Source organism: Fukomys damarensis, unplaced genomic scaffold (genome assembly GCF_012274545.1).
Source record: "Fukomys damarensis isolate Sample0158 unplaced genomic scaffold, DMR_v1.0_HiC HiC_scaffold_2, whole genome shotgun sequence".
NCBI lineage: Eukaryota > Metazoa > Chordata > Mammalia > Rodentia > Bathyergidae > Fukomys > Fukomys damarensis.
The window spans coordinates 60,080,036-60,152,124 of NW_022900914.1; the positions used below are offsets into that span (position 1 = coordinate 60,080,036).

General features: G+C 42.2%; 3 long non-coding RNA genes across 5 annotated transcripts; 2 read left to right on the plus strand and 1 right to left on the minus strand.

The window, feature by feature from the left end:
- Positions 1 to 9,011: 9,011 nt before the first annotated feature.
- LOC104863295 lies at positions 9,012 to 13,643 on the minus strand. The gene is made up of 5 exons (XR_780524.3): positions 13,577 to 13,643; positions 12,630 to 12,759; positions 11,872 to 11,960; positions 11,199 to 11,269; positions 9,012 to 10,770 (listed from the first exon to the last, which is right to left on the minus strand). It is a non-coding gene; the product is annotated as an uncharacterized LOC104863295 (long non-coding RNA).
- A 6,095-nt stretch (positions 13,644 to 19,738) lies between these two features.
- LOC104863294 lies at positions 19,739 to 26,108 on the plus strand. Of its 3 annotated transcripts, none has more exons than XR_004517742.1 (3): positions 19,739 to 19,898; positions 22,929 to 23,843; positions 25,746 to 26,108. It is a non-coding gene; the product is annotated as an uncharacterized LOC104863294 (long non-coding RNA). The 3 variants fall into 3 exon arrangements; XR_002025398.1 differs by lacking the exon at positions 19,739 to 19,898 and adding an exon at positions 22,483 to 22,627; XR_780522.1 differs by lacking the exon at positions 19,739 to 19,898 and having other exon boundaries at positions 22,840 to 23,023; positions 23,693 to 23,843.
- A 17,874-nt stretch (positions 26,109 to 43,982) lies between these two features.
- On the plus strand, positions 43,983 to 46,237 carry LOC104863293. Its single transcript, XR_780521.2, has 3 exons — positions 43,983 to 44,139; positions 44,863 to 44,931; positions 45,869 to 46,237. It is a non-coding gene; the product is annotated as an uncharacterized LOC104863293 (long non-coding RNA).
- Positions 46,238 to 72,089: the final 25,852 nt, after the last annotated feature.

The following is a 72,089-nucleotide window of genomic DNA, read 5'->3' on the forward strand; positions in this document are numbered from 1 at the left end:
CCATGTCTAGATACCCCTTTTTGGTTCAAAAAGGAAGATCCTAGATCCTGAGCCAAAATACATTCACATAAACTGAGAGCCTTGCCACTCTTTTCTTGGAAAAGAAAAACCAGAGTGGCTGGTTTGGAAAAGTCTCTGTTCTTCTTTTGGTGGGAACAGAATGCTGGAAAAATGTATTTCGGTAATCAAGATCAAGAGCAAAAGCACTGAAAAGGAAGGCAGGGGAGGGATCTACTTTTACTCCTCCCAAAGAGCTTTTGCCAGAAAAATACAGTACCTGGATTAGTGTAACTTGAGGATACTGGAAATATTTGAGGGGGTGTGGAGGAAAATCTGTCGCTGGCAAACCTAAAGCCAGTGGGTGGGTTGGCCAAGGTTAGCATGACAGAGCAACTGCCTGGGGTGGTGACAGATGCAAGGAGAAGGCTCTTCCAGTTGCAGACCAGCCCAAAGCCTGCTTTCTGCCTCTCTGATTCTATTGTTCCTTCCTTTCCTTCCAGATGACCATGTCTACAAAGCCAGGCTCTGTTAGCATTACTGTGGCCTTGGAAACCAGCAGCACCCTGGGCTGGAAGGGCATGTGTCAGATGGATGCGAACAAGAAAGGGAACTGGCAGCTGCCTTCTGTCTTAGTCTCAGACAGCATGTGTTAAGTAAGCAGTCACTATGCATTCACCCAGTCCACATTTGGTGGAGGAAAATGCTGATTCCCTCAAGCCACAAAATGAGCCCTATCCCAAAGAACCCCAAATAGTGCATAGATCTCTCATGACTTTTTGTGAGACAGGGTCTACTAGGTGGTCGAGGGTGTCCTTGAACTCACCGTCCTCCTGCTTCAGCCCCGCAAGTTCTGGAATTACAGGTATGTGACACTACTCTTGGCCCTGAATTAGTTGTCCTTTGTGGGACACCATTTTTACTTAAGAAAACATCTGAAAACTGAAGCTGTTCTAACTTGGGTATTTGAAAGATACTGTCTTAAAAATGAACTAAGAAAGCCTATATCTTTAGGGAAATCAATTGACTATTTATTGCCAATGATTTTTTTTTTATTTCAATTTTGAAGAGGAATTTAGAATTTTGGAAAACTTGAACCACCATGAGCTTGATGGCCTGTCAGTATGTAAAATGATTTTTCTGACATTAAGGAATATGATTTTTGAACAGTGTGTAGCATGTGATCATTTGGAAGACTTATGGTTATTCAGCGAATCATTATTTTTCCAAATGGTTAATAGACAGTTACAAAATCCTACATGGATACAGGTCCACTTAAAGTACAGGGAGGCAATGGGTTTTAATTTAACCGTGTGACAAGTTCATAAAAAAGCTTCAGATTCCACAGTGCAACAAATCTTTAAGAAAGTACTTCATAGAATTGTGTAGTACTTGTGCCGGGCGTGGTGGCGCACACCTGTAATCCCAGCACTGGGGAGGCTGAGGCAGGAGGATCACTGTGAGTTCGAGACCAGCCTGGGCTGCATAGTAAGTTCCAGGCCAGTCTCAACTACATAGTGAGACCTTGTCTCAAAAAATCAAAACAAAACAAACAAACAAAAAAAGAATTGTATAGTGCTTGTGTAATTTTTGTAGATGTGTTATGTCAAAGACTATCCACAAATATCTTCAGTAGTAGAGTGCTTGCAGAATTTATGTGAGGCATGGGTTCAATCCCCAGTACAGGAAAAAGATGTACCTGATGTACCTTGCCCTTTCCAGTTTTGTATCAGTGTGAGGCCAGCTCATCTTCATGTACTTTAACCAAAACAATTTGCAACAGATTGAAGGCAGAAGCAAAAGGAGCATCAAGCCATATTCTGTGAAGTATGACTTAAGAAAGATTTGCAAATATTTTTGTTTTGGAAAACAATTTTTGAAATCAATGTTAGCATACAATGAATTTATTAATTAATTCTTTTTTCTTTTCTTTTCTTTTTTTCTGCACTGGAGATCAAACCCAGGGATTCACACAGGCTGGGTTAGTGTTGTACCACAATTATTTTTATAAATTTACAAATATTTAAAACTTCTGTGTTTTAATTCCTAATTTGGAAACCATTGAAAGGTAAAACCTATATTAAAATAATTCTTCCAGATCCTCAGTCATTTCTAGAAGTTCTAGGAGTACCAAGGGGCCTGAGACCAATTGAGACACTCTTGCTCTAAGCTACCCACAGTAGTCTCAGCAGTGGCCATATGAGCAAAATAAAAGGAAATCTCAAGAATTTATAGAATGGTAGAGGAGAGATAGTTCTATTTCCTGCCAGAAGACAGCCAGGCTGTGAGCAGACTCAGAAGCTGCTGATAAGATAACCATTTGGACTTCAGGAAGAGCTGACCTTAGGAAGAAAGTCGTGCTGTGAGAGGCAGAGGAGAGAGATTAGAAGCTATTTCCTTTATGACATTTTAATTTTATTTTTGTTATTTATTTGTTTATTGGCTCTTTTTTTTTTTTTGAGATAGGGTCTTGTGTTGTAGCCCTGCCTATCCTTGAACTCACTATATAGTCCAGGCTGGCCTCAGACTTGGAGCAGTTCTCCTGCCTCAGCCTCCCAAATGCAGAGATTCCAGGCAAGCACTAGCACGCCTGGTACCTTTATGACATTTTTGAATTTACTAGATCAGACCAGCCCTGAACCCTATTCTGCCTCTGTCCAGTTATATGAGATAATGAAAGCCTTTTGGGTTAAATCAGCCAACCTCAGTTGTCTCTAGTAATACTCTCTATATTTATCTGTTTGTTCATATTTTTACCTAAACCTGTCCCTAAGACCTCAGGATTATATATTTTTGAGGATTTACTCATTTGGGCATCATCAGTGTGACACAGTTAGCTTCTGAAATGAAGCTGGAGTCTATGGCCATACGAGCATGAACACACCTGATATCATCTGACATGAAGCTGGAAGGCAGCAGAATGTGGGAAAAGAGGGACCAAGAGCAAACAAACAGGGTCAAAACGGTGGCATAGAAGGTTGAGTAGCAATACTATGGCAAATTTTTATTTCCTTTTGCTTTTCTGTATTTCCCAATTTGGAAACATGAGCATGCAATGCTTTTACTCTGAAGCACAAATAGAATGTATACTATTACTGTTTAAATGGCTGCCGAATGGGGCACAATTTTAAGGAGCAGGTTGGGGATAGAGATAGCTATAAAACCAGAAAGGAGATCTGCAAGGAATATATATGGGCCTTCCAAAAATCTGTCCATTTACATCTTTGCTAAGACCCAACCTCAAGGATCAAAGTGACGGTCAAGAATAGGCAAGAGTAGGGAATCATTAATTATGCCTGAATCAAATTGGCTGGAATATTTGTGGGGGGTGTGTGGAGAGACAGAGACAGTGGGAGGGAGGGGAGAATGTGAGTGAATGTTAAGTGATATGAATAAAAAAAGAGAATAGAGATTTCCCCCAAAATAACTTTCTAGTTTGTAGGCAAACATAAGAGATAAATAATTATGGTTTTATGGCAATGGAATCATGAGTAATCTTTTTTCCTTTTAAAAAACTTCCTCTGATATTGTTATATGTTGTTGTTGTTGTTGTTTTAACAGTAAAGGTGAGGGGAGTCCTTGGTACGAATTGTGAGGCCTCAGAGGCTTCTCCAGATGGCCCCTTTCTCTTTCTCTGCCAAATGATTCTTGTTGAACTCCAGGGCAGGAGCAGTACCTTCCCCCAGGGTCGGGTACCTCAGAAGCTGTTAGAACTTCAGATGTGCCTGTTCTGTAGGCAGCTGGAAGAAAAGTGCCCCAGTTGAGCCGAGAATGTGTAAGGTAGAGGGTGCAAGCAGCAGTCTCTCGCCCTCTCACAGGATCTTGTGACCAGGTTACTGAAGCGGTGTCTCTGTTGGGCTTCCCCTCCTGTTCGACTTCTCCTCCTGCGCTGCTGAGCTGCTGTCCTTTCCTCGGGCCCCCCCAGGGGCTGGAGCTCAGTTACAGCCCACAGAACAGACTCTGTCTGCTGTCCTGAAGCACAAAGGAAGCCAGTCCCTGAGGTTTCTCTAGGAATATTTCCTGTGAGTAATCACAGGAGAAGCAGAAATAAAACAAACAACAGGCAAAAACATCATGGAAAGGCTGTTGGCAGAGGGAGGCTCAGATTGAGAAAATGGTCCCATAGGAATGGAAGCCTTCTGAAGATTCAGGCACATCTTGAAGCCCTTACTTCATTTATTCTTCACCCAGTTATCACACAGATACTTGGTGAATGCCTATTATGTGCTCGGCAGTGTGCTAAGCACTAATGTAAATTGTTTCATTTCAAAAAGCAAATCATCTCTGCAGCACACTCTCCTCCCTAAGCCCAAGATGATTCCTCGAAAGTTCTAAGATATCTGAGTTTGCAATTTAAAATACCACAATCCACATAAAGAAATATGTCACTATACTAGTCAGCTTTCCTGTCCCTGGGACACGATATCTGATGCAATTTAAAGGGGAAAAGATGTAATCTGACTAGAGGTTTTGGTAAATTCAGTTCATGGTCAACTGGCTCCAAGGCAGAAACATTATAATGCAAGGGCATGGTGGAGAAAAGCTGCTCAGTCCTTCACATCCAGGAAACAGAGAAAGGGAATGGTGCCAGAGAGGAAGGCGTGAGGAATCAGATATAGTACCCAAGGTCACACTCCAGGACCCACCAGGAGGTGTGCTCCTCCAATCTCTTGGGCAATCCCTGAGACAAATCAACCCAATGAAGCTTAACCATCTCATTGCACCCCTTGTCCACTTGACTCCTGAGCCCATCTCCTTAAACTAACTTGATTTTCAAATAAACACAAAGTCATAATTGCCTAACATGATGCAACTGTCTTGCATACAATTGAAAATGTAATAATGCTTTCCCCAAAGTCTCAACAGTTCCAACATTTTTCAAAAGTCCAAGCCTGGGCCAGGGATTTAGCTTGGTGGTTCCATCGCCTGCCTCACAAGTGCAAAGTCCCAAGTTCAATCTCTGGTACAAAAAAAAAAAAAAAAAAAATCCAAGCCTAAATCCCTACTGAGACTTAAAGTAAACTCTTAGCTGTGAACATCTGTAAAAATAAAAAACTAGTTGCATAAAATCCCAAGGAACAATGGCACAGGGCAAACATTCCCACTCTAAGAGGGGGAAATAGGGTGATTAAAAAAAAATTAGGTTCTGGGATTTAGCTCAGTGATTCCACCATCTGCCTCGCAAGCACAAGGAGCTGAGTTTAATCCCCAGTACTAAAAATAAAAAAAATTAAAAATAAAAAATAAATCAAACTAAAGCAAGACTGAAATCTAGCAGAACAAATTCAAGTCCTGTGCTCCATATCCAGCATCCTGGTGCCTGACTATAAAACGTGCATTCCAGAGGGCTTGAGCAGGCCCATTCCTATAGCCTTGTTGATTGGAGCCCACATGGCCTTGCTTTTGCAATGGCTCCACTCAGGCCTACAGCTTTACTCAATAAACATTCCACATTCCTGGAGTCAACAACTTCCTGGGGACTCCACTGTAGCCCCCCCCATCTATTTTCCTGGCACTATATAAGACTAGAGACTAATAACAGTCATCTGGTCAATCAGGTAAAACTAGATTTAGGAATTTTATTTAGGAATAAGAGCAGTGTTGATGCCAATCACTTGGACATCTTTGAAACACTTGTGGATGGCAGCAGCCTCACCAAGAATGGGGGCTGTGAGGGGTAGGAGAAGAATGTCGGTGAACATGGAGTAGTAATCATGTCTTCAATCAGCAGGGACATTTTATGTCTTCTTGTCCCAGAGGGGAACGTCCTTTGTGAACACTTTACTAGGATCGGCAAGGAAAAATCATAGCTTTTCATTTTTCTGAACACTTAAATTTATAAACTTTTTAATGGAAATCAGACCAACCAAAAAGTTTGAAAATCATAAATATGCATCTTAAATTATCTCAGTGAACATACCATACAGCCACACAGTTAAGTGGCTCCTTCTCACTGCCACTTCACGATCTTGCCACCATGGTAATCACTCTTCTGACTTCCACCCCATTGCTTAGCTTAGCATATTATTGACTTTTGTATGATAGAAATCCTGTTGTAGAGACTCTGTATCTGTTTTATTTCACTCAACATTGGGTTTACAAGTTTTGTCTATGTTGCGACATGTAGTTTACATTTGTTCATTTTTGTTGCTACATAGTATGGTTTGTCAGTCACAGTCCCATTTCTGGGACAAAATACCTGATGCCTACAACCAATAGAAGGAGAGGTTTATTTCGGCTCACAGTTTCAGAGGGTTCAGTCCACTGCTGGCTGGCTCCAAGGAACAAGCATCACTGTTGAAGAAAGCTGTTCAGCCCATGGCAGCTAGGAAGCAGAGAAAGAAGGGAGGAGCTGTGGACAAAAATACACTCCCCCAGGTCATGCTCCCAGAGACTTGCCTCCTCCAGCACATTCAGCTATGAACTCATCAATAGCATAGTGCCCATGATCCAGTTACCACCCAAAAGTCCTATTTCTGAACACATGAGACTTTTAGATTCACCATAAGGTATGGGCACAGCACAACTTTTTTAAACCCCTTTGGTGGATGTTTGAATTATTTTCAGTTGGAGGTGTTCTTGATCCAGTCTTTGGGAGCATTTTTTTTTTTTGTCCTTAGCCTTTAGAAGGAAGAATAAACAGGATGGTGGAATGATCATACCATTGTAATGATACAAATAATCTGAAAGTATATTTTTACACTGCCTGGCATTTTTTTCCTGGACCCAGCGTAGGGCTCAGCAAGGTGTCAGAGCCGAAACAAATCTTATATGTAGCCCAGAATTCCCCAAACTTCAGGTTTTACAAATGCTGTCTTTGTGATTTTTGACATATCCTTATAGCACCCATTCTATTTCATAATATTGTCCTTTAAATTTCTTTTTTAACAATTTAAATATATGCATTAGCCTCATCCTAACCAATAAGAGTTTTGGATAGTCTTTATTATAAGCATATAATTAACTATTCAATTTGTCACCCTACCATCCACATGAGATGTTTCCCTTTGCCTCCTTCTGTATCTCTCTCTGTGTGGGAAGATGGTATGTATAGATTGCCTCAACCAGACCCTTTGTCATCTGGCTTTTTACATATGTTCAGTGAGAGGCACTGAAGAGTAGTTGTAGGATGGAGTGTTCATTATTAAGGCCTCCACCTGCCTTGCCACAATTGGCAGTGGCTGCATTCTCTAGCAATGAGCACATGCCTGCTCATGCAGCTTTCATTACAGCTAATAGTTTCATTCTCTTGTCCCTTCAAATCCAAGAGTGATAACAGTTGCCAGCTGTTGCAAATCCTATCATTTCCCCATCACTTGTTGCCCCTCCCTTTATAAGCAACATCTTTATTAAGCCTTGCTCTACTGACCCCCTTTATGAACTCATCTGTGTTCTGCTAGGAAGAATGCAATATCATAAGAACACTGTCCTTGTACAAGTGATAGCTGGTGAGCTGAGAACTCATCCAAGATCTCCCAGCCTGTGAGTGCTAGGGCTAGAAGTGGCTTCCCTCTTTCAACCCATTTTTCACTACAGATGCTACTCCTCGAAGGAGAAGCTGGCTAGTTCTGGTGGTCATGCCCAAGTGTTCAGTATGGCAGCCATCTTGCTAATCTCTCTCTCTTTCTTATGCTCTTTCCACATCCCAGGTTATATTCTGCTGGACATCAGGTGTAATGGAGCTAATGGCCATCTTTTCTCTTTCTTTTCCTCTTCCAGTACTCTCCCATATCAGGTCATGACTCAGCTTTACCAGATCCTTGCCTTTTCTCAGACGCATTTGCATCTTGCCTCCCTTCTACTATTTGGAGTCCTTCCTCGTGAAGATCCAAAGCTCAACCCAACATCTCTTTGATAAGGCCATTTCCTAATTTTTCCTTCCCATCTATAAATAGATTGCCTCCCTGTTCTCCCATAATCTGAATTTAGGCCTAGCTTGAAAGATAACTCGTTGCATATAGTTTTCTGGCTATACCATGGTGTTCCTCTAGTCACACCAAATTCCTTTTTTTATCATCAGCCCCCACTGAGCCTGACTCTGGATTGTCCTTTAGAGTGCTAAATTGAATGATCTACACTCATTGGCCCATTAACAAGATCAAAGCATGAAAGATGTTGTAATGGGTCACCTATGGAGGCTCGGCTTGATGTTTTAATATGTTAATTTTAAAATTATAGTATATGCTGGAGGCATGGTCTGAATCATGGGCAGGGCATGGGGTAGATGTTTTCTCAAGTCTACTGTTCATGCCCTTTGAGGCCTGGGTGGTAGGGAGGAGGAGTCATAGAGTCTTATTTTGGGGTTGGGGGTCCTCCACCTGAGGCCTTTAGGTGGGCAGCCTCAGATCTGTTAACCTCCAGTAATGTCTTGCAAACTGTTAAGTGGTTGTACCTTGTGGATGCAACAGGCAGAGAAAGCTCAGAGATCTTGAATTTCCAAAGGGGCACTGGCACAGTTCTCCTGAAGATAATGAAAGTCTTGCTGGTCTCCCAATCTGAGGTGAGGGCTAAAGTTCTCTCAAGTTATAAATTGTTCCTTTTGTTCCATTCCTCTGCCAGCCTTGAAGAGGAGTGGCTTTGGCCTCAAGAGGCAGCTTTTCTAAACTTAGGTGTTTGAATCTAGAATGACGGCTGGTTGTGTGTGTGTGTGTATGTGTGTGTGTTTGTGTGTGTGTGTCTTTCTAAAACATAGTTCCTGTAAACACCTGTCCAGAGCCCGAACTTGGGAGACAAAGTCTTTCATGGAAAGCAAAATTTAGTTTCTTCATCAGCATCTATTTCTCTACTGACTGTAGACTCACAGGGAGTCAGCTCCAGGATCTGAGCTCTGAGCACCTCAGAGAGGTACTGTAAGGATGGTCACATGTTGGGTAGACAGAGTTGCCCAAGAGGGGCCAAGCCCTTACACAATGATTTTGTGTCTGACAGAGAAAATGCCAGCCCACAGTGACTGTAGGTAGGTTCTCCAGGGCAAGCCTGAGAAGCTAACCACTGGGATGGAGGGGAAGGTTTTAGGGTGGACAGGTAGCCAGAGATTATTGCTCACCATTCTTTCATCCTTATTCCATCTCCCCTTGAGTTTAGGACAGAGGCCTTGACAGTGTGGCGGTAGGGGCAGGTGATGGCATGCCTCAAGGAGTCCCCAACTCTGGTCTTCTCAGGCCTGCATCACACATAACCTTGGGACAGTACCCCACAGCCCTCAGCAGCTACCTACCACCCACACCGAGGACAGGGTGCCAGGCTGGATTCAGGAGCCCTGAGTTCAAGTCCCAGCTCTGCCAGCAACCATGTGTGTTCTTCAGTAAGTCACTGGAAGTCTCTGGGTCCTCATTCCCTCAGCTATAAAAGGGAGAGAATACTGTAAGGCTCTCAGGATTGCTGTAAGGATCAAGATAATGAGTGCATAACTTCTCAATTTATTCTAAAGTGTGATTAATATTTATTATTCTTTATCCTGGAGGCTCTGCCCTCCTTTGGGCCCTGTTAAATGAATCAAGGTGTGAATGGCTAGTAATGAGCTTTTTGTTTTCCCTACCAGACAGTTATTTGCACTTAAAACCAAGATCTTTATTCAGAAACAACAGCAGGAGATAAATTCCACTTTCCCAGGTTGGCTGAGGGGAGAGCAATCTTGATCTCATAGCATGCCTTGCTTCCTTTATCAGACTCTTGCCTGGCATGGCTATGTCTCATCCTAAAGGGATGGGCCTTGTCACCGTGTCAGGGATACCTTTGTGCAGAAGGTTTGGCAGGGGAGGAGTTTTCAAGAACAAAATATTTACCAGGAAACCCAATTTTATACCTTCCTTTGTTAGTCCTCAGTACATAGTTGGTACTTTGACATCAGGGTGTTTTCAGCTGAAACAGCACAGTAGTGGGAAAATAATTCTTTCCTTGCATTCTGGTGTGAGGCCAGCTAAGGGGGTGCTAAATGGTTGAGGGTCATTTGAAGTGCCTGCCGTGTTTAAGGTGTTAAGGTGCTGGTTTCTGTTCCCATAGGTCTATAGCTATTTTCTGCCCATCTTGCTCAATCCGGACTCCCACTTTTGTCAGCATTCTTGTTTCCCATCCAAAGGGTGCAATACGTTTTTGAGCAGTTCCTGTTTTCTAGTCTCCCATTCCCTCATTCAGAAGCTGAACAAATACAGTTCACTGGAATTTCCCAATTAACTTTGGTGCAGCCCGTCATCACCTGTCATGGCGTCTGTCTCATAAATGAACTCGTCCTTAAATCTAACTCAATTTCACACATCTCTCTTCTGTCTTCAAACCCTTAGCAGGCTCCTCATTATCCCCTGAATCAACTCCCATCTCTGGAGCCCAGCCTGAGAAGACTTGCTCCATCTGGTCCTAGGGAGGCAGCCAGCCCAAACCCAGGGCCAGACTCCATGATTGTGCTAATGGATGCTGCCTCAGGTTGTTGGGCCAGGTGCATGACTTGGGAAAGGGGAACAGGGCCGTGGGTATGAGCCCCATTGTTCTTGCTTGCCCCCGCACTTTGATCAGACACTGCTGGTCCAAGTTAGCCTTTCCATCCTCACCTACTCTTGCTTTTTGCCTACCTGATTTTTGGTCCAATGCCCTCCCTACTCACTGTTTATTGCACAAGTGATTCCTTACTTTTCCTCTTCAGATCACCGAGCTCACTTCAGATGGCACTTCCTCATCAGATTGGCTGCCATTCTGATCAGACTGTAGGGGATCTGTGTGGGTACTTTACCAAGAGATGTGTGCAGCAGCATCTTTAGTTTTGTCCCCTTGAAAGAGTCCCTGGAGAGGAAATGGGCTGGGAGTCAGAGAGAGTGGAAATCAGCAATATCGCTCCTCAGTCTGCCACCTGCATTCCACTGCCTCCCTGTCCAGACACCATCAACCTCTCCAGAGTGAAGCACAGGCATCGGTTGAGCTGAGAGAAGGCAGGCGCGCTGCAGAAGGAGTTGGAGAGGCCTCCAGGGACTGGAGCAGAGAGTTCCAGCAGATTCTCACAGTTGCTTACCGAGTGCAGTGACTGCTTAATGTATGTTCAATGTAACCTAGAGATGTGACTACAACTCGCTCTCAACCCTTGTCCCCCAGTCCTCTCCATGTTAACTACTTGCCAGCTGCCTGCCAGGGCCTGTGACTCTGCTTCACCGGCTCAGAACTGGCATGGTCCTGGACCTTGGCTTTTGGGAATCTGCTCAGTTGGCCTTCCTTACCTGTTTGCTCTCCTCATTGCACGATGCTGTTGCTGTTGTCTTCTCATAACATTGCTTCCCACATAACGTCACTAGAAATCAGATTAGGGGCTGAAGAAGATTTAAAGACAGAGTGGCCAACCATCTGGGCTGCTACAGCCAACTCCTCAGCCCTGCCCCCTGCACAAGGCCATGCCCAGAATGGGGTCTTGATGGGAGGATGGGCCTGTGGGTGTGGTGGGTGTCCCCACTTACTCTCCAAGCAACAAGTATGGAATGTCAAAGCTGAGGATTGGGCAGGCAGTCTCGAGGGTGTGGGGGAGGTGGGGCTTCAGGCTCCTGGCCATTTTTTTTTTCAGCTTTAATTGAGTTTATTGGTACATTTTAGGGATACAGTACCATTACATTCATTGTTGGGAACTTGTACCTCTACATGACAGGTCTTGGTTCTCATTTTTTCCCCTTACCCCTGCCCTCCCTTCACCCCCTCCTCCCCTCCCCATCTACAAACACTTTATTTTCATCTTTTCATTATCTCACATTTTTTTCTTCCCGGCCATTTTTATATCCAAGTCTTCAACACCCGAGTCCCCAGGAGTGGCTCACACGAGACTGGCAAGTCTAGCAGCCATGCTATCCATTCCGTGCACAGGCTGTGAGCCCTGAGCAAGTGCCCAAGCCACCCTTCAGCTACCTTCTCTACAGCTGGGTGACCAGGCTTCAGTTTCTCATTTGTGTCCTTCTCTAGGCTTTCCATGCACGGGGTTCACCACCAGCAAGGTTCTGAAGAGTAACACAAGCACAGAGGTTTTTACCCCAAACTTGCTTCCAGGTAAGCAAGGCTGGGTCCCAAGGAGTCCTCCTAGCCTCTGAAAGTATTACAGTCTAAATAGAGTCACACTAGCCTTTGAAAAAAATTAGGAAAAGGCCCCACTTAGAATTCAAGAATAAATACACCAAGCTCCACTGTGGGGAACAGGGAAAGGGAATGTTACTAGAACCACTGCATCAGGTCTTAGTCTTCTGTGAGCCATGACAACACAAGGAGAATTAATTAATATATAGACAGAAAATGAGACTTAAGAGAAGCTGAGCTTTGGCCTGATCCATGCCGCTCTGAGCAGCAAAGACCCCAGATCTGGAGCTTGCCACACCTTTATTCAGAACGTCAGCAAAAGTAGCACTTGATTCAGAGGGCATGGTGATGACCCTAGAATAATAAGGAACTATGCAGAAGAAGATTTTGTTCCTCCCAGGATGTCTCCATCTGGTGTAGTCCTGCCCTGGAGCATCACAGTATCAGGGGGCCTATAGACAGGAAAACTAGGCCCTAATCATGATTTAATTATGAAATGATTTTTCCCCAAAATCATATAGAATGGCTCCTGACACTCCACAGTCCATAAGGAGAATGTATTCTCTTAGATGTAGTATCCTCATGCAGTGTACCACCTGGGCAGCTGTACATGGTGGCCTCAGGTCCAGAGCCACGGTAGGCCAAGAAGTGTGTCTCAGCCTTTCATCCATGCTTGTGGCCAAATTTGGCCTTTCTTTACTTTTTCATCTTGTTGTTTAGAAAGACCTGAATGAGAAAAAAATAATCATAACAGACAATGATTGCAAAAGTGAGATCGTTTTCATCTGTGTATGTGTGTGTGTGTGTGTGTGTGTGTGTGTGTGTGTGTGTGTAGTTGGGGGAGGCCATACCAGAGACTGAACCCAGGGCTTTTCTTCTGAGCTACATTCCAGCCTCTTAAAAAAAATTTTTTTTTTAAACAAAATCTCATTAAGTAGCTAAGTTACTCATGTTGGGCTTAAATTTTTCATCCTCCTGCCTCAGCCTCCCAGAGTGCTGGGATCACTGGCATGTGCCACTGTGCCCAGCTTCTAATAAATCTTTATCTTTTTTTTAATTGATAGAATTTCATTTGGGTGGCACTTCTAGGTTCACCGTAAAATTAAGCAGAAAATTCAATCACCAGACAGCCCTGCCAAGTTTCCCCTATCATTAACAGCTAGTGCTAGTACATTGGTTACAGTTGAAACCAGTTATACTCTCTGCCAGGATTCTTTGACCAATGGCTTCTATGACTTCTTACTTTACTGTGACCCCTCACTTTTCTCTGCATAATCCTACTGTTAGGACCCTGTCTATTTTGTTGTCTTCAAAATTACAGGAATGCATGAGAGCATTTACCAACCAGACAGTCATGGAACTCATCACAGTGTGGTACCAGCCACTGTGGTAGAAGGAAGAAGACCCCCACCTACTGCTGCTCTCATCAGATCCAGCTTTAACCCCAACCTTTGCTCCTCTGTCAGCTTGAAGAAACTCCAGAAGAAGAGACCTTCGCTCAACAACCATAAAACAAAAGACTGGAATGTTAACTTCCCCTTACTTTAAGATGGCTGCTACATAAAATAACAGCCTCCTCTTTCCCATAGGGCTTTGCATCTTAAGATGGCTGCCACATGGAATAGCAGCCTCCATATTAAAATATGACTTCTCCCAACAAAGGACAGACTTCTTCCCATCATGCTTCTTCTCCGCCAAGAGAGTAACCTGGTACTTGTTACCTCTTTTCAGCTAGTGATTTCACAAGCCCCTCCTACTGATGTCACAGGCTCCTCCAATCCCATAATACTACTTCACTGTACTCCACCCCAGCTCAGGTAAACCTCACCCTGCTCCTATAAAAGAAGCTCCCTGTTTTGCTCTATTGCTTTTCTCTCCTTTGTTCAGAGATATCCTGGCAGATCCTCCCCATAATAAAGGCTTGTTATAGTTCTGGTCTGGTTCTGGTTTTCAGCTCTTTTTTACCTGACATAGCTGGTGCTGAAACCTGGGAGGAGGGTGGTCCATTAAGTGACAATGCCCTGCAGGCCGGGGTTGATTGGCCTTTTGGCCACCTCCTCAGAACCACACATCTGCTGAGCCAAGACTTCCTCAGGTCTTTCTACCTTTGCCATTGCTTACATCCACACCAGTCACTGCTTTCATCTTCCCTCTATTCAGATCCTCTGTCTTGTTCTCTCCCTCTGGGGACTACTCAGAAATCCAAGCACTTGGTCAGAGAGACCTTCTCAGGTCACTGGGCCCAGGACCTTGCCCCTGGAGGACACCTCAACGGCCCAACTCCTCTTGTTCTCCCCTTCTGGGGACTGGCTCAGAAAGTATCAAAAGAGATGAAGATGTTCCTCTCTTCTGCCCTCATCCTAGGGAACTAACTCCTTACCTTCTCTAACATGGGCACTCAACAATCCAAACCCCCTCCCTCAATGCCTCATGGCTGCCTCCTGGCACAACATCATCTCCTTGGACTGTTGGGACCCAACTTTAATCTAAAATGACTCATTTTTTTATTGCAATCAAGTTTGACTTCAGTACAAATTAGATAATAAATCCCAATTGCCCAAAAATGGCACTTAAAATTTCAACACACTGAGCAATTTGTGCAATCTTATATCTCAGATGTCACTGGACACCACAAGTAATCTCTGTTCTTGACCCTACACCCACCTTGAGGCAGGAACTTTGTTATCATTTCCTGCTCTGGTTAATTGAAAAATATACCTTTCTTCTCCAGCTTAAAGTAATATTTAATTAGCATGCTTAAAACATTTCTTGTGCATTGTAAATTCTTACATTGTAATTATAGGGCTAACTTGCTCTTTGTTGATTTAAAAAAATGAAGGTCACAAATACTCCATTGTTAACCATCAAATTTTAAAGTATAACACTGAAGAAATAAAAAAAGGGAACACTTTAAAATTTTAACAACTGATGCCAAGTTTCTTATGAAAGGTTTATAGTAAATGAGATAGGAATACGCACACACACACACACACACACACACACACACACACACAGAGGCTACAAATAAAGGGGATATACTTTTTTTTGTTGTTTTGTTTTTTGAGACAGGGTCTCACTATGTAGTTGAGACTGACCTGGAACTCACTATGCAGCCCAGGCTGGTCTCGAACTCACAGTGATCCTTCTGCCTCAGCCTTCTGAGTGCTGGGATTACAGGCATGTACCACTGCACCTGGCTAAAGGGGATATACTTTTGATATAGAAAGATTTTGTATGTTTGTCTTGTTAGAAGACTAAAGAAAGATACACAAGACCAGAAGGCCTAGGTATGGAGAGAAGATATAGTGATTTATCAAAGAAATATATATGTTTGCTTGTTGGTTTCAAGTTTGTTATAAAAGGTTTACATTTACAGTCATAAAGAACTTTCATTTCTTCTGATTGTAGTTCTATAAGAGATCTGTTATTGATCTGCAAAAGTTTTGACTAGTCTTAATTAAGAGATGTTATAATTCAATTGGCCAAATATATTTGAGTGCACTCTAGTTTCATAAATTGTCTTATATGTCTGTCTGTGTTAGTCCAATTAAGTGTTTATCCAATTATATTTTTGATCAAAATGACATCAAAGTTACAAATAAATTGTTAATTTCTACAACCTGGTTTTACAGGTTAAATAAAGAATTATCAAGGTAATTAAATATAAACTTTTAGGTTTGATAGACTCCTGTTGGTGAATAAAGAAGCAGCTGCTCAGAAAAATTTATTCTGGTCTTTGTCCACTAATGGGAGCTCCAATAATTTTCATAGCCTTATGGGAAGATATACCCCCAATAAACATAACAATATGTTGTTATAAAAGGTTTACATTGGTTATCATCAAAGTGTTGAGTTTTAAATATGTTACTGTGATATGTTTATAATGGTCATCTTCGAAATATAATATTTTCTGTGGAAAAACAAGGAGTTTTTAAAAAAGATTCCTTTGGTACCAGGCTATAGTGTAGGGCACAAGGTTTCATATAATAATTATTATTACTCCTTTTCTGGTGTACAAAATATATTCATGTTTTCTGACTATACAGGTCTTCCAACATATTGTTTGTAACAATAACATTTTGATCCAGGTATTTGCCCTTCTTTTCTACTCTACCTGTTCATAACTACAGGTACTTTTGTAGGCCCATACACTTTCCTTAGATGGCATCCTATCAAAAGGTAATAACTTAAGTAAGAGTTTCTAGTTTTTTTGTTTTTATGTGTTTTTAGATGGGAATAAATACATTTAACAATGGCTATTTTATACTACGATACATATCTAAGTTTGTTTCAAAGATAATGTCATCATGGTTGTCATGCTAAAATGTTATTATGTGTGGCTCCTGATTCCAAGTTTCTTCTGTTAATATTCTACAGGAAATCAACTACTAGAACAACCATGATTGATAAACATAACAGTCTCCTAACTATATTTTAGGTTCCAGGGTGCTTGCAACCCATATAAAGTTATGATAGTTAAGCTCACTGCTCCTACTGTACTACTGATGTCACTAATCTCTCTTCTGGGTGTTCAACCACCAAAGGGCAGAGACCAACACTACTAAAAGGTAACTTGGCTAAGAAGACCACCAATATTTTGGCCCTGGCCCTCCAAGGTCATCAAAGATCCAAGGTGTGGAGGAACCTTTCCTACAATGCCTTACATCTTTGGTGAGTCACCCAACCTCCTGAGCAAAGAGATTACTGGATGCCAGAGGGCAAATGTAATGTGTGCCAAAAGAGGGTCACCAAAAGAAAAAATTTCCTGTGCTTTCACTGAAAGCAACCTGGTCAAGCAAAGCCTATGACCCATCCTAATGGCTGACACTGACAGGAGATGAGAGGCTCTATGCATGGTTCAAAATAATGCCTAAAGAGGCTTAACTGACCTTGACAGATAGCAAGATGGTCATATTGATTAACACAGGTCTCACCTTAACTTGGTCTTAAACACCCAGCTGAAAAGAATAACCAAAAGAGGCAGTTGAACAGGCGCTAGTGATAGACTTTTGAGGCCCACCACTCCACCTCCCTATAAAGGGATAGACCTCTGAGGGGTAAACCCAGTCTCAAAAAAGGCTATAATACCTATTTAATACTACCCTCCACTATTTCTCTGTCAATATCTCAGACTGTTGGATGTGTATGTCCATTTACTCCGACTCTTTCACTCCAATTCCCATCCCCCTAGATTTTAACCTGTCTCTCTCAAATATTGGCAATTTACCCACAATTCTGGGACCCTTCACTATAGTTCTCCCATTCCCTACACAAACCACTACCCTTGACAAACATGGGGCAAAATGACAACATCACTTGCCTTGCTTGCTCCCTCTTTATCTCAGAAGAGCATCCGATCTGCCTGTCCAATGGCCTGTACTTCATAGGTAATCAAGAGGCGTTCTGATACCACAATCAGTCTGACATTTTCTGTTACATATCCTTCCTTAGCCCCTCCATGACCATTTTTACAGAAGCCCAAATATCTAAATACGTTCTCCCACAGAACAAAATGAGAAAAAGGGCAGCTCCCCCTCTAGTCCTCTTCTTAATGGAGGGGGGGGGTCCTCAATGGGATGGCAGTGGGGATAGTGGGCGGTATATCCACACATTTCTATCAGGCCCTATCCATAGAAATTTCAGAAGACATGGATAAAATAAGCCAGTCCTTAAATACAGTACAAGATCAAATTCTCTGGCAGCAGTCATGTTAAAAAATAGAAGGGCCTTTGACATGCTGACAGTGGCCCAAGGGGAAACATGCCAAGTGCTAGGTGCAGGACTCTGTTAATTTTGTTAACCAGTCAGGGATTGGTAAAGAATTACAGCAGCACATTGAAGAGCAAAAAAGACAATGGAATTCTGAGGGAATAGACCAGAGCTATTCCTGGCTTCCCCAAATCATGCCTTGGCTACTTCCCTTCTTGGACCCCCTGGCTTAATATGCCTTTTAATCATGATAGGGCCCCGTCTGCTTTGTCATTTTCAAAATTTCTTGCAGGAATATATGAGGGCATTTACCGTCCAGACAGTCATGGAACTCATCATGGTGGGTACCAGCTACTGTGGCAGAGGGAAGAAACCCCCACCTACAGCTGTCCCCACCAGATCCAGTTTTAGCCCCAACCTTTGCTCCTTTGTCAGCTTGAAGCAGCTCCAGGAGAAGAGACCTTCGTCCAAAAACCATAAAACAAAAAGCCTGGAATGTTAGATTTCCCTTGCCTTAAAATGGCTGCACATGGAATAGCAGCCTCCATGTTAAAATATGGCTTCTCCCAACAAAGGACAGGCTTCTTCTTCCCATCATGCCTCTTCTCCCGCCAAAAGAGTAACCTGATACTTGCTACCTCCTAGCAGCTAGGGATGTCACAAGCCCCTCCTACTGATGTCACAGGCTTCTCCAATCTCTTAATACTACCTCGCTCCACCTCAGTCCTATAAAAGAAGCTCCCTGTTTTGCCATGTTGTTTTTCTCTCCTTTGTTCAGAGATATCCTGGCAGATCTTCCCCATAATAAAGGCTTGTTGTGGTTCTGGTCTGGTCCTGGTTTTCGGCTCTTTTTCACCTGACACTTTCTTTCTCTGGCTGCCATATGAGACGTGAGGAAAAGTCAGTACTCAAGAAGTACATCCAGTGAATGCTAAAGTCTTTATATCTGTGGCTACATATTCAGACCTGTTTATAAATACACATTTTACTATTTTACCAGAACACTGGTAGAAAGCATCTGTTTCATTATGCTGCTGATGAAGGACATCTGTTAAAAATAAGGTTTGGGAATACTGTTCTGTATTGTATAATTCTGAGAAGAGTTTCCAATAACGGAGTCCAGTCCCATTCCTTCCAAAAATCAATTCTGGTTGTCCTGTGTGGGCTGCAAGGACACAAATGTGGGTAAAGAGATAGGCACAATATTGAAAAACTTGTGAGGCCTCAGCAAACACCCATCAGGATGAACTGTTAGGAAGGGTGCAGTGGCAATGCTGACATGCCATGGTCCGAAGACAGGATTTCTTCCCCACACTGCATGTTCCTTCTGCATTTGTGGGAGCAGAGAGAGCGGGCAGTAGGAGTGTGCTGCTACTTCCTATTAATCAGAAATACACTGGCCATGGAGTTGGGTAAGGTCCTTTTAACCACTGGTGCAGGAAGTAGTACACAGCAGCGAATATCAGCCCTGCACATGGGTGGGTTGCCATGATAGCTCCTAAAGGGTGCCACATTCACCAAGTTAATCAAGTGGGGTAGAAATGAATCTTAGCTAGGAAATCAGGACCTACAGGGCAGGTTTGAGCCAGGCACGCAGAATGCTCAGATGCTCCCTTTCAGAGTCTGGATTTGTGCAGGACAAACACAGAGTCATGGCTTCCTGGGTGATGGAGGTTAAACATGACACCTGCCTCCTGACATTAGCACTTGGGCTGACATGGAAAGGGTCTTACATCTCCTAATAAGTAAGCCCTCATTTGTAAACAGCATAGTAATTTTTATAACTCGGCAATACAATTTTATTTCCTTCTTTAAAATCCCTTTGGCCAGTGTTAGTGAGTGTGGAACACACACGCTTTTTCTTAGCCTCTTCTGTGCCAAAGCCGTCATGACTTGTTAATCATGCCTCTCCTTTCAGCTGATCATGAAAATAGCCTCAGAGACCTCCACACAGCCCTCCAGACAGTCACTACAAGGACAGCATCTCCAAGGAAACCCCTAGCCATTGCAGTGCTAACCTTTGGTTGTGTCCAGCTGAAATGTTTCTGCCTTGTAACAGCCAGGCCAAGAATTTGTCTGGTCTTTGTCCTGGATTCCTGGAACAAAGCTCCTACACCCTTGGAATTCGCTGAGTGGTGGGAGTGTCATTATTCATGGTGAGTCCCTGAGGCCATTTCTGAGTTTATACTCTTTTGAGGTGACTCAAGGACAGCAGGTGGTGTGCCAGAAAGACAAACCATTAGAAGATCGGGACTTGGAACTACGTGATGTCAACCTCAAGGGTGGGAGGCTGGAGGTGGAATTCAGTAAAGCAGCCAGCGATTCACTCACTCACACCTATGTTGTGGAGCTCTGATAAAAATGCTGGACACCAAGGCTCAGGTGAACCTGTTAGCTGATGATAATACTCATGCACTGGGAGGTGTGATGTTTCCTGTGTTCATGTGGCGAGGACGCAGAAACTCTATGTTAAGCCTTTCTACACCTTAAGGTTCTCTTCATTTAACTAATCTTGGTTTGTACTTTTTTTTTTCTTTTTATTGAATTTATTGGTACATTCTAGGTATACAGTACAGTTACATTCATTACTGGGATCCTGTACCTTTACATGACAGGTCTCGGTTCTCATTTTTTCCCCTTGTCCCTGCCCTCCCTTCACCCCCTTCTCCCTTCCCCATTTATAAACACTTTTTTCCATTTTCTCATATTTTTTTTCTTTTCCCTTATTCCCTTTCCCCTACCCTTCCCATTTCCCCTACACCTTTAGCCCTTTTCTTCCTATTTCACATTGTTAATTATCCCACTAGGATCTTGTGTACTATTATAGTTTTTCACACCACAGAAACTATTCAGTATTTACACATGCATGACTTATTTATTTCACTTGAGTATATCCTCAAAATGTATCCATTTTCCTATGAATGACTCTAATTTATCATTCTTTATGGCTGAGTAGTATTCCATTTTATAGAAAAACCACATCTTTATCCAGTTTCCAACTGATGGGCAAATGAGCTGTTTCCAAGTTTTAGCTATTACAAACTGTGCTGCTATAAACATAGGTGCGCATATGTCACTGTGATATGATTTGTATTCTTTATGATAAAATTGAAATCACCATTATAGTGCTCTGCTGAATTCTATGAGTTGTTTTAGCAAATGAAATGGGATAAGGGGGTGGGGGAGACCTTGCATTTGTAGCTAGGTGATGAGTACAGTTGGCTGGGGACCCCCCAAAGTTGAGCTAACATCTCATGTGCGGGCAGTCTTTTGGGAGATTGTGTCTTACTGTGTCTGTTGTCACTCGGGGTGTAGTGTTGCGATTCATGCAGTAATGCAGGTGTGAAGGCAGAGAGGATTCCAAACCCCCTCAGTTGCGATGGTAGCCAGAGTGCTCCTGGTAAAGAGCACCCCAAGGGCAAATGGACCTCTGGGGACCTCCCCCACCTTTCCAACCAGCACATAATCCCTCCACTGCCAACCCCACAGGAGCAGAGCTCTAGGAAGGAAGCATCTTGAGTTTCCCCAGGCACTAATAGGTATAAATGAGGCCACATTCATGACCTTATTTTTCAAATTCTTTCCTACATCAGTTCTTGCAAAGCTCTTGTGTCCCATGAGAACATCTGGGAGTGGCTGGTGTGTGCTCAGAGTTGCAGAATTAGATCTTTCTAAGGCCTACTGTTTCTCCTGGGGGATGTGTGTTAGATATCTTCTGCTTGCCCCTTTCTGTGGTTTGAATGTGGGTTCCCGAAACTCATGTTGAAATCTGATTTAATTAGCCTTGTATGATGAGCTGAGACCGTTAAGAGGTGTCAGGTCAGGCAAGGCCTGCCCTCATGAATGGATAGTCATTATCGTTGTCCTGTGGGTGGGTTCTTACCCTCTAGTGCACACTTCCCACCAATCCTTCCTCCTTCCTCCTCTCACACCCATCTGCCTTCCATCATGTTTTGATCCAGCAAGATGCCCTCACCAGAACGCCAGCACCTTAATATTGGACTTCCCAGCCTCCACACTCGGAATAACTTCCTATTCTTTAAAATGAACCAGGCTCTGACATTCTGTTACAGAAGCATGAAACAGACTGAACCATCCTGGAGATGTTCTCCCCACCCTCTGCTGCCATACTCCTTTTCCCCCAATGCTGATATCTATCTGGATGAACTGCATCATCCAGGCTACTTTGCCCTGGCTCCCAGTGCACATGGGAGTGGGACAGGAGGAGAGTAAGGACAAGTACTTGTTTCTCTTCCCTCCCTGCAGTGAATAGTTGCATTCTCCTTCAGGAGGCTGCAACTCTCAGCAGGCAACTGACTTCCTAACCCCTCTCAGGACAGCCCTCAGGTCTGGGAGAGTTGAAGCCTGTGGTGCTTTGCCAACCCTTGCAACTTCCCTCAGCTCTGGTCACACATTTGTAAATGGCCCTTCATTATATAAGGGCCTCAGACGCTTTATTCAGGATGTCATTTGCTTCCTATTAGGACCTAGACACCTAGATGTGATTGGGTGTCCACAGGATACACATCCTCAGACCACCCCCTGCCGCCACCTTGGGCACCCCAGTGATTCCACCATGTCCTACTGAAGCAGAGCTGACATGGGGCCTCAGCTTCATAGTGCCTGGGGCAATGTGAGAGGACCACTCTTCCCTTCTCTGTGGAAGGAGGCTCAGAGGATACAGAAGCTCAGTGTAATCTGTGTCCCACTGTTCCCTGGGACTCTGAGTATGGTGGCTTCTTTTGTTTTACCTGCATAAGGCTGGAGGAGGAATCTTAAAGGAGGGTGTGGAGTGGTACAGAGTCCAGGAACTGTGCTCTGGCAGAGGGCATTGCCCTGGTGCATGGCTGCTGGGTCTGGGAACTGACTTTGCCCCCAGATAAGCGTAAGACTAGGGACAGGTCTCTCTCATTTTCAGGCCTCTGTTTTCTCACTTGATTTCCAGGGGGTAGATTGCTTTAGAGTTGCATTCTACAGCTTTACAAATGCTTGAGAAAGCAGGGGATTTAGCTCAGTGACATCATGCCTGCCTTGCAAGTATGAGGTCCTGAGTTTGATCCCTGGTACCAAAAAAAAAAAAAAAAAAAAAATCTTGAGAATGACGGACTAGAACGTTCTAAGGTCCCTTCCAGCTCTGAAATTTTTTTAGCACAAAATCGACCTTTTCTTTCTTGCCACTGTGCCAGGGAGGCTCTGGTTCCAAGAATTAATGAGAAACTGATGACTGAAGACCCCTCTCCTGCCAGGCTCCCTGCCACGGCAAATCTACCATGACCCAAGGGTAAGTGGTTTTGCTCCATAGCCATCCTCCACACCTTCTCACTTACTTCTCACTTGCTTCTGCCACTATTCCTGGGAGAGAAAAAGAAAGGGAAATTTTAAATCAATTGCATAAAATGCAATCCAGCCCAGGAAATAAAAACATGGAAAAAGATGGCAAAGAATAATTCAGTGTGCTTTTGTGGCTTCTATGAACTGACCTCGAAGCTTTGCAAAGACTTGGCCCATGGCTGGAAGCTCTCAGTAGTTTGTCCCAGATGTTTGGTGCTGGGGATGATTATAGCGCAGTCATTTATAGTCTGGACTCTGGGATCAGACAGATATGAGTTCAAATTCCAGCGTCAGCATTTACTAACTGGCTGATCGTGCACAGTTATTTGCTTCCTTTACTTAACTGCTTAATTATGCTGAACTTTTCTTTGTAATTGGGGAAAATGGGAAATAACAATACTATCTACTTTATAGGGTTATCATGAGTTTGGAGTGAGACAATGTACCTACAGTGTTCCGCACAGTGCCTGGAACATGGGAAGTACTCAATAAACTTCTAGGGAATCTTAGAGTTCAGAGCTCAACTGAGTGTTCAGCAAAGAATTCTTCCGTGATAGTTAACTAATTGTGTCAATTTGAGCATTAAACGTTCCAGTGAATTGCATTAGTTGGCTTCCAGCACAGACCCTTCAGCCTCGACCCGCTCAAGACACTACAGGGAGCTCCAGGCCTTCAATCTTTGACTGGATCCCTCGGATCTCCAGCACACAGGCAGCCCTTTTGCACTCTTCCACACCTGACTCTGTGGGAGACAACTGTAGGGATACCTTGTAAGTCCTTATATTTATATCTCCTACATTAAATCTGTTTCTCCAGTGAGCACTGTCTGATACCACTTCCTAGTTCCTTATCATTCTCTCCCTTCTCTCACTCAGAGCTTCTTTTATGCTAGTTAACACTCAATACTTAGCATGGATGATCTTATTCAATGTTCCCAGCAACCCTGAGAAGTAGGCCTCACTCAATCAATCATAGTAGATGTTATTTGTTGTTGTTCTAATCAGGCAACATCTGCAATTGCTTCCTGATTGGAAGGAATCCCCATCCCAGGGGCTGAGAAGGTGGAAAGCTCCCCTTACTTCTGGTAGCAGGAGCACAGACATAGGAACTGAGCACAGCTTATCATATCCTCACCAGCACTTTCAAATCTACACTGAAGACTGTAATTGGAATTCCTTCTGATGGGGCTGATGGCAAAGGCTTCCAGTGTCCTGTAGCATTGATGGTGTTGGAATGTACCAACTGTTCAGGTGTAAGCAGTGACCACCATGCCAGCAGAGGGCCCAATGTCCAGCTGCCTACAAACCTTTTTACAAACAGATACTATGATTGACATTGTGTGGCAATAGTTTTGTTAGAGTCGCTGGCTTTCTTTTGTTTGTTGCTTATCTCCTTCTGGAACTCCTCCCTTACCCATGACCTGCATTCATCCTCATAGGGGACACTGATGAACCAATGCAAGTAGCCCCCCCAAAAAGATGTTACACTTAGAATTAGAAGCATTAGGAGACCTGGGTAGAACCCTGGCTTTGTCACTCACTTGAGCAAAAACCTGGATAGGTTATTGTCTTAGTTGCTTTCTTCATTGCTGGCACAAAATACCTGACACCCAGTTAAAGGAGGAAAGGTTTATTTAGCTCACAGTTTGTAGAGGTCAGTCCATAATTGGCTGGCTCCAAGGCAGGGTGGATGGCAGAGGAGAAAGTTTATGGCAGACAAAGGTAGCAAAGCAAAAAGGGATGATCACAGCTCTTTCTATCCCTTATGTCTTATCCAGGCTACTTAGGGCAGGTAGCACTAACACCCTTAATCCTAGTGCCCTTGAGCCTAGCCTTGCACCATGAATCAATCCCAGCATCACACACTCTAGATCCAGCTACCTCTGAAAAACCCCCACCTATGACCACATGAGGCTTTAGGAGCACATCCAGACACAAGCCATAATAATCACCCAACCTTTCTACTCTTCTGTTTCATTACTTGTTAGTTAGGCTTAGCAGTGCTCATATTCCATGTGTTATTGGGAAGTTTAAGTAAAAGTGCACCTAAAAGCATCCAACTGTTGGGCACAGTGGTGCACATCTATAATCTTAGCTACTTACAGTAGAAGGTTGAGGCAGGAGGATCATACATTCAAACCTAGTTCTGGCAATTTAGCAAGACCCTATCTCAAAATAAAACAAAAACTACTGAGGATGTAGCTCAGTGCAAGGCCCTGGGTTGTACTCATAATACAAGTAAGAATGAAAGAAAGAAAGAAAGAGCCCAAGTCCTTTGTGGGAGACCTCCTATAAATATGTGCTGCTGTTAAAAGAAAACCCCTGAGCTGAGAGGAAGCTGCTCCTACCTCCAGCTACCCTAAAGTTGTGTGGAGTGGGGGATATTTGAAAGTTGGGCTACATGGGAAAACTACTTGCAATTGTGTTATATGCTATATTATATCAATCAAATATCTTTTTGTTTAGTACTTTGGATTGAACCCCGAACCTTCACACTGAGCTACGTCCCCAGCCCTATTTTATTTTTTATTTTGAGACAGTCTTGCTAAGTTGCTAAATTGCCCAAGCTGGGTTTGAACTTGTGATCCTCCTGCCTTAGCTTCCCGGTGTGCTGGAATTACAGGTGCACACCAACACACCTGGCTCAAATATCTTTTTATATTTTTTGGCAAGGATGCTTGTAAAAGAAAGCGTACGGAGACCCCGAGCGAGCTGGCAGTTGGCATTATGACAAAGGTGGGCAGAAAGGAGAAGGCTGGCCAGGGAGAAGGTGCTGAACAGAAGAGCTGAAGACAAGCTTTGTCCACCCCTCAGGGCTTTAATTGGTCCATGAACCCAGTTGCTTTGGGGCCCTGTGGGGATCAAACACAGAGGGGTGGAGTGGAAGCTGTGAGGTGCTGGTGTCAGGGGACCTGATGTTGTCTTTCGCTGACATTGATGAAGTGTATGGACTTGGTGGTCACATCAGTTCTCCAAGCCGTAGTTGCATGCACTGGAATGTGGGGGAATTAATAACATCTGCCTTGTAGTAGTGTAAACGTGAACAAAAGATTGCCTTTTAATAAAAATTTTATTGAGCTATAACTCACATAGTATGAAATCTACTCTTTTTGTTTTTGTTTTCTTGAGACAGGGTCTCACTGTGTAGTTGAGACTGACCTGGAACTCACTAAGTAGCCCAGGCTGGTCTCAAACTCACAGTGAGCCTCCTGCTTCAGCCTCCTGAGTACTGGGATTATAGGCATACACTACCACACCCAACTTGAAATCTACTCTCTTTCTCTCTCTCTTTTTTTGTTTTTTTTTTGGTTTTTTTGAGACAGGGTCTCACTATGTATTTCAGACTGCTCTGGAACTCTGTGTAGCCCAGGCTGGTCTCAAACTTGCAGTGATCCTCCTGCTTCAGCCTCCCGAGTGCTGGGATTTCAGGCATGCGCCACCACACCTGGCTGGATTTGAAATCTACTCTTTTAAAGTATGCATTTCTGTTATTGTACATTCACCTTATTGAATAACCTTCACTGCTGTGTCACCCCAGAAAGATAGAAGATTTTATCACCCCTGAAAGAAACTGAACCCATTATCAGTCATTCTCTGTTCTTCCTCCCAAGAGACCATTTCAAAGGTTGTGCTGTATCTATTTTGATTATTGTGAGGCAAGGGTTGTTCATTGCTGCATAAGAGTCCATAGTCTGCTTAACAGGAGTATCACAGTTATCTTTCAGTCTTAGTGAAAACTGGCTTGAATATTGTGTCAGGAGTTAGCTCATCAGGAGGCTAGAGGAACACAGTTTATTTTTCTCCTACAGAATTGTCCAGGGAGCTCATAGCATCATTTGCCATAGGTACAAGCTTCCTCCTTAGGGTTCGAAGTGCCAGCTTTCACCATTATGTCTTTGTTCCAGACAGCAAGAAAAAGGAAGGGATCAAGACTGTGTGTCCCTGGCTTTTAGGGAAGAGTCTTACTGAGGCACTGACATAACATTTCTACTAACGCCTCATTGACCGGAACTCACTTATCCAACCACATCTACCTCCAAGGAAGGCTGGAGAAGTTTACCTTATTCAAAACAGCCAGTTAAAAATTAGAGCTTGCATTATTATGAAAGAAGAGCAAAGATATTAGTGTTTATATCAGTCAGCAAATGCTATCACAGTACTCTGTAACAAATCACTCAAAACTCAAGGACATAAAACAAGGAGCTTTTATTTTTCTTGCTGTCAGGTCTGTGGGGTGGTGGGGAAGAGGTGCAGCAGGTCACCATATTTCCTTGAATCAACATTATCAGGGCCTGTACCTTTCATGGCATAGGATAGGAAGTGGAGCAGAGACAGGTGATGTCTTTGAAGTCCTCCCGAATCATTCATTCCCACCTTCTATTGACCAACACGTGCCACAAGGCCAAGCCAGCATCAAAAGCAGGAGATATTCTCCACTCTCACTAATACATAACTGTATCAGCCACCTTTCCATTGCTGGGACAAAAACTCGACTTACCCAATTTAAAAGAGGAAAGGTCTATATTGACTTACAGTTTCAGAGATGCCAGTCCATGGTAAGCTGCCACAATAGTTTTCGGCCTGAGGTGGCAGAGCTGTTACTGTATGGCAGCCAGGAAGGTGGGGGTGTGCATGGGTCAGAGGAAGGGGCTAAGGACAAGATATGCCCTTCAAAGGCACACCCCCACGATGTACTTTCTCCAACTAGGCCCTGCCTCCTAGTGGCCTATTCAGCTATGAGTTCATCAATGAACTAAGCCATTGATTAAATTAGAACCCTCTTAATCCAGTCGCTTCTTTAGATCCCTCCTCTGAACATTGCTGCACTGGGGAAAGGGCCTTCCATACATGAGCCTGTGGCAGAAACTTGATATCTCAGTCATAACAGCAGCACTGCAAAGTCATGACAAAGGGTGCTCTAATACAGGAAATGGTGACTAAAATGGAGATAGTGGCTCATGATGCATTTTACTACAGAGGACAGCCAGCAGTGCAAAAAACCGTTTGTCATGTGGTCCCCTGAGACTGCTCAGGAGCCTGCTGCTGCTGCTGCTATTACTATATCTACTCCTGGGATGGCCTCTTAGTTCTGCTGATCCCACTTCCTGGGTGGCAGACTAAGTTAATTTGGCCTCTCATAAGAACTTTCTAGGTCACAATTCCTAACTGCAACCCTTACAGGCCAAGAGAAACAGGGCCTCCCAGTACTTTTCCCTGTGGGACCAGCAGTCATTTTTCTTTACTTCAGTTCCCAAAGGTCCAATCAGGGTCAGGCTCCTTTCCACTCCCCCCAATACAAAGTCTTCATCTTGCTACTTTTTATTGAAAATAAGGCTTGAGGGTCATTACAAGAGAATTAGGGTCAGTACAAACAGGCCCTCAACTCACAGAAATCCTCTTTATTTTTCCTGGGGTAAAACTGAGTTTATAGCAGTGAAAATTGAGAATGCAGATTAGCTTTTCGAAGGTGACCTTTCCATAGTTCACATTCTCAATAAGTCACCCAGCTAAATTGTAATCAGTTGAGCTTCATGCAAATTTCTGAACTATTTGGTCAATCTTTTGGCATAAACAATCTTCCACATATCTCAAAATTGCCATTTTGCTTTATTCACTTCTCTTAGGAACATAAAGAAGCTTTTTTGGCTGGGTGTGATGGCACATGCCTATAATCCCAGCACTCAGGAGGCTGAGACAGGAGGATCACAGTGAGATTCAGTCCAGCCTGGGCTACATAGTGAGTTCAAGGACAACCTGAACTACAAAATGAGACCCTGTCCCAAACACACACACACACACACACACACACACACAGAAGCTTTTTGTTAAGTACAACTCAACACCAAGTACACCAAGTACAAAACCTACATAGGAGTTGATGAATTAAAGCAAATGACACACTTGTTTTCAGTAAGAGCTATAGTCATCCCCTGCCCACCGAGGTTTGTGCACAGATTAGAAACTCAAGCTGATTTCTAACATGTGCTTTCAAGAAAATGACACAAAAAACAAGCCACAGTTCTGTATTGCCTTGCCACTGACCTCAGTCTCCAGTCACATCCAGAAAGGTGGTGGAATAAACAATGCACACGGCTAGAACACAACAACTTGTTCAAACATTGAAACACTCCTGCACTGGCTGGTAAACCCTGCTGTTCTGAGCCCTCCAGAGAACACACTTCTTGCTGCTTTAGCCCCTCTCGTGGGCCTCCCCAGGGTTCAGCACTAAAGTTTCACTGTACAGAGTACAAGGTGGAGACATACAAGGGGGAGACAAGGCAGGTGGGCTGAATGTGAAGGAGCAGCATAGAGCAGTCATCCATTCTCTGGGCCTCTTCCTCCGGGTACCAGTGGAATGGGACAGAGCAGCAGTGATGTTATGTGGTTCTCCTGCTAATAGATAGTCACAGAGAAGGCAAAAAGAAAACAGCACAGAATGATGAATTCCACCACAGGGCAAGTGCACATGTGCTATTGGGGTGCACACAGAGCAGGGCAAGAGCTCAAAACACTTTGCAGAGAGAGGTGGTCTGAGCTGAGACCTACAGTCAGTGTAGGTTATTTAAGTAAAGGGTGAGGAGGGAAGAGGAGGAACCAACAGGGGCACCGACCAGAGGCAAGAGACAAAGCAATTCAAAGACTGGAAAGGAATCAATCATGTCTGCATGTTTAGAGCTCCACAGGGATGGGAGGAAACCTGAGGTTGCAAAGGGCATGGTGAGAAGCATCCAGAAAGGCCAGCTTCCCAGACCTTGGAGCAGGTAAATCATGAACAAAGGCTCTGGGAGAAGAATGCCCAGGTGACCTTGACTTTGTCACTTCATGGCCATGAATAGCAAGGTGTTGTACAACAACTGTCATTAAGTGATAACTGCACTCTTTCCCATGGGTTTGGATATTGCCTCAGCCTTAGTCTCAGCACTGTACACCCTTCTTGCTAATCAAGAGAAAACCCTCAGTCTGACTCAGCTTCCTATCTCATCTCTGTCACTGCCCTGATTCTTGGACAACACTGGGATTCCTCAAGTGAAATGGTTCCATGTAAAGATTTCCATCTCCTTCTCCCGAAGCCAGTCAAGTGAACTAGATGCTATTTATCAAACTTTCAAGTCTTAGGCAATTCCCCCTTCCCTGAAAGGGGGCCCTGAGGGGAAGATGTTGTAGGCTCAGGCAGAAAGAGCCAGTGTTGGAAGTCAGGGAATAATCCTGGGCATGTTTCTTACCACCAGCCTCAGTCATGGTGCTGGAATGTGAATTCTGTCTGGGTCTCTAGTTCTTCTCAAGTCAGTAGAAAGGTTATTCTAGTCCTATCAATCATGGTTAGACATGTTCATTTGACTAAAATCAAATAGAAATGTTATATAATCCTCCACCCAAAAATCAATGTCAATGGTTTCTATTTTAAATTACACCACTTACTTGAAAATTATAATGTGCTTCTGTTTGCTCTGGACACTTTATGTCAACATTTGGCCTTCAAGTAGTAGAGTTCTGGGGAAAATGATGAAATGAGGGATGATGTCTCCATGGACACATTTAGCACTAGGACTGAAGCAAAAAGGGTATTTAATAAATGGTAGCGTTCATTCTTCTTCATTCTTTTTTAACACATATTTTCAAAATATAGCTCAAAGCCAAATGAGTCATCAAAATAGTCACACCTGTACTCTGGACTCCTGTGGAAAAAATTTAGAAGACATGATAATTATTGTTCAGGTTTTCTCAAACTGGCTCTATGGACATTCTGGGCCAGGTGGTCTTTGTTATATGACTGTCTTGTGTACTGGAAGATGGTTAGCAGCATCCTTGGCCTCTACCCATCAGATGCTAGTAACACTTTCTTCTCCATTGATCAAGAATTTCTCCAGACATTGTTGAATGTCCCCTGGAGGGGAAGGAGGCAGAAAATAGTCCCTAGCTGAGAGCCACTGATCATTGACAAATTCTTACAGAAAGAATTGGCAAATGACACACAGGCAGCAGAATGGAAGTAAAATAAAAAAGTTTACTCCATCAATGGGGATGGATGACACTTAATGGCAATGCCCTGATCAACTCCCGCATTGGGTTACAACTCCTTTTATAGGGTTTTACAGCCTTGATCATATTCAGTTGGTTACATAGCATTTTCACAGTTCACATTGCTGATACCCAAAATGGTGGCAGAGGCAGTTGAACTTCAACCCGGATGCAGTTCTTTGTCAGGGAAAGTTACCTTTAAGATTTATTCAGTTACCTATTATAGCCAGGGGATGGGACCTTGTTTCTTTTCACTTACAAAACTTTTGGGGGGAACTAGGTGCCTCCAGTGCTGGTTAATTCTGAACTAAGCAGAGTGAGGGGCAGAAGTTATCTTATATTGTGACATTTCCTAGGTTTTTGCTAAAAGGTGTAGGGAAAGTGGGAAGGGTAGGGGAAAGGTAATAAGGGAAAAGAAAAAATATGAGAAAATGAAAAAATGGAAATAAAGTGTTTGTAAATGGGGAGGGGAGGGAGAGGGTGAAGGGAGGGCAGGGACAAGGGGAAAAAATGAGAACCAAGACCTGTCATGTGAAGGTACAGAATCCCAATAATGAATGTAACTGTACTGTATATCTAAAATGTACCAATAAACTCAATGAGAGAAAAAAAGTTTTCTCTATAAAAATATGCTTGTATATGAAGTAACTGAGGAATAAATTATATGGTCAATCACAATTATCTTATAAATGGAATCTCGCATGCAATAGGATGTTTTGTTCATCTGTGACCTAATGTATCAAAAACAATCCTGAAAAAGAAAAAAATAAAACAAAATTGGAGGACTCAAACTTCGCAATTTCAAATCTTACTACAAAGCTGCAATGATTAAGACAATGGGGCACTAGAAAAAAGCAGATATATAGATCAATGGAACAGGATTGGGAGTCCAGAAACATATCCTCACATTTATGATCAAATGTTTTTCATGAAGGTGTCAGAACTATTCAATGGAGAAAAGAATGTCTTCTTAGCAAATGGTTTTGGGGCAAGTAGACCACTATATACAAAAGAATGAAGTTGGACACTTAGCTCATGGCATATACAAAAATTAACCCAAAATGTATTAAAGAATGAAATATTGGAACTAAAGTTATAAAGCTCTTAGAAGAAAACATGGGCATGAATCTTCATGAGCTTAGATTAGATATGACATTGAAAGGATAAATGACAAAAGAAAAATTTACAAATCAGACCTCCTCAAAATTAAAAAATGTTTGTGATTCAAAGGACATGATCAAGAAAGTGAAATGAGCCAGGGATTTAGCTCAGTAGTTCTGCTGCCTACTTCACAAGAAAGTGAAATGACAACCCACAAAATGAGAGACAATTTTGGCAAATCATATATCTAATAAAGGGCTTGTATCTAGAACATATAAAGAATTCCTAGTCAGTTATAAAAAAGACTATTTTTAAAAGAGTGAAGAATCTAAATAGACAGTTCTCCAAGGAAGATATACACATAGCTAATAAGTACACGAAAATATATTCAACATAGCTAGTCACCAGGGAAATGGAAATCAACATATATATGTCAACCTGGCTGATGACAAAAATGACAACTATAGTACTGTGGGAAGAGGGGAAAGGTTGTCTTTCCAACAACATTTGAATAGCCAGGTAGGCAAATCGGTGCTGACTCCTACTTCATATCATTTGTAGGAACTATGGACGATAACTATGGACAACATGGGAGAATGTATTTACATTGTAGGGTATATGTGGCAGCATGGGGGAGACATTCAGGTTCCCTTTTAAGAGAGGTCCAGTTACTGAATGGCAAAGAGTGTGATGAACTCACTTTTTCCTGTTAGCTCCTTCTGGTCTGCATCAGTTTTTGAGCCAAGATCATGCTTTTTGGGGGGAGTCGTAGTCCAGTGATTAAGAAAGGCAATAAGAGGCCAGCATGGCCTTTGCATAGTGTTCACAATTGATAACTAAATGAGGCATTGATACAGGGCCTGCCTATTTGCACACAACATGGGACCCTAGTAATGGGCGGTCTTTGCTCAAGAGCTCTTTATTAGGCTGTCAGAGACCACCATTTCTATACTGTATTCTGATGCCCCCTTGTATCTAGTTTGCTTTCCTTTTGTTTCATAGATGTTATTATACAACAAGCTTTTCATACTTCTAACTCCATCTCAATCTCAGCTTCCCAGAAAACTCGAACTAGTTTAATTTATATTCAGAATTTATGAAAAGCCCTAAAAATCAATAAGTTAAATGGCAGACAACCAAAAAGTTATATGAATAAACATTTCCTTAAAGAAGATACACAAATGGCCATAAAAAAATAAAAACTGGCTTGTAATAGTTTCCTGGGGCTGACATAACAAATAGCCACAATGAAGTTAACTTAAAATAATAGGTAATTATTCTTTCAAAGTTTTGGAGGCAAGAAGTCTGAGAGGCCATGCTCCCTTTGGAAGCTCTAGAAGAAAATCTCTTCCTTGACTTTTCTAGATAATGGTGGCTGCTGGCATTTGGTTTGTGGCTGCATTACTTAATCTTTGCTTCCTTCCTTCCCTCACCATTTCCTGTGTGTAAATTTAATCTCCCTCTGCCTCTTTCCTATAAGGACACTTACAATAGCAATTGCGACCACCAGATAATCCAGGATAATCTAATCTAAAAATCCTTTGGAGTTAGAAACACAAATTCATTTCACTACAGCTTTCATCATTAGTCATTAGGAAAATGCAAAGAAAATAAAAGTCAGTATCTCAATATGCTGTTACTTCACACACAAGACTAGGTAAAATTCTCATACACTGCTCATGGGCATTCAATTTGTATGTTTTTTTTTCCCCCTCATTGAGTTTATTGGTATATTTTAGGTATACAGTACAGTTCCATTCATCATTGGGCTCGTGTACCTTTACATGACAGGTCCAAGTTGATATGCTGTAATTATCTTCCTTGTAAACTTGGTTGGCAGTACTACAGGAGAGCATGTGCATACCCCGTGACTTAGAAATTCAAGTCCTAGGTATGTGGCTGTTTTAAAACATGGCTCTACAATCAGAGCAAAGATAGTGGCATAAAATCTGGCAGCATATCACAGTCTCTCTGGGGCTCAGATTTATAATACATGGAAAATAGCAACTTATCAAAGAGAAAAGGAAGAAAAGCTCTGAGAATACAGAAAGAACCAACAAGAAAACTAGAAATCACAGAAATTGGGCCAGGGATTTAGCTCAGTGGTTCCACTGCCTGCCTTGCAAGTGCAAGGACCCAAGTTTGATCCCCAGCAGCCCCCCCAAAAGAAATCACAGAAACTGGAGAAACTGAAGACAATACAAGGAAAAGAAGGAAGCAGCTTGGAACACTAACCCCGACTCTCATGGAGCAGGGCCTGTCTCTGCAAACACAAGTAACCAAAGAAAGAAAGAAAGAAAGACAAGAGGGGAGAGAGAGAGGGACAACAAAAAGCTCCCAACTGCCTGAAAGCTGATCCATGGGTAACTGGTGGGGAAGAAATAAAAAATAATATAGTTGAATTATAAATAATGATAAAAGAAGAAACAGGAAAATAGATCAATAAGGTGCTTTGCATGCTTAAAGAGAATACAAATAGACAATAGACTTAATAAACAAAATGATCAGTGAGCTTAAAGATGACATCAATAAAAAGTTAGCAGGTGACTATATACTCAGACATACCTTAAAAACAACAAGAGATAATGGAAAATAGATCTAATAACTGCTAGATGATGCATATAAAATTAAAGTAGGATTAATGGAAATTAGTGAAAAATCTGATGATGGAACAAATGGCATCAAACATCCTGTTTACAGAAATCATAATAGAAAACTTTCCAAATATGGAAAAATAACATACAAGTAAACAAGGCATATAGAACCCCACACAGCCACAAGCAGAAAAGAACCTCTCCACGACACATCATAGTCAAAATCTCAGAAATACTATACAAGGACAGAATGTTAAAAGCTGTTAGAGAAAAACAATGCATCACTTATAAAGGTAAATCCAGTAGACTTCTCAACACAAACATTAAAGGCCAGGAGAGCTTAGAGTGAAGTGTTTCTGGCCCTAAAAGAAAACAGCTTCCAACACAGACTAATTAATTTTGCAAAACTATCTCAAAATTGATGATGAGAGCCAAGGATGTAGCTCAGTGGTACTGCTCTGCCTGGCAAGTGCAAGGTCCTGAGTTCCATCCCCGGTATGGGGGGCATGGATAAAAAAGACTAGATGAACAAATAAGGTATTACCATGTCAAAGAGCACCTTAAGAAATCTATGACCATCACTTCTTGGCCTTTTGGCTAAGATCAAGTGAAGAAATTCATGACCACAAAACCAGCACTTCAAGAAATTCTCAAGGGTATCCTAGACAGAGATGATGAAACCGGTAATACCAAAAAATCTAGTGGAATGAATACATAAGATAGGTTGAGCAGTTAAGTAGAGGGGGATAAAATGAATCAACAAGAGTAAAATAATGCAATGACAGGAATAAGTCAATACCTTTCAATAATACCTCTCAATGTCAATGGTCTCAACTGCCCAAAGTTCATAGATTGGCAGATTAGATAAAAAACAAAACCCAGTGGCATACTGCATGCACAAAATACATTTATCCAAAAAGAAATTCGTACACTAAAAAATCAAAGGATTTAAAACAATATTCTTTGCAATGGGAGGCTAACAGCAAGCAGGAGTAGCTATCCTATTTTCAGAAAAAATGAACTTCAAGCCAAAACTGATCAGAAGGGGCAAAGAAGGTCACTACATATTAGTTAAAGCAACAATTAAACAGGAAGAGATAACAATTGTAAATATGGATGTACCAAATACCAGTGAACCCAAATTCATGAAACAAACATTACTGAAAATAAAAGATCAGAAAAACAACAGCACAATAATAGTGGAGGATTTCAATATTCAATTATCACAAATAAACAGAGCAATTACACAAAAAATCAACAAAGAAATAATCAATCAAACAGACTTAATAGGTATCAACAGTGTTCCACTCAACACCAACAGAACACACATTTTTCTTAGCAGCACACAGAACTTTCTGCAAAATAGACCATGTACTAGCCCACTAAGCATGCTTAAATACATCAAAATAAAAATTATCCCACACATATTAACAGATCATAGTGAATGAAACTAGAAATCAATGTCAAAACAAACCACAGAAATTATGCAACCACATGGAGATTAAACAATACACTATTAAATAATCAGTGAGTCACTGAAGAAATTAAGGAAGAAATAAGAGTTCCTAGAATCAAACAATAATGTTACAAACTGGAATCTGTGAGACACAATGAAAGCAGACCTAGGAGGGAAGTTTATAGCTATGAATGCCCACATCAGAAAAACAGTTTGCTCAACTAATAACCTAAGGATGCACCTCAAGATCCTAGAGGAATGAGAACAATCTAAATTCAAAGCTAGTGCTGAGGATATAACTCAGTGGTGCCATGCCTGCCTGGCAAGCACAAGGTCCTGAGTTTGATCTCTGGTATAAATAAATAAATAAATAAATAAATAAATAAATAAATAAACAAACAAATAAACAAACAAACAAATAAATCCAAAGCTAGTACAAGAAAGAAAATTACAAAAATGGCAGTAGAAGGCCGGGTGTGGTGGTGCACGCCTGTAATCCCAGCACTCGGGAGGCTGAGACAGGAGGATCGCTGTGAGTTCAAGACCAGCCTGGGCTACATAGTGAGTTCCAAGTCAGTCTCAACTACATAGTGAGACCCTGTCTTAAAAAACCAAAAAAAAAAAAAAAAAAAAATGGCAGTAGAAATTTAGACTAAAAAAAATTGCAAAGAATCAATGAATTGAAAAACTGGTTCTTCAAAAGAATAAAATAGACCAACTCTTAGCCAAACTTATTAAAAGAAGGAAAGAAAAGACCCATATCAGTGCAATTAGAAATGAAAAAGGAAAAATCACAACGAAAACTGCCAAAATCCAGAAGATTATCAGTAACTACTTGGATAACCTGTACTCCAATAATTGGAGACTCTAGAAGACATTCATAGATTCTTAGTTACATATGAATTACCAAAACTGAACCAAGAAGAAGATATAAAAACCCTAAACAGTTCAAAAACAGGCAATGAAATTGAGGCAGTAATAAGTGACTTGCCAACTGAGAAAAGTCTAGGACCTCATAGATTCGCATCTGAATTTTAAAAGAACTTCAAGGAAGATCGAATGCCCATTCTGCTCAAACTCTTTAATGAAATTAAAAGGGAAGGGGTACTTCCAAATTCATTCCTAGAAGCTAGCATTACCTTGATTCCCAAACCTTTATTAGTAGGACTCTACTAATAAAGAAGTCTACAAGCAAATTTTAGAAATGAACATAGATACAAAAAGCTTCAATAAGATATTGGCAAACAGATTTAAAAAATCATTAAAAAGATCATACATCAAGACTAAGTGCCTTCATCCCAGGGATGCAAGGATGGCTCAAAATATACAAAATAAATATAATATATCATATAAACAGATGTAAGGATAAAAATCACATGATATTTTCAACAGACATAAAAACATCTTTTGACAAAATCCAACATCCATTCATGATGCTGGGTGTGGTGCCACATGCCTGTAATCCCAGCACTCGGGAGACTGAGGCAGGAGGGTCACCACAAGTTTGAAGCCAGCCTAGGATACATAGTGAGTTCAAAGCCAGCCTGAACTACATAGTGAGACCCTGTTTCAAAAAAATTTTTTTCAAGATAAAAGCCCTGAAGGAAATAGGTAGAGGTCCTCATCTCAATCTGATGTCATTTATGATAAACCTACTGCCAACATCATATAGAGAAAGACTGAAAGCTTTTCCTCTAATATCAAGAACAAGACAAGGGGTTGCATTATCACCACTCCTATTTAATATAATACTTAAAACTATAGCTAGAGCAACCAAGCAAGAGAAAGAAATAAAAGAGAAATGTATAAAAGGAAGATGTCAAGCTATCTTTATTCACAGATGACACGATAATTTGCAGAGAAGACCCAGAAGATTACACCAAAAGACTCCTAAAACACATTCAGCAAGGTAGCAGGATTCAAAATCAATGCACAAAAATCAATAGTGATGGGCTGGGGATTTAACTCAGTGGTGCCACTGCCAACCTCAGAAGCGCAAGGACCTGAGATCAATCCCCGATACAAGGAAAAAAAAATCAATAGTGTTCTCCTATGCCAATAATGAACCCACTGAAAAATAAATTTTAAAAAATACCATTGCCAGGTGTGGTAGAGCATACCTATAATCCTAGCACTTGAGAGTCTGAGGCAGAAAGATTGCTGCAAGTTTGAGGCCAGCCTGGGATATATAGTGAGATCAAGGCCAGCCTGAACTGCACAGCAAGACCCTGTCTAAAAAAAAAAAAAAAATCCACAATAGCTTCAAGAAAAATTAAATACTTAGAAATTCACCTACCCAAGGAAGTGAAAGACTTCTGTAATAAAAACCATAGTACTCTGGAAAAGGAGGCTAAAGAAGACTCCAGAAAATGGAAAGATATTCCCTGTTCCTGGATAGGCAAAACCAATATATCAAAATGGACATACTACCAAAAGTGGCATATAGATTTAATACACTCCTAATCAAAATACCAGCAGCATCCCTTACAGAACTAGAAAAAATAATCCTAAAATTCATATGGAACCAGAAGAGACCCAGAATATTAAAAGCAATTCTGGGCAACAAGAGCAAGGCAGAAGATATTACAATCCCAAATTTCAAGTTATATTACAAAACCATAGTGATTTTTTAAAAAACAGCATGGTACTGGCACAAAAACAGACATGTGGATCAATGGAACAGAATAGTGGATGCAGAAAAAGCCCCAAGAATATTCAGCCACCTGCTTTTTGATAAAGGGTCTAAAAACATATGCTGAAGGAAAGATAACCTCTATAACAAATTGTGGTGGGAAAACTAGCTATCGACCTACAGAAGATTGAGTCTAAACTCATATTTCTCACCATGTATTGAAAATCAAAATGGATCAAAGACATAAATATTTAAAAAGAAATACATAATATATTGGAAGAGAAAACTGGTAAAACTCTTGAAGACTTAAGCCCAGTAAAGACTCACTGAACAGAACTCCAATTGCCAAAGAAATAACATCAAGAATCAACAAATGGGGTTACATCAAATTAAAAGGCTATTCACAGCAACGAAAATATCCCATAGAGTGAAGAGACAACCTAGAGAATTGGAAATAAAATTTGCCGGTTATTCCACATATAGAAGGCTAATATCTAGAATATATAGAGAACTGAAATAATTAGGCTCCCCAAAGTAAAAGACCCAATAAAAAAAAATGCCCAAATGAAATGAATAAACATTTCTTAGAAGAAGTACAAATAGCCAATAAATATGTGAAGAAAAGTTCCACATCTTTGGCCATTAGAGAAATGCAAATTAAAGCAACCCTGAGATTCCATCTTACTCCAGAAAGAATCAAGAAATCAAATAATTGGGCTGAGAATTTAGCTCAGTGGTTCTGCCACCTTCCTTGTGCAAGGACCTGAGTTCGATTGCTGGTACTAAAAAAGAAAAAAGAAAAAAGAAAGAAATCAAATAATAACAAATGCTGCACAGGGAAAAAAGAAACATTATTTTTTTTCTTTCTTTCTTTCTTATTATTGGTGGGAATATAAACTAGTATAATCACTATGGAAGTTAGTATAATATTCCTAAAAGAAACTAAAAATAGAAATTCCATTTGATTCAGCTATTCTTCTAGATATCTTCCCCAAAGACTTAAGGACATCATAGTACAGTGATGCAAACATACTCATGTTTACAGCAGCACAACTCATAATAGCTAAATCTTGTAAGTGTCCTATAGGTCGATTAACAGATTAATAAATAAAGAAAATTTGATATTTATATACAATGGAGTACTACTCTGCCATAAAAAAGATTTGAGTCATTTGTAGGAAAATGAATATACCTTGAAACCATAATGATAGGTAAAATAAATCAGACATACAAGATTAAATATCTTGTAGTTTATCCTATGTGAAAAACCCAATGTATAAATAATTTAAAGAGCAAAATAAAAGACAGATAATAGGTCACAGGGAGATAATTGTTTTGCAAATGGGAAGGGGACCAAGTGATGGAGTTAGAGGAGGGGAAGGGGAAGTAAAAAGAATTAAATGTGTTACGTACATGCACCAACTCCCCACAGTGGATATAGTAATTATGTACTGCAAACATGCACTAATAAAGTTTTTAAAATTCAATTTTTTAAAAAAGAGGAAAAGTGGCATGATTGTACAACTTTAACAGAGAAAGATAAAACGCGGCTACAATTTCTTTGACATGTCTTTCATCAAGAGGTGGAGTCCATACTCAATGTCTTTGAATCTTGGAGGACTTATAGTTGTTCTGAATAGAATGTGGTATTGGTGACATATGAGGCCTTTAAAAGATGGTCATAAAAAGCCTTACAGCTTTTATGTTTCTTCCCAGAATGCTTCCTTTTAGATCATGTAGAAATCTGACTATATGGCTTAGCAAGGAAAGCCTAAGCCACATGAACAGGCCGTGGTCGGGTATCCTGGAAAATCATTCAAAGGGAAGCCCAGTCTTTGAGTTATCCTAGCCCAGACATAAGATTTGGGAAAAAGAAGTCTCCGTATCATTTCCTAACTAATTCAAATCACCTCAGCCATCTGAGTTTTCCCACCTGAGCCCTCAAGCAAGTTGAAGCAGAAACAAACCATACCTTCTATGACCTTTCAATTTCTTCACCCACAAAATCCGTGAGTATTGTAAAATGAATGTTTCTTATGCCACTAAGTTTGGGGGTACATTGCTGTGAGGAACCACTGAGCTAAATCCCTGGCTGGGCAGCTCTAAAGAGTACACCTTCCAGTGCCCACTGTGGGCTGTGGGGGATAAGGATCAGGGAGTAACCCCAGAAAAGGCAGAACCTTGACCACAAAGGACAAAACACCAAGATATTCCGAAATGAGATCTCTTGGGGCTACCAGATGGGCTGACCAGCAGCTTACCCTACAATCAGAGCCGAAAGTGACCACCAGTCCAACCCAACTGGACTTGGTGACTGCTATGGAGCAGGGAGCGCTGCATGCTTCCTTCTCACCCTTTGCTGAGTGAAAGCTGCAATCGTATTAACCTAATTCTCTCAACCTCTGTGTACTGGATGGATTATCTATTCATTTATAGGTCACCAGAACACAAGGAACCACATCTGAACCCGCAGAGAAGAACCTCATGTCACCCAAAGATATTGAACTTTGACTAAGATGTAGCTACTGGATGGGAATTTTGATGTAGTCTTCTCTTTTGGAGATTGAATGTGTTCCATATGTGGGAAGGGAGTATAAAATGGATGTTTAATAGTCAAAAGGAAGACTGTAGTCATTGCTATCTGCCTCCTTCCAAAAGCCCTTGTTCTCCTCTGCTTATGTCTGAACTACAAATTTGGAGGGAATGGCAATACAGCCTATCAAAGTTCTACAATTTCCAACTTTGTTGATAGCTGGTTGTGGATGTGTGACTAAGTTCTGGGCACTGAAGTATAAGGAGAATACGTAAGACTTCTGTGAAGTCTTGGAGAAAAGGGACAAGCACTCTTTTCCTTGCACCATTTTAAGGACTGGGATGCAGATGTGAGGGCTGGAGCTCAGTAAGTCAACTGAACTAGAGGACAATGAGGCAGTGTTGGAAGACCCATCAGAGTGCAGGATTGCTTGACATCTGACTACTTGTGTGTGTGAGAGAAACAATCATTTGTCTTTTATAGACCATTCGTATTTTGAGTTTCCTAGCACATGTGCTCACCTGAATATACATTGTCAGGTTCAGAAAGCCCAACAAGTCCATATAAGAAGAAATTTTATTTCTAGACCCTTCATGATAAAATTGCAAAACACCAGAGGCAAAGGCATATTAAGGACTGACAGAAAAAAACAAATTACCAACGAATGACAAACTGACAGCTGACTTCTCAACAAAAAATCAATATGACTGTCGATGATTTGAGCAGTATAAATAATTCTTGACTTACATAGAATTCTGCATCAATCAATTCAGGAAAATATTCTTTTCAAGGACCCAAGATACGTGTCACAACAATTGGTCAAGGACTGATACATAAGGCAAGTCTGAATAAAAGTGAAAGAATTCGCGTTTATTTAGATCATATTCTCCAACAAAAACAATGACGATCCTCGGTAACAACAAAAAACCTCTAGGCTCGGCTGGGCACGCTGGTACACCTATAATTCCAGCCCTCAGGAGACTGAGGCAAGAGGATCACGTGTCTGAGGCCAACCTAGTAATATAGACACTGCCTCAAGAGAAACAAACCAAACAATCAAAACTATAGGCTTGAACGCTAAACTACTGTCCAAATAACTCATCTGATGGATCAAAAGGAAACTGATGGTCCAACTTCCCTGAGCTGATACAGCTGGAGGAAAACTCTGTGCTGTGATGACCAAAAAGGCTTTGAGAAAAGGTTAATGCCACCATCAAGCTGTTTTTATATCTTTGTCATTCTGTGGATAAAGACTTCTCTGTGTTCACATGTCAATCCTGTTGGGCCTTGCATAGGTCCCGTGGCCATCGCTGAATTTAGAGAGAAGTGGGGGATCCTCTCATGCTAGTTGGGGTTAGGTCTTCTGGATGTGAAGATGAAAATTTGTGGGGTAACTTGACCTCTAGAACTTCCAAACGCACATGAGGTCAGAGAAGAAGACGCTGTGAGAAGGAAGCTAGACAGAAAAAAATCACACTTCTTCCAGAGAGGCAATTCTATAAATGCCCCTGACTAGCACAATAAAGTGACTAAATAAACAAAAACTTAACAAAACCAAGATGATATGTAATTGCCGGATCCAGTTCCAAACCATGAGTCAGTCTTGTTTTCCTCCTCCATCAGATTCCAAAACAGTCTTTCATGGATTTGGCAACCTATAGCTAAAAGATAAATTAAACCATCCCTCCCACCCGACTTATCCAGGGCCTGTGACAAAGGGAAAACAGAAAGACTGCAATAAAATCTTCCACTGGCAACAAGGAGAGGGGAAACAATGAATAGCAAGCATGGGGTACTTTAAGGTTCAAGGACAGGAGCTGGGACAGTCCTGGGCAGTTCCCTTCATGCCTTGGTTAGCCCACCCGGATGCCCCTTGCCCCTTCCTGCTAACTGCAAAGACACTCTCATGAGAAGGCTACTTTAAGGGCTACTTCCCCTGTAATTGCTAGGCCGGAGTCCAGCCCTAGATTTTGATCAATCACAGATCACTGTTCGCCGAGCATGCAGTTCTTTGGGAATATGGTTTCCCCACTTCCTCACAAACTGCTGTTCCATTTGGTTTTTAACAACAGTAACTATTCCTTGTCAAGTCTGATCTTTCCCTTGTGGCATCTGGCTCTTAATAATAAACACTGCCCCTGTGGCCTTGTGCTCAGTTGGAGGGCATCCTCTGAACTGGATGTGGGGGGCAGAGCTAACTGGACCTATGCTGGCACCCTGCACCCAGTGTATGGTCCAAGGTTCAGGGATCCCAGTGCAGGTGGTGAGGGCTGTCATGTGGGCTAGAGGGCAAAAGCTCACTGCCTGGGGGAGCCAAAGTATGCAGGGCAGTGGCTTCTACTCCAGATAAGGAGAATGAATAACGATTTCCAGGGGAGGGATAGCAATGGCAAACACAGGGTTCTTGAGAATGGGCCATGGGGTGTGGTATGTGACAGGCAGGGATGGGGAGTGGAGTCACTCTGAGGTTTATTGGAGCAGGAAAATGGGTGCCAAAGGTTAGGTAGTTAATGATAACTTTGGGTTGATGTTTTAAACAGTTCTGGCTAGGACGGTAGGGAGGTTTGAGATGGTAGGGAGACTGGTTAGGTGCCCGCTGTCCAGAAAGACTCCATTCAGATCTCATTGTGCCTGGGCACCAGAATCCCAGGAGCCTTCCGATGGGGTGAGAAGTGAGAAGCTACCCGCCCAGGCAGCTAGGAACAAGCTCCTAGGCAATTTGTATTCACCAGGTCTGTCTGCCTCAGTTTACCCTGAGGAGGTAATGCCTCTACAGACACCCTTTGGGCTAAGTGAGGTCTGTGGCCTGCACATAAGGGAAAGATAAAATCAAGCAGCCCAGATTTGGGCTGGATGAACTGCCTGCCTCTTCTGGGGAGATGGTCTCCCCGGAAGAGGGCCACTGCACTGCTGCTAAGCAAATTTCCCATTGCAGCAAGGAGCTGTGCACCCCAGTCCTACAATACTGGAGTAGATGCTAACTGGACAGGCCTCCTACTGGAATGCACAGCTGCTACTGTCCTTCAGGCAGAAATATTTTTGTGACAACCAAGTAGTACCGAAAGACAATACCAGTCGAGTGCACATTGGAATAGTGAAGGTCGCTGGAAATCCCACTGTTTGGGAAGAGTCCAGTAAATAGCTTCGAAGTCAGTGGAAGGAAGGAAGGAGAAAGGAGGGAGAAAGGAAAAAGAGAAGAAAAAGAGGAAGCTTCATCCCCAGGAGCCTTAAGCGAGCAGCTGGCCCCTTTTATTATTGTCCACACCCTCTGCCTGACCCTGGCCTTGGAGCCTCTGGCCTCACTTGGCCTAGCCTCGCAAGCTCCCAGGGCAGCCTTCCTCTCGCAAGGTCCCGTCCTGATCTGATGTTTTCTGTCTGGCTCAGCAACCTCGCCTGACCTTCGCAGGGCTGGGGTCCATCCAACAGGCCCGTAACCCAAAATTCTTATCACTCAGGTCATCCCTCTGGACATTGGGCATCCGTGAGCAGGGGTGAGCCGAAGCTGAGCCATAGTAGCACCTGTGGTAAGTGGGAGCTAAATTCTTATCACTCAGGTCATCCCTCTGGACATTGGGCATCCGTGAGCAGGGGTGAGCCGAAGTTGAGCCATAGTAGCACCTGTGGTAAGTGGGAGCATTCCTCCAGAGGGTAGGCTGTGCAAGTAGAGCTATTTATTCTGAGCAGCTGGTGTGAGTTGTTCCTTTCTTTTGTGTGTTTGGGTTACTTTCTCCCAAAGCACCCATCACAAAGTCAGGCAGGTAGGATTTGTCTCACGAATGCCATTTGGAACGGCTGTGCTTGCCACGGAACAGTAAAAGTTGAACATCTATAACCCCAAAATCTAAAATGTTCCAAATACTGCCGTTTTTTGGAGTGCTGACATGATGCCATAAGTAGAAAATTCCACACCTGACCTTGAGTGACAAGAGGTCACAAAAAAAGCATAGGCATATTCAAAATATTGTACAAAATTACCTTCAATTTATGGTGCAGAAGATGTATATGAAACATAATCAAGCCAGGCTTGGTGGTACCAGCCTGTTATCCCAGCACTCTGAGAGGCTGAGGTAGGAAGAATACAAGTTCAAGCCCACCCTGGATAACTTAGCAAGACCCTGTCCCCCACCCACTCCAAAAAAGGGGAGGCTAGGGATAGGGTATGTGAAGGCCCTGTGTTGGATCACCAGTACTGAAAAGAAAAGAGAAGGGAAGGGAAGGGCAGGGAAGGGGAGGGGAGGGAGAGAGGGAGAGAAGGAAGAATGGAAAGAAGGAAGAAGGGAGGGAGAGAGGAAGAAAAAAGAAGCATAAGGAGTTTCATGTTTAGACTTGGGTCCCAGCCCCAAGATATCTGACTATATGTATACAGATATTCAAAAATCCAAAGAAATCCAAAATCCAAAACACTTTAAATTTCAAGCATTTTGGATAAGGGATCCTCAACTAGTACTATCTTTTTGGTAGAGCCCCTATCTTTCCTCTAAGAGGACCCTGTATGCCAGGACCACTCCAGTGGAATCTGCGTGACAATGCCGACCACCTGGCAGAAACCGGATCTGAGGTATCGTCCCCTCGGGGTCAAGCCTCCTGGAGGTCCTTGGCATGCACCGCATTAAAAGTCAGCCAAAGAAGGAATCGTTGGTTTCTTCGCCTGCAGCTTGGGGACAATGGGTTCTGTTACAATTTTGATTTATTTTCTATTGATCTCTGTGTGTTTGTTTTTTGAAAATGCCTAGTGGTTTTCAAGAAGGAGAAGGATTAGATGTACCCAAAGATATGGAGGATAAGAATGTCACTGTTTGGACACAGCCTTCTCAGTCAAATAATAACTGAACAGAAAGTGCATTTGAGGGGAATATTTCTTTTAAGGAAATAGTTCTCAGGAAAATAGCATGTAATGTTACAGACGTTACTGATACTTCATCAGAATTACCATATATTGTCAAACATCTGAGAAACAATGATTCATTGGGGAAAAAATGGCCACTGGCATATTATCAGCTAAGATGGAAAGCAAGCTTAAACTCCTGCTAACTTTTTACAATGTATTCTATAATGATGTATTTGGCAGGCGCCAACTCAGCAAGCGGAAATAGATGCCTAGAGAGATCAGCTCATTGCCCCTGACTTGCTATAAGGAAATAGAAATCTGTATAAAGGAAGCTCTTTGAAAAATAAATTTTGCAGCAGCATTTACAAACTTCACCTCGGTGTTGAGTGCTTTTGTCTGACTGTCATCGCCGAACCTGCTCCCACCTTTCAGAGAACCTGTATCTCCTCGTGAAATCCCGTGTTTGCTGCCCTACAGTCGGTAGCACCTGTAGGGATGGGGCTGAGGGAATGGACCTTTGGTGGGGACCAGGCTCTGATACGAGGGTAGGTTGAGCCCCTGGACACATGATGAGGAACCAACAGAGGGAAAGGAAGTCCCTGTTTTGCTTGCTTCCTGTTCCCTTTCTCTCTATTTCCTTCCACAACCCTCAGACCCCTGCTCCTGAGCCACTTCCTTCCCGTTCCACATGAATCTCTGGGATTTCTGTCAGGTATCCCCCAGCTTCAGACAGGGACCTCCAAATGTCTGTAGCAGCCACACTGTCACTTTGGGCCAGTGATAGCAAAACTTCAGATGAAGCTCTGTGAAATGCCTGTTGATTTTTGGCCTCCATGCTGTGCCGGGTAACTTAACCAGGCGAACCATCCACTTCCTCCCCTGGGACACAGACCAAGGCTGAGTCATCCTGTCAACTCTGTTAGAGACAAAAAGGTAATAAGGACAGACATCTGTTGGGGGCATGGCTACTTCGGAGGCTCTGTCACCATTGCTCTCTCCCCTCTCTCCTCCCTGACTGGACCAAGTGAAGGTCAGGAGGCAGGTAGACCAGCTTCTTCTCTCTTGGTATCAAGAGTTCTTCACTCCCCACTTCCTGAAAGTCTCAACATTTGCCTGTCACCATGTTGATGCAAATCTCTCTAGGTTTGATTTTTGAAGTGAGGACATTCAAGACCACAACTGTTCGTGTCCACCATCAGCCTAAGGAAGGGCACTTGAAGCAGGCACAAGGCCTGTGGTGTTCTTGGCATAGGGCAAAGTCGAGTAACAGGATGGTGGTGGTAGCACGCTCTAGTCTTTCCTTGAAGAGTTTAAGAGCTCCTGTTTTGAAATATTTCATAGACCTTTGGAACTGTCATAACGAATAAAAACATAAACCATAAACAGTTGCTCCTTTCAAGTGCAATTAAGAATTTGGGTGGGGTGGCAAGTTCTGGTTTTGAAACTAGGCTTCAAATCAACTGTAACCCTCATTAGCAGCCCCACCTTGAATTCCAGGGTCTGGAGGGGGCCTCAGAACAGAGCTCCAGCTTCCCGACTTCCTGGCCACATAATTAATCTCTGCTATTTCAACCTTTTTTTCCTTCTGTGTAAACTGTGAAGGCGATCCTGGCCTGACCTTCACCTTGCTGAGTTTCAGTTCATCTGTATAGCCTTATGTCATCCTTAAACCCAGTCCAGATGATTGATTTCTCATCTCAGTTTTAAAGGTAAAGAAACTGAGGTCTTGAGGGGTTAGGTCATTTGTCCAAGGTCACCAGGCAGCAAGCAGGTCCTTCAGGGCTAGCCAGTGTCGCACGTGTGGACTTCAGAAGGACCCATCTAGGTTTAGTCAGCTTTCCTGGACCCACCCAGAGCATTCTCAGTTGTTTATATTTTTGTTATAACTCCTTCATAGCCTCAACCATGGCTTTCAAACTGTTTGATCACTCATATAGCTAGATTTTAAAAAGCGAGTGTCCTTCAAGGGTGACCTCATCCTCTCAGGACATGGCGTTTTGGCACAGGCTGTCAGTCCTCTCTGCAGCTCTGCAAGGGGTAGTTTATTCCTTCTGCCTGAAACACTCCTTCTGATGGATTAGCTACTCTTGCTATCCTGCACAGGGCTAGCCACAGATTTTGCTCACCTGACAAGTTCTCCCATCCTCATTCTTCTGGTATCAATGTTCTGCCTTGTTTTATTTCTTGAGAGAATTGTCCCTTCTCTAATCCTAATCCATATGGCTCAACTCTCTGTCAATCAAGGTCCTTTCATCACCTGGTAACAAAGGAGAGATGTATGACCAAGGCCCTGCCAATCAAAGGGCCCGATCCCTCTGGCCATTGTAGTGATTGGTTCAGGGATGATCACGTGATACAATGTTTATAATCTTCCTCTCCAAGCAATGATAAATGAATATGATATGCTAGAATATCATTTTCTTCATAGAATATCTTTTCTTCATTTGTCTAATTATTCCCACACAAGAAATGCCTGGTTTGCAATTGCTGCATCTTATGAAGGTACATTTTAAATAGTGGCTCATTTTGTGAGATTGTCCTATGGAAAAGTTGACACAAATGTACGTCATCACAGTTCTATGTGAAAATCTGCTTTGCCCAGACTTGCAACATCTGCTCTTGTCAATCTTTAAATATCTGCCAGCTTGATAAGTGAAGACAAGTGTTGAAATCTGCTCCCAACTCTGGGTCTCCTTTTGGGTCACATTCCTGCAAGCCTGTCCTTAGAGTTACCTGCCTTTGGCCTTAATTCTAAATCTTTTGACTGATTCTTCATCCAGCTTTGTCATTCTGCCTGTAATCTGATCTCATTATTCGAGACTGCAAGAAATCTTTCTTAGGCAGGTAGTTAGGCATTAGCAGGACAGGAGGACAAAGGGGTTTGTTGCAAATAGCATGCACTGACAGTTAAAAAACCAAGACTGTAATGTATAATACATTTATAATAATTTGTTAGATCTCAGGTCTAAAGAGATCCCACAGAGCACAGTAATATTTTAAGGTTACACATTGTGCATTCTTTTTGATACTAAGCCCCCTGGCCATCTAGTTCCAGAACAAGGTATGTAACATTCCTGGCGACCATAGCCTAGAGCCCAGTGATGTCAGCCCAGTGAAATGTTTCTCCCTTGTGTTGGGACCTGGTTTAAATTAGAATTTATCTTTCATAAATGTATTTCTTGTTTCTTATATTATTAAAGCCCCTGAGGAAACACTGATCATCTATAAAGAATAGGGAGATATTTTGCAATTTTAAAGTAATTTCTAAGTAAAATTTCAATATGCATCATAATCACCATAATTCCCTGGACCCCAGGAGTAACTTTTGTGTGCATAAGAAGGTACCCAAACTCACATTTGGTGCAGACACCTGCATGGCACCACCTCACTTCTCACTTGAAGGTCTAACTCGCTTTGTATCTCTGTTACAATAATTATACCTATGCTTCTGCATGGCTGTCTTTTTTAAAACCTGTGCCTTGACTGAATTCTCTCATCAACAGCATAAAGAACTGAGGACTGGTTTCTTGTTGCATCAGGACTCAGCTACTCAGTGAAAATCTTTATCTTGTTTATCCACTTTCTTTTTAAATTCCTTGCCACTGCTGAGAACAGTTTCAGAACCCCGTTATTATGTGTTGAATGAATGAATGAACTAATGGAAACTCTTCTGTGATCCACTTGCTTTCTGTTTAGTGCTGAGTGGTGCGTGTAGTTGTCACTGCTAAGTCTACCCAAGTGAATGCTCAAAGGCATTAGGCTTCAAGGACCTGAATATTCTAATAATTGTGTTGGATGCTTAAGACTGGGGACATGACTGTCCTATTTCAAGAAATGACACTCTGTCCTCCACGAATCAAATTTTACTGATAATCTGCCATATCTCTAGAATGGAATCAAAGGACTAATTTCATGTCACTTATCATCTATGCGAGAGGAAAAGCTAACAAAAGAAGGATTTGGGATTTAAGCAACAGCTATATGAAGTGGAATTTATGAAATGCAATTCTTTGGGGAAAATTGAGCATGATGTAGGATGAAAAACTAAAAATGCTGTATGAAAGAAATAATTCTCAAGGGGAATTTAGCAGGGCTGGATGTGAAGCACAGTGGTAAAGTGCTTGCCTAGACTAGGATGGACCTCAGCAAAAAAAGGGAGGGAGATTCTTCATGAAGAACAATGAGGTGCTATGGTCTCCCCGGTTACATTTTGGAGGATATGAAAGCCACCGCTTCTTAGTATGAAGCAAGGTCTCTAGTGCTTTCCATGTCTTTTGAAGCTGGTTTTCGCCTTTTTGGTTGTTGAGTTTGGATACTCATTGGCCAAGAGGAAGGTTCTGAATCCTCAGCAATTTTGGAAGCAGTGGCACAAAAAGTTCAAAAAAATTGCCAAAAGTTCACCAGGAGAGGAAAATAAGTATTTCGGCATTAGGATGAAGGATTGGAATAGCTGGAATTGCTCATTTGTTCCACTGGGGTAATAAAAATCCCCAAGCTCATTCAAAGCAATTTGGTTTTTGTATTCTTTTCAGTATGTCAGGACCCCAAGAGGCCTCACTTGCTAGAGTAGGACACGCTCACTCTTAACAGTGGATTAGATCCAGGATTTGAAAACTGGGTAGAAATTGGGTAAAGGGAAGGGGAAAGGAAGTTCACTCCATTCATTCCATGTAGGGTGCATGAAGATGGACTTCACAGTTTAGAAGATCTCTTTATAAACATAATCTTTTGTATAATTCCATATTATCCTGAAGGTATTATTTATTATGATTTTCATCCCTCTTTTTAGTTGGAAAAATGGAAGTTCAAAGAGATTAAAAATCTTGTTCAAATTCTCTCAACTCTTTTTTTTTTTTTTTTTTTTTTTTTGGTACTGGGGATCAAACTCAGGACCTTGCACTTGCCAGGCAGGTGCAATGCCGCTGAGCTAAATCCCTGGCCCCCTCTCAACTCTTAAGAAGCAGAGTCAAACCTCAAGTCCATGTCCTCTGATCAGGGATGGAATCCAAAATACTTAATAACTAATAAAGCACAAGCATGATGCAGAGGTAGATTAACTGATCTTGAAGCCTATACACTCTTTTCTTTGGGTTGTAGGCTTTTCCCAGCTTCTCTTCTAAAAAAGTATGTATGTCAATGTGGAACAAAAACAAAAACAAAAATTAAAAAGTATGCATGTCACATCCAGGCCAGCTCCCAATTCTTTCATGATACTCTTGGTATTGGTCAGTTTTTCCAAGACTGGGACTCAATCCTAAACTCAAAATTCCAAGGAGGAGAAATTTAATTTGACTCAAGGTTTCAGAGGATTTGGTCTAAGGTTAGGAGGCTCTAAGGTGGGAACACCATGTCAGAAGGACAGGGTGGAATGGAACTGCTTAGTTCATGTGTTCTGAGTGGAAACCTCCCTAATCCCATAACTCTTACATTCTGCATGCTGGTAAACCCAGCATCACATGGAGTATGCCAAGCACAGACCATGGCTGCTGCAGTGATCTCTGAGTGGCTGGATGCCTGAACACAGTGAAATAAATCCTGGGGCTCCAATCCCTAGGAGGCTCTTCTCTAGCAGGGGTCCCAGGGACACTTCTCAAATGGAAGTTCAACATTTTTACATGCTTGAGCCTGTGATGGATGGGATCCTGCTGATTTCTGAGATGCCCTCAAGCCATCTTTCTTCTTGTACCTGTGTAATATATTTGGTTTTCTTTTAATGGTCCTAATCTTTTCAGCAACTATGCCTTGCTTGGCTCCAACTTTACATGTGTTTCCTTTTTGGGGACAAATTTAAGTTTTTCAAAATTTTCTGCTGTTTTTGCTCCTAATTCTCACTATAAATATGTCTGAAAGCAACCAGCATTAATCATGCCACATCCTGGGCTGCCTTGAAATTTCCTTCACCAAATCCATTAGTTTACCACCCTTAATTTCAGACTTCTGCAAAAATCTCAGGACCTGGGTCAACTGTGGACAACCTTTTTCTGCCAGAGTATAATATGGATGGTCTCTAGTCCACTTCCCAGTTAAGTCCTCTTTCCAAACAAAAATCTCAAGAGCCTGCCCTTTAGTGTCTGCATTCTTATCAGCATTCTGGTTTTCTAAGCTTTGATCAGAACCATCCAACAAGCTCTGCTTACAGCATGCTAGAACTCATCTATCCTGCATTTCCAAACCTTTCCAAACTCTTCCCACAAACAAGTTCTAAAGAGTTTTGAACCACATAGTCAGGTATAGTCACAGCAAAGATTCGATTTTTCTGGTACGAATTTTCAGTATTAGTCTGCTTTCCCATGGCTGGGACATACCCAGCATCTGCAACTTAAAGGAAGAGAGGTTAATTTGGCTCGCAGTTTTGAGGGACCCCCCCCCATGGTTAGCTGGCTTCAAAGCAGAAACATCATGGCAGAAGGGTATGGCAGAGAAAAGCTGCTCAGTCCACGGTGGCCAGGAAGCAGAGCAGGGAACAGTGCCACAGAGGAGTGGGAGAGGGACCCACTGCAGAGCTGGAAGTCACATCTCTATGACTCTCCCAGACACACCCAGACACACGTGTGCTTTATTCATTTCCTTGGTGGATCCCACAGCCAATCAAGTTGACAATCCACCTTGACAGTCACATATTTTATCATCTTTTCCAGTCTTCCAACTTGCCACCATGATTCTGGAAGACATGTGTTGCAGTTGGCAGAGCAGAAGAGGGAAGGAGCCTGGGCCCCAGTTACCCATTTAGAGGAGATTTACCCAAAGATCAGAACTTATCTGAAAAATGAACTACCTTTATCCCACAGTCACTAGACTAGTTCAGACCCCAACCTACTGGAACAGAGGTCAGCTGTAATATTAGGACACTGCAGTGCCTGCTCCATTATGGTAATTGTTAGGGGAAAATAAATTCCCAGGGACTTTCTACACTCTGAGCTGCAGGTGCTGCTCCTGGGTCTGAGGAGAAAGAGAAAAATGGCTTTAAAAAAAAGAGGGGGGGATCCTGACTGAGCACCAACATTGTCTAAGTGAGACCAGATTACACAAATCTTTGAGCCTAGTCAGAACATCATGGCAGGAATGCACAGTGGAGCAAAACTGCTTGCCTCATGGCTGAAATGTGAAAGAGAGGACAAGGAAGGGGCCAGGGTCCCAGTGTTGCCTTTGAGGGGCTGCCTCCCATAACCTGAAGACCATCCACTGGGCCCTATGTCTGAGTTCTACCATCTCACAGTAGCTCCAAGTTGGGGACCAAGCCTTTAATACATTGGCCTTTTCGGGACATTTAAGATCCAAATTACAGCAGGGACGAACATAAGGGAGCCCAGGGTGATCTGGTCACCGTGAATGAGATAACTGCCCCCTTCTCCCTAAACACACGTACTGGGTGAGTTTTATCTCTGAACTGTAGTGATTTGTTTCTTGTATTCATTCAGATACCCTCATCTCCAAGTGTATGGTTAGTTCAAGGAAATATCGCACTTTTTCATAAGTATTTCTGCCATCCCAACCAATCAGTGAACACCACAGGATCAAGTTCATTTTTCTATTTCTATGACCTTGAGTTCTGGATGTGGAATATACATGAAAAAATAATTTAGTCATCCTTCAGCATCTGTAGGGAGTTAATTCTCAGATTCTTCCCCCAAGGATACCAAAATGCACAGCCTAAATCCATTATATACTTGGTGTAGTATGCATATAACCCATGTGTAGGGAAAGAAAAGAGCCTTAAATTAGGGTAAGAGTAAGAGACATGGGCTCTTATAGAAAGTAGGAGAAAAGCAGCCTCCATGACTATGAAAACAGAGAGTTTGGTGGTTTTACCTCTAAAGTGATAACCTTGAGTGGCTTATGAAAGTACTCCACTCACTCCTTTTGTGGTTTGAACGTCCTGAAAATTTCCCAAACTGTGTATTGCAATTACCTGTGTTTTTTTTTTGGGGGGGTAGCGGCATCAAACTCGGGTCCTTGTGCTTGTGCAGGAGGCAGAACCACTGAGCTGAATCCCTGGCCCTCTCCTTCTTCTTTAAGACAAGACCTTAACATGTTGCTCAGGCTGGCCTTGGACTCCTGCCTCAGGCTCCTGTAGTAGCTGGGATTGCGAACACATGCCATCACCTCCATGTCTCTCCCTCCCTCCCCGCTTTTATCTTCTTCTTTCCTATCTTTTATCAAGGATGCAGAACCGACTGAGTGTTTACTATTTTCCAGGCTTTGTGCAAATCGCTTAACATAGTTCATCAGAACCAAGGAGTCGCATTCAATGTGCTTCCTGTGATGTCCACAGGCTCTTCTGTGTCCACAGCCATTTCTGAAGGTCACGTGGGAGCAGAGAATGCTTGATAGCTGTATTGGATAATTCAATTTATATCCCGTGGTAAAGTTGTGTAGTTTTCAAACTTAAATCTTTCACATTTCCTGCTGGGCCAAATCTTAAGTGTTTAATCTTTCTGTGTGTAGTAACTGTGATTTTTTCCTGTGACATTTTGAAATTAGTTATTGTTGGTGTATTGGAATGTTATTTTGTACTCTAAAAAAAAAAAAATCAACATATTTTCCACCTTTCTAAACTCTTTCTCTTTTTTTTGTTTTTTGAGACAGGGTCTCACTGTATAGTTGAGACTGACCTGGAACTCACTATGTAGCCCAGGCTGGTATTGAACTCATAGTGATTCTCCTACCTCAGCCTCTGGAGTGCTGGGATTATAGGCGTGCGTCACCACGCCCAGCTCTAAACTCTCATTTTTAAAATTTAAAAGTTTATTCATTTGTTTTCTAAATGTTGATTTTTAAAACAGCATTACAGTATTAACATTTTATTCACACATCACAGAATTTACCCACGTGAAGTGGACACTCAGTTCTTTTGTGGATTCACAGAGTTACGCATCCATCAACACCATCCATTTTAGAAATAATTTTTTTTTTTGTACCAGGGACTGAACTCAGGACCTTGCACTTGCAAGGCAAGTGGTGGAACCACTGAGCTAAATCCCCGGCCCTAGAAATAATTTTTAAGCTTATAGTTTTTCCTTATTGAATTTGTTAGGATTGCCAGCAATCTTTTAAATAAAGTGGTAATGATGATAATAATTGTCTCTTACTTCTGATTTATTTTTCTGGGAATGTCTAATTTTTCACCAGGAAACAAAATGTTTGCTAAATTTTTTTTTATCAAGTTCAAAAGGTTTTCTTTTACCTCTAAACTGCTGAGAATGTTTTTATTCTGAAATAGAAATTTTATCAAATCCATTTGTGAAAGCTTTTATTGTGATGAGAGGAGCTTTTCTCCCCTTAATCTATAAGGTGGCAAATTATTTTACTAAATTAAGTACTTAAAACTATTTTTGCATTCTACGTGTATATCCTTTGTGAACACCACTGAATCAATGTGCTAGTAGCTTTTGTTTTGTTTTAGAGGGTTTTGTATTTGTCTTTGCGTGTAACTTTTTAGTGTAATTAGCCCGTAGTTTTTCTTTTTGTTGTTGTTTTCCTTTATGTCCAGTGGTGAGATAAGTCCATGCTTTTCTGAGGTTTCCAGGTACAACTAAGCAAGACCAGGGAAGGAACAAGAGGGTGCCCATTTCCCCCAACACGAGCTCTTTTAGTGGGCAGGCCTTGCTGTGCACCTTGGATGGGGCTGGCACAGACTCAGCAGATTTGCATTCCAGTCTGAAAGTGTCCCTCACCCTTTGTCTTCCCGGGTGTGAAGACCTGTTTGCATCCCTAACTTCAAATCAGTGGACCCTCCCCACAGCACCCAACAAACACCACTGCCCCCTTTCCAGTTTGGTATCTAGCCCTGTGGACTTTCAGTCCTGTCCTATACTCTGGAAAAATTTATGCTTAGATCCTTGAAAATTAGATGTAATTCACCAATAAAACGATTAGGGCCTATTTTTGTTGGATTTTCTCAGGAGAGAGATTTTTGACAATTTTTCCAATTTCTTCTGTGCTTTTTCACCTATACTGGTTTTCTATCTCTTCCTGTATTTGTTTAGATAATTTACATTTTCCTAGGAAATTCTTCATTTTCATCTATGCATCCAGTTCTTTTAACTAGCAATTACTTTTTTGTCCGCTCAACATATTTTAAATTTTTAATAATTGTGCTTTCTTTCTGATTTCAAGCGCTAGTTTTTAAAAATTTTATTTACTCATCTTTATGAGATTTAGATTGGTAAGCAGCAACGGTCTTTTCAAAGATTAAATTTATGTTAATTTTTGCATGTGTGAATGTTTTATTTCATTAAATTCTGCTAATTTTTTATATGTCATGCCTATACTTTTGGGGGATTTGTTTTGCTGCGTGTTCATTCTAGCTTACTGACTATAGAATTTCTTTCATCTAGTCTTGCTCCTTCCTGTTCCTAATAAGCTTCTCATGAGTCCTACTTGGACCCTGTCCAACAAGCTCCTGAGACATAGTTCCCCGGGATAGCTCATCTCTACTTTATAGTTTCTGCTTTAACATCAGAATTCCCCGAGAGCTGCTTTAAAACTTCTAGTGGAAAGTTTCATGTTTCTCACTCTCTGTCTGTGCCTGTGTGTTGCCAGTTTTATGTTCTGTTTTGCTTTTTAATCTCTAATTTTATTATATTGTGGTGAGAGAATGAGGTTTGCATGATTTCTTTTTCAAATGACCTTGTGGTCAAACACATGACTAGTTTTGTGAAAGGACTATGAGAGTTTGACAAGTGTGTACTCTTTTTTGTAGGGTGCTTTTGTAGGGCACGTATATATATGCATATTAAGTAGATATATTTCAGAATCTGTTGGAAGGCACACTCAGGCATATGACAAGTACATCTTTATGGTGGGAGGCATATCAATATGAAATCTCCCTGTTTGTCTTGATAATTTTTATTTTAAATTGTTCCCGATAATATGCTATACCTGTTTTTATTACAATTTACCTAATATAGCAATATCTGAAGTTAATATAACAACTTACCTGTTATAGCTATTAGCCAATATTTGATACCATTTTACCCATTTAGGTGGTGTATATTTTTCTATACCTTGTTTTCAAATATCTGCTTAATTATTTTTTTAGCTATAACTTCAAAAGAACACATAGCTCATTCCCCCATCTTTTTAAAAATTGAAATCTGTCTCATAACTGACTAGGTTGACTTAATTCATCAGGTTCTGTTATGATTACATGATCCCGGTCATGTTATTCTGTTTCCTATTTATCATACTTTTGTCGTCCCCCCCCAACTTCTCTGAGTCTCTTTTACCTCCTCTTCTTCCTTCTCTTCTTCTTTTTTTTTTTTTTTGTTCTTTTTTTAATCTTTCACTTAGTAACCTTTTAAATGTCTTTGTTTTTCCTCTTCTGGGTTGGAAGTTGTATATTCCATTTGTATTCTAGAAGCTATAATTAAATATCAAAGACCTGTACTTAAATGTAATTTTCTGGAAAATTCTGAAGTCATCTAAATCAGAGGTCAACAACCCCTGGCTGGTTTAAATCCAGCCTACCCCACATTTTTGCACAACCTGCAAGCAAATAAATGTTTTTGCATTTTTAGACAGTTAAAAAAATTCAAAAGAAGATTACTTCATGAAATATTAAAAGTATTAGGATTCAAATTTCAGTGTTCATACCTGAAGCTTTACTGGCACACAGTTGTGCTTATTTGTTTGTGTATTGTCTGCAGGTGCTTTTTTGCTATCATGGGGGAGTTGAGAAGATCCACGAAGACTATGTGAATCACAAAGCCTAGCATACTTGCCATCTGGCCCTTTACTGAATAAGTTTGCTGATTCCTGATCTAGATATATTTTATCTCCCACTTCCTGTTCCAAATAAGATAAAAATTCCAACTAAGCCTTACTTCACACTGCTTCCATATGATTCATTTGAAATTTTGGAAACAATCCAAATGTTTATCAGTGGGTAAATTGTTGCTCACCGGTAAGTATAGAATGAACTATTATTATCTATCTACATGAGTGGATCTTTTTTTTTTTTTTTTTTTTTTTTTTTTTGGTACCAGATATTGAACTAGGGTCCTTGATCTTGTCAGGCAGGCAGCGGAACCACTGAGCTAAATCCCCAGCCCTCAGTCAAGGTAATTTAAAAATATGCTCTGGGTAAAACTAATCTTTAGTGGGAAAAAAATCAAGTGCTGAAGAGGCACAAGAGAACTCTCTAAGGTGACAGTCACATTCTATGTCTTGAGGAGGGTTTGCATTATGCAAATTTAATGCATGTGGAAAAAATCAGCTAATGCATATTCAAAATCTGTGCATTCTATTACCTATAAATTGTTTTTTCTCATTGAGTTTATTGTTACATTTTAGGTATTCAGTACAGTTACATTCATCATTGGGATCTTGTATCTTTACATGACAGATCTTGGTTCTCATTTTTTCCCCTTATCCTTGCCCTCCCTTTACACCCTCCTCCCTTCCCTATTTACAAATACTTTATTTCCATTTTTTCATTTTCTCATTTTTTCCCCTTATTACCTTTCCCCTACCCTTCCCATTTCCCCTACACCTTTAGCCCTTTTCTTCCTATTTCACATTGTCAATTATATCATTAGAATCTTATGTACCATTATAGTTTTTCACTCCAGAGAAACTATTCAGTATTTACACATGTGACTTATTTATTTCACTGAGGAGTATATCCTCAATATGCATCCATTTTCCTATGAATGACTAATTTCTCATTCTTTATGGCTGAGTAGTACTCCATTTTATAGAAAAACCACATCTTTATCCAGTCTCCAACTGATGGGCAAATGGGCTGTTTCAAAATTTTACCTATTACCAACTGTGCCACTATAAACATGGGTGTGCATACATCACTGTGATATGATTATTTTAATTCTTTCAGAAACATACCCAGCAGAGGGATGGCTGGGTCAAATGGAACCTCTAATTCTAGTTCTTTGAGGTATCTCCATATTGATTTCCATAGTGGTTGCACCAGTCTGCACTCCCACCAACGATGGAGAAGGGTTCCTTTCTCCCCACAACCCCACCAGCATTTGTTACTGGTTGATTTCTTGATAGCAGCCATTTTTTGTGGGGTGAGGTGGAATCTCAGTGTTGTTTTCATCTGCATTTCTCGAATCCCCAGTGATGTGGAACATTTTTTCATATATTTACTTGATGCTTTTATTCTTTGTCTGAGAAATGTCTGTTCATTCCAGATACCCCATTTTTGAATCTGATCTTTATATTTGGGGGAGCAGATTGTTTTGAGTTCTTTATATATTCTAGATAATAGTTCATTGTCTGAGGAGCAGCTGGTAAAATTTTTCCCCACATTGTAGGTTGTCTTTTAGTTCTGATGATGGTTTATTTTGCAGTGCAGAAGCTTCTTAATGAGATCCCAGTTGTTGATTTTTTATGTTAGTTCCCGTGCTACTGAGGATTTGTTGACAACATCTTTTCCTATGCCAAAGTCTTCAAGAGTTTTGCTTAACTTATCTTCCAGCAAGTTTAGCAACTTATCTTCCATGTTTCTTTTTTAATATTTAGATCTTTAATCCACTTGGATTATAGTTTAGTGCCTGGTGAAAGATAAGGGTCTAGTTTTAATCTTTGACAGGTTGAAATCCAGTTTTTCCAACACCATTTATTAAAGAGGCTATCTTGCCTCCAGTGAGGATGTTTGGCTCCTTTGTCAAAAATGAGATAGCTGAAGCCGGGTGTGGTGGCGCATCCCTATAATTCCAGCATTCGGGAGGCTGAAGCAGGAGGATTGCTGTGAGTTGGAGACCAGCCTGGGCTACAAAGTGAGTTCCAGGTCAGTCTCAACTTGTGAGACCCTGTATCAAAAAAAAATGAGATAGCTGAGTATATCTGGAGTTGTTTTTGTGTCTTCCAGTCTGTTCCACTGATCCTCAGGTCTGTTTCTTTGCCAGTACCATGCTGTTTTTATCACAGTGGCTTTGTAGTATAGTTTCAAATTGGGAATTGTGATACTCCCTGCCATGTCTCTGTTGCCTAGGATAGCTTTTGCTATTCTAGGTCTCTTCTGGTTCCAAATGAATTTTTGTATTATTTTTTCTAGTTCTGTGAAATATACTGTTGGAATTTCAATCAGCATTGCATTGAATCTGTATAGCAGTTTTCGTAGTATGGCCATTTTCACTATGTTGATTCTTCCTACCCAGGAGTAGGGGATAGCTTTCCATTTTCTTATATCCTCTTCAATCTCTTTTTTTCAAAGTGCTGTAGTTTTCAGTGTAGAGGTCTTTTGCTTCTTTTGTTAGATTGATTCCTAGATTCTTCATTTTTTGGATGCTATTGTGAAAGGAATTGTTTCCCTAATTTCCCTCTCAGCGAATCTGTTATTTGTATCACCTATAAAGTTTATATCAAAGAGAATGCATCAATTATCAAACTCATGATCTGCATGCTTTGACAGGTAGGGAGAAGTATACTGAGGATGCAATTTATTTTGAGGTACATAAAAATAAGATGAATTGATAAATGGCCAGGTAGATAAATATGTAAATTAATAAATGGCCAGGTGGATAAATATGTGACAAAGCAAGCATAATAAAGCATGCATAGTAGAGTATAAGTGATGGGTGTTGTCTATAAGATTAAAACAAAACAGATGCTTTGTGAGAAGTTTGTGTTGACACACAGTGGTTGTACATCCTTGGCCTGAGACCAAGGGCTTAGCCTTATCAAATAACGTACTTGTGTCTGGGCCCAGACCTGACTGCACTTGCTTTCCTTTCCTCCACAGCCTGGAAGACACATATGCCTAGTGTGAACCAGCAGCTTCCCTAGTCCTTCCTATTTCCGAGGCCCAGTTGTACTTGTTCTCCTCTTCAAGCCTCCCTTCCTTCTGAGCCTGTGAAAAGTATAGGAGACTAAATAAGTCCGCTGAATCAGTTTATTGTTGGAATCTCTGGAGATGGCATACTGGCAATGTGAGAAACTTCTGGAACTCAACTCAAAGCCAGTGTCCTGTTGGAAAAGTAGAAGAGTCTTGATATGTTAGCACTGGAAAGGGCCTTAGATACCACATTATACATAAAAAAAACTGAGGTCAACACCACAAAGTGGTTTGCCCAAGCCCACACAGTTCATAGAAACAGAGATGGTTCTACCTCATTCTCAGCCCAGTCTGGGGGGCAGTCGATCTGATGATTCTTGAGAGGCCCCAGTGATCTGTAAGGCAGTAACAGCCTCATCCTAGCTGGGCTTGGTGGTGCACGCCTATAATCCCAGAACTTGGGAGGCTGAGGCAGGAGGATCGCTATGAGTTCGAGACCAGCCTGGGCTACATAGTGAGTTCCAGGTTAGTCTAAACTACATAGGGAGACCCTGTCTCAAAAAACAAACAAACAAACAAAAAAAGTGAAACAGCCTTATCCTGAGACCTGGTTTCAACCTCTGGCTCTGTGACCTTGGGCAAGTTGTGTAATCTCCAAAATCTAGTTTGTTCTTGGGTAATATGAGAACAATACTCTTTCTTCCTGGGGTAGTGTGTTTATTGTTTGTTTACTTGCAGTGCTAGGGATCAAACTCAGCACCTCACACATGCTACACTTTCAGCCTTAATTTGAAGTTTAAGTGCGACATCATCTATGGAGCAGTTTGCATTGTGCCTACAAGTGTTCATTCTGCAGGAGCCACCACTGCTGGTGTATTCATAAGTACCCTGACCTGAGTTTCTGAGAAGACAGATTTTGGCTTTAGTGCTAACTGTGACTTTAGTCCTCACAACAAACCCCAAGATATTGGTATTTTTCATATTTTAACAAATAAGAAAACTGATGTGCGTAGCCAACTTCAAACCTGGATTAAACACAAATATTGTTTGCTAGTAGTTCTCTTGGCAGGGATTCTTTGAGCAAAATGATGAAGTTTATTTTATTGCCTCTTTCATATTCTCTCTCTCTCTTGTCTCCTCCTTGCCCCAAATTAATGTGAGGAGGAGAAGGTTGGGAACAATCTGATGTCCCTGAGTGATAGTAACACCCAGGGGAGCTCCCAAATCAGTCTAGAAGGCTCCTCATCCTTCCAGCACCGACAGACAAATCCAGTTAACACAGAGAGGGATCCTTTGTGATGTCCTCGAGGCCGGGCAGGGCACACAGTTAACTGGATGTGCATCATCTGGAGTTTATCAGAAATGGCAGTTCTGTCCTCTGCTCACCCAGACCCACTCTGCCTCCCCAGTTTCTGAGGAGGGGCCCAAGAATATGTGCAGCAACAAGCTCAGAAGGAGGGATTCTTCTGCACAGTAAAGCTTGAGAAGTACTATTCTAGGGGACCCACCAGATGACATAGGAACGGACTATTTTCTGTATTTTTTTTATTTTTTTATTTTTTGGTTTTTTGAGACAGGGTCTCACTATGTAGTTGAGACTGACCTGGAACTCACTATGTAGCCCAGGCTGGTCTCGAACTCACAGCGATCCTCCTGCCTCAACCTCCTGAGTGCCAGGATTATAGGCGTACACCACCACGCCTGGCTGTTGTTTTCTTTATTCATATCCTTCATCAAAATAGGACCACTTATTTATGCTGAGAATCTTTTCCAAGGACAAAGGGGGACTCAGCAGGGGAAGTCCCATGAAAAATGTGTTTCCTCATTCTTGTTCCTTTCACAGCTCTCTTCCAGCATATCTTTCAACAAAATGCCTAAAAAAAATGATAGATGTGATATATCCGGCCATGTGAAATAGATTCATACCTGCTGTGACCCAACCAGGCAGGAAACAGCTATATGGGGTGGACAGTGTGGCCTCAGACTGCAAAAGGGACCCAGCCTATGGGGGGAGGTTTTCCTGTTACATGAGAAGGCCACAGACCAGATTCAGACAGGCCCTGTTCTGTTGCCGTCATGGTCTCCATATAGCTTGAGTGTCCCCAAAGGCTCATGGGTTAGCAGCTTGGTCCTCAGTGTGGTGCCAGGGTTGCTGATAAAACCTTTAAGAGGTAGGATCTAGCAGGAGGTTCTGATGTCATTAGGAGGTCTACCTGGAAAGGGAAGCCTGGAGAGAGTTCTTGTGAAAGTGAGTTTTCACAGAAGCCTGAGCCTGACCCCCCAGTCTCTCTCTTTGGCTTCCTGTGCTCAGATGTGATCCCCTCGGCTGCCACGTTTTCTTGACACTGCTGTCATCCTGGATGACACAGCCAAGCTGGGGCCTCTCCAGAGCCTTACAATGCTGCTTGGACTTTCAGTCTCCAAAACTGTGAGCTACATTAATCTCTTTTTTTTTTTTTTTCTTTTTGCAGAACCAGGGGTCGAACTCGGGACTTTGTGCTTGCCAGGTAGCCATACCACCACTAAGTTAAATCCCCAGCCCAATCTATTTTCTTTTTAAAGTTACCTTGACCCGGCAGTTCATTAGAGCAATGGAAAGCTGATGAATACAGTGATTCTCAAGTCATGGGACCTTGGGCAGTGGCCCAGCTTCTCTCAGTCATGGGGATTCTGAATGCTAAAGTCATCTACCCAGGCAAGAGTGACACCACTTTGGTCCATTGTGAAGGGAGTGGCATCATGGGACACAAGCCAAGCAGCCTTCCTATTTGCCTGCCCATCACAAGGAGGGACTTTGGGTCCCAGATTCCCTTACTTCAAGCTGTCTCCACAGAAAACCCATGGAGTCAAAGTTTGGAGTGACTCCTCTACCCCACTGAATGTGCCTGTGTGACTATGTCTCATTCTGGAAGATACTATGTGGCACCATATTGGTGAGAAATACCACACTGACTTTCCCAGAGCCTCTATCCCTTGCTTTTGGGCCTTTCATGAGAAGAATGCCCAGGCCTTAGCCTGTTTACCTTCATGGCTGGTTCATGGACAGGAGCAGGAGGGGGTGGGCTGGCACCCCTCCCAGCATTCACTGGGATTTGATTAGCTCTCATAGCAATCAGCGTAGGGGTGACATAGCTACACCATTAGATGGTCAGTCTGTGAAGAGTAAACTTTCCCCTAAAAGTCATGCTACACTTTTGTATACTTTCATATACAAAAGTATTTGCCTCCTCCCCAGCCATGAGATTCTTTGCAAAAGCCTCAGTAGTTCCTAGGCTCTGGGAAAGCAGTTGCAGATCCAGGAAACACTCGACTCTCTACCATGTTCTTCTACTTACAGATATTTCACCAAGGACACCCTCAAATCCATTCATACAGCCTCACTTTCACAGCTTCTCCTCCTGCTCATAAGGAACAAGATCCTTGCAGAATGATTTCATTAGATATGCAGTAACCAAGAGGATGATGTGTGGTCACCTGTCCATGGCCATTGCCCTGTGTTCCAATGGTCAAGTCACAGTAGAAGGTGGAGCCCAAATTCTCCTGACCCCATGGAAGGCTGCAGCTTTGGATTTCATGGCCTCAGTGAGCTTTGCTTTGAAAGCTGATTGCGTGTTATCAAAAACACACTGGTAGAATTCTCAACGCCTATTCCAGTCCCAATAATAGTTTGTGGGAGAGAGGTGGAGTTGAAGATATAAAAGATTGGAGATGTTTCTAACAACACATCTCATCTTCTCATCCTCTGGGCCAGCCCGGCCTTGACTACTGTCATCTCTGTGCTTTGACATCTTTCTGTTACGGCTCTGCCTCTTGGCAGTTCCGATGACCCCAAGCTCCATCACCAGAAGAGAAACCATGAGTCCAAAAGGCAGCTGGAAAATCATTCTGGAATTTTTTGCATCTGGCAGTGTATACCTCAGTTCTTAACCAAACTTGATCACTGGCAGGGAGAACCTCATTCTGAATCTGGACCCCGCCCAGCCGGTCCAGTGCCAGTGTGTGGCTGGCTCAAGATTATGTCTGTAATGTATTAGCAGTAAGGTAGCATTTAATAAAAGCCAAAGAGCTTCTGAATGCACATGCTGGAGGGAAAAACAAAGAAGTTAGAGCTCAGTAAACAAACAGAAAGGGAAGCGGGGAGGGGCAGGGGCTAAAGGTGGATGTTTCTTTTAGGACCAGGATCCTGTTCAAGGTCCTAATGGTTGTGGAGGAAGGTGAGAGCAACCAGTTAATTCATCCCACAAACATTATTGACTCTGTCTAGACACTGAGACCACCAAGATTCTGAGGATCAGGGGGAGCTGAAGATAAGACAGGATTTCTTTCTAAAATTAACCCTCAAAAGTGACCAATTCAGAAGCCATTTGGGATCTTTAGCCCCCCTCTTTCCTTCCTTCCTTTCTGCTTCCTCCCTCCCTTTTCCATTTTTCCCTTTTCTCTTTTCCACCTCCCTCCCTTCCTTCCCCTTCCTTCTTTTGCTCTTTGTCTTCCTCTCTCTTCCTCCGTCCCGTCCTTTTTTCCCTTCTTTACCTTTTTAAGTAATGACAACAGATACGGCTTGTATCTAGATGTTCTCCCAAAGCCTCCGGTGCTCACAGATGGGGTTTTGCAGAGGTGGCAGCATAGGGTGAGGGAACGTGGATTAAGGGTGCGATAATTGGATTAGCCCACTGCTTGGTTTAGCATTGTTCTGGGTGTGGGTGATGAGAAGTCTCATCCTGGGTTTGGGTAACACAAACCAATAGACCTGCAGCCTGGATTTTGTTTATTTTTTTGAGACAGGATCTCACTATGTAATTTAGGCTGGTCTTGAACTCACAGCAGTCCTCCTGCCTCGGCCTCCTGGGTGCTGGAATTATAGAAGTGTGCCACCATGCCTAGCTTTGGATGTAATATAAAAGGCAAGAAGGCAGCCTGGCCTCTTTCCTGCTTGCTCCGCTATGGACTGTGTCTCTTCTGCAATGCCCTTCTTTTATGCCACCCCTGCTTTGGAGCCAGCCAACTATGGACTGAAACCTCTACAAACCGTGAGCTAAAATACAGCTTTTCACCTTTAACTTGTGGTCTCAGTGATGAGTAAAGTAACTAAGACAACAACTATCTGATGGGTTAAGGATGATGCCTTAGCCCCAGTGACCTCCATCAATGCTAGCTTGTATGTTTAAAAGGTCACCTGATACAGAAGTAAAAAAAAAAAAAATAGGCAAAGGCATTGAAACCCAAATTTAGTAAATCTCCCGAGGGAGAAGACCTCCTGGCGAAGAGGAGCATATTTTTGTACTTAAGGCTTTTAAAACATTAGTTTAAAGTATAAGCTGTGGAGGAGATAAATATATACCTGCAGAGTAACTGGGGAGAAAATGGTCCTAAGGCGACTGGGTAATTGTGCTTTAGGTTAAACGTTCCCAGGTGGGCATCACACGTGGCTTAGAAAGTGCTGTCTCTCACACAACTGAGGGGAAAGTGAAGATGTGCATTCTTCTCCAGGAGACTGGGCCGAGGCTCACAGAGTGCTGGAGTAAAGCATCCTCCACAGCCTCTCCAGGGGTGGTTGGGCTCCTGCAGGGGAGCATTCCACACCCTGGGACGGGGCGGTGCCCTCTTTCATCCTCACTGCTGTTTCTGAGCCAGCCTAAAGCACACCTGCTGATGTCCCTTGGGTTCCCAGGGACCTGGGTGCTTCTGCAGTGCTAGGACCTCCTGTCACGTGACCTGCAGCAGCTCACCGCACCTCCTCACACAATGGGGGTTTAGACATGCTCTCCTCCAGCCTCCCCCTGGCTCCCTGGCTGCTCCTCCTCACAGCTCCCTGCCTTGGAGTAAGCCTCCCATGGTCAGGCCTTGGACCTTTCCTGTCACTCCTTGCTGTCTTAAGGGCTGACTGGCTCTCAAGTCAGGTCTCCATCCCAGACCACTACTCCACACTCTGAAATTCTACATCCAACTTCCACCTGGGCCTCTCTGCCTGGATGTCTACAGGATCCTAAACCTGCCATTTCCCGACCTTCCAATGTGCCTTTCTTGGTCTTCTCCATCTCAGGAAAGGGCAACTCCAATTGTTCATTAAAACCCTGGGGGTGCACCTTGTTTTCCCTGTTCCTTTCTGCCCTTGGTGCCATGAATCAGGAAATTGTTCCACCTTTCCTTCAAAATACACCCACCACCCCAACCCGCACTTCTGACTGCTGCTTCCAACATGGTTGGAGCCTCCAGAATTTCTCCTCAGATTCTTCTGAATCTTCTCCCTACCTCTGTTCTCACCTCTTCTGTCCAGTCAGCAGCAGCCAAGCAGCTGGAGTCTTAAAAGCTCAACTCAAATCATATTATTCCTTTGCTCAAAAGTCTCCTGAAGGGTCCCTCTTGTTTGAAATAAAACCTCTCCCTCCTCCTGCCCCCTTTAAGTCCTTCTTTACTCTTTCTCCATAGTACACATCACAATCTAGTGATGGAATGATTCTTTTCCTCATTACCCAGCCCACCCCACAGCATATAAGCTTCCCAGAGTTGCCTCTCTTGCCTGCTGCTGCACCCCTAGAATCTAAAGCAGACACTGGGTACACAGTATGAGCTTAATAGTATAGACATCGCTCACTTAATGACTGAGTCACAGTCCTGCAACTAGATTGCTAAATGAATTGGTTACTAAATGAGGAATCCTATATACTATGTACATTACAATATTCAGAACAAAGAAGTGGTCAAAGGGCTGGGGATTTAGCTCAGTGGTTCCACCGCCTGCCTTGCAAGCGCAGGGACCCGAGTTCAATCCCCAGTACCAAAAAAAAAAAAAAGGAAACTTCAATTTGATGACTTTGCTTTTATTTGTACAACTCTTGTATGCAGTATTGTAATGTATAACAGAATATGAAACCACTATACTGTCCTGTACAGTATAATGCACAGAAGTTACAGTAGTATATGTACTGAAGAAGAAGCCACCATAATGCTGCACTGCTGCTCATGTTTCTGTGCCTCAACTCCCAGTACTGGTCGTAAGTCCAAGCAGCGCATTGCAAGTCTGAACGGCATGCCTCAATTGCAAGTCTGAATAGTTGTTAACTGGGTGGGTCATTAAACAAGGAATATCTGTATTAATTCTGTAAATGAATGAATGACAGAGAGCATTGTCAGCAGTGGAAAACCACAGTCATGGACTGGTTAGTGACATTTTGATCAACAAAGGACTGATTATACAGCAGTGGTCCCATAAGGTTATATGGCTTACTGACATCGTAACCGGCTTGGCTTGTGTAACTGTACGCTGAGATGTTTGTATAGGGACTAAATTGCCTAACGAGGCATTTCTTAGAATGTCTCCATGCCATTTAGTGGTAGATGACTGTAACTGCTACTACTGTGTTTATTGGGCCATACACAGAATGTTTATTTGCTTTTCCCAAGAAGGCCTTGTGAAGGGAAATCAGCATTCACAGATGGGGCCTCAAAGTGGTTAACTCGTGCCCTTGGCCTCCCCGCCTGGGGCATCCCACTCACTCCTGGGCAGGCCTCGAGGGGAGATCTCACTCATGTTCTGTCAGTTCATTTAATCCCTCATCAACTCTAATAGCAAGGGGCGGCATTCCCCACTTTACTAATAAGATAAACCAAGACTTCCCTATTGGCATAGCCTGGGTTTCAAACCCGGCCACATCTGACTCTGACCTATCGCTCAGTCCTGGGGGCTCCAGCATGACCTTGTAGTCATAGCTCCGGGGCGCTTTCAAGGACACATCTTTGACCTAGGACACTGGGAATGGATTTCCTGCCCTTAACCCAGTGAATCCACATCTACAGAGAGCTGGGTTGTTGGGAGCTGCCAGCTGGGGGACTGGTAAGGAGACTGAGCCAAGGCCATGAACTTGGGTATGGTGGTGGACGCCTGCAGCTTCTCTCAGAGACTCCCCTGCCCGGCTGCAACAGTCCCAGGCAGAGGAAGCAAGCTTGGTAGAAAGCAAATAAATTAAAACAATACGGAAATGCAGAGGCCCAACTTCTTGATTTTAGAGATAACTTCAAGATTTTTTAAAAAGTAAGATTGTAGCACTTCCGAAAACGCTTTCGATGCAAGAAGCAGCATGCAATTGTGTTGTTTTCTAAATATCATATTCCAGGAAAGGAAAAGTGTTCTATTTCCCAGGCCTACCTGGATATCCCAACCCTCCAAAGTAGTTCCCAAATGAACTGCTTTCAGCAGCCAGCAGCTCAGCAATACCCACAGGGGAATGGTGACTCCTGGAGTCTCCTGGTGCAGGGAACTCCTTGTCTCTCTATGCCCAGTCTCTCCCTATTTACAGGCGATTACACTCCCCAGATTTAAGAATCAGAACACAGTATGGACAGATGAATAAAGAGAAGCTGGTATATATTCACAGTGGAATAACATTCAGCCTTATTTAAAAAGGAGAGCCTGTCTTTTGTGACAACACGGATGGACCTGGAAGACATTATGCTAAATCAAATAAGCTGGACACTGAAAGACAAAATACTGCATGATCTCACTTGTATGTAGAACAACAACAAAAAAATCAAACTCACAGAGGCAGAGACTACAGTTGTATTCTTGGGGATGGGGAGATAGTGGTCAAAGGGTTCAAAGTTTCATTTAGACAGGAAGATTAAATTTTCCAGACTTATATGAGTTCTGATAAAAATATGGTGAATGTTTAAATTTTTTAAATTTACACAATGCCATTAATGTCCCTCAAAATACTCCCCATATCCTCTTTTTTTATTTTATTATTATTATTTTTTTAACCAGGGATTGAACTTGGGTCCTTATGCTTGCGAGGCAGGCACCAGAACCACTGAGCTAAATCCCCAGGCCTCCATCTCCTCTTCAAACACACTTAATCTCATCCTTCTTACCCCTCTCTGAAGCAGCTTTGAAGTCCCCTTTCATAAGTGTATTTAGTTGTGCTGTCACGGCTGCCTTGATGACCTGGATCAATTGAAAATGTTTGCCTTTCGTAGTCATTTTGACTTTGAGGAAGAGCCAGAAGTCACACAGGGCCAGATCCTGTGAATAAGGTGGATGAAGATGCATAGAGCATTGTCATAATGGAGGATGAAACCGCCCATTTCTCAGGACATTTTCTACTCACATAGTTTCTTAAATACTTTAATAAGCCCATATAATATTCAGAATCCACCTGCATAATTCTTTCAAACACTATCACCTTGATCCTGGATCTTGATTACCCCCCCCCTTTTTTTTTTGCAGAAGGAGAACTGGATGAGTCCATTGAGAACTCTGCACTTTAGTCTCAGGATTAGTAACCGCGGACCCAGGTTTCACCTCCCATGATAACATTTCTTAAAAAGTTAAAATTCAGTGTGGCAGGATCTCCCAACTCCAATGAAAATGATAAAAGTTCACGCCCCCCCATTTTCTGTTAATGTATTGTTCATAATCCATGATTTATGGCACAATTTAAAACACACCACCAACCCATAGCTCCCAACTGACTACACTGCTTGAGGTGAAACTCATCACACACTGTTACTAAGGTTTGATGCACCACTTCTTGTATCAGAGGTCCCAGCCTTGCTGTTGGATGTCACTTGGCAGTGGCATTCATCATATTTTTCAGTGGTACTGTGTACAGCATGGTAACTCTAGTTGAAAATGTGTAGTATACTTTAAAATTGCCAGGAATGTAGATTTTAAATGTTCTCATCACAAAAATGAAAACTATGTGAATTAATGGATATATTAACTAGTTCAAGCTATTTCTTAATATGTATGTACAGTATATATTCCTGCAATTCCAGCTCCTGATGAGGCGGGAGGATTGAAAATTTGAACCTCGCCTGTGCAACTTAGTAACACCTTGACTCAAAATAAAATAAAAAGGACATGGCAAGCCAGGGGTGTTGGTGCACTCCTGTAATCCCAGCACTCAGGGGGCTGAGGAAGGAGGATCACTGAGAGTGTGAGGCCAGCCTGGGCTACATAGTGAGTTCCAGGTCAGTCTCAACTACACAGTGAGACCCTGTCTCAAAAAACCAAACCAAAACAAAAATAAATAAATAAATAGGACATGGGGATATAGCTCTGATGGTAGGGTGCTTGTCTAGCCTGTGCTAGGTCTTGGGTTCTAGGCTCAGTACTTAAAAAAAAAAAGTATGTGTATAATAAAGCTTTACAGTTGTATACCATATATAATTTGTTAACCATTTGCTGTCAATTAAAAAGAAATCAGAACACACAGTCTGACAAATGATTTTGTTCTGGTTTGCAATTGTGTTTGTGTGGAAAATCTAGCAAATGCTCCTAACTCCATACTGTTGCCCTAATGCTTAACTAAGAAGAATACAGTTCTACAACAGTCAGACCACCTTGGCTACTCCAGGCTGTGAGATGCTGAACAATAACAGGCATGGTCTGTTCAGGGCTCACCTACAAGGCCCTGCATTGTGTGCAGGGCAGCACTGGGAAGAGGAAGAATCTGGGTTTTGGTGTCCCAGTCCTCTATTTGTACCTGATGCTGTCACTGCCCAGTGCAGGCACTGGACAAGTCAGTGGCCAATTGCCCAAGAAGATCAGCAGTGATGCCTTCAAAGACCTTGGCATGGTGACTGCTCTCAGACCCTTTAAATGCACCTGTTATTTTGTACTCCTATGTCCTGCTGACAGACTTGTCGCTAAGCATGCATTCTGTGAAAGGGCCCTTCTTCCCTTTTCACCTCACCCACTTTGGCTCACCTGGGGATCAGCTCCCTTTGAGCTGAGGGCTGGCAGCCAGGGGGGGTTATCCCTCTGCAGGGATCCCAGTTAGGCTCTGTGCCTGGCAATAGGTTTCAGCTCCCTGGTCAACTCCAACCAATTGTTAGCAGTGACCTGAGAACTCTAGGCTTCTAGAAAACAATGTGGTGACTGATGGGTGATGTCAGCCAGGGACCAGGTGGAGCAGGGACTAGTACAGGCAGGCCACAAACGTCATACCACCTGCCACAAGGTGCCCTGACTCCAGACAAGAATTTGGGTGCAAGTAGTTTAATTTGAGAAGATATACCAGTAGCAGAGAATGAGACAAAGGAAAGAAAGAAGGAACCCAGGACAAAAGGTGCTAGTAAGTAGATTACTGAGACCAGAGGCTCAACTGGAGATACCT